A 71,873-nucleotide genomic window follows, 5' to 3' on the forward strand; every position below is an offset into this window, starting at 1 on the left:
GCCACTAAACACGGGCCGCACGGGCCCCAGATGACTAGGTTGACCCAGTCAACTGTTGACTGGGTACCCGTGGGCCACTGACGTGTGGGTCCCGCGCGTAATTAATCTAATTTGAAATTAAAAGTTTAATTAGTAATTAGATTAGTCAAATGTCTCACTGACATATCGGGCCCACACCCCTAATTAGTTTAGTTCGATTAGTTAATTCACTGTTATAACCACTCTCACTGACCAGTGGGTCCGGCTGGACCCACAGGTCAGGTTTGACCTGGTCAGCCGGCCAGCTGGCTGCTGACGTCATCCTCTAGTCATGCTGACGTTATAATTCCATTTCTGTTAATTTAAGTAATTCCAGAAAATGATTAAATCTTTAGAAAATCATATAAAATAATCCGTAACTCGGATGAAAATACTTTCTACATGAAAGTTGCCCAGAACGACGAGACGAATCCGGATACGCAGTCCGTTCGTCCACCACACCTCCCTAACCTATCGAACTCGCAACTTTCCCCCTCCGGTCCATCTGTCCGAAAACGCAAAACATCGGGAATACTTTCCCGGATGTTCCCCCCCTTCGCCGGTACCACCTACTGTCGCGTTAGGACACACCTCGCACTCCTCATTGTCATGTCACGCATCGTCATGTTTATGTTTGCATTGTATTTACTGTTTCTTCCCCCTTTTCTCTCCGATAGACCCCGAGACCGATGTTGCCCCCATGATCGACTACGTCGACGACGACCCCCTCCTTGCCAGAGCAACCAGGCAAGCCCCCCCCCCCCTTGATCACCAGATATCGCCTATTCTTCTCTATACTGCTTACATTAGAAGAGTAGCATGTTACTGCTTTCGGTTAATCCTGTTCTGCTGCATAGCCTGTCATTGTTGTTACAGTTGTTACCCTTACCTGCTATCCTACTGCTTAGTATAGGATGCTAGTGTTCCATCAGTGGCCCTACACTCTTGTCCGTCTGCCATGCTATACTACTAGGTCGTGATCACTTCGGGAGGTGATCACGGGTATATACTATATACTTTATATACATGACACATGGGGTGACTAAAGTCGGGTCGGCTCGTTGAGTACCCGCAAGTGATTCTGATGAGGGGGGCTGAAAGGACAGGTGGCTCCACCCCGGTAGAGGTGGGCCTGGGTTCCTGACGGCCCCCGACTGTTACTTTGTGGCGGAGCGACAGGGCAGGTTGAGACCACCTAGGAGAGAGGTGGGCCTGGCCCTGGTCGGCGTTCGCAGATACTTAACACGCTTAACGAGATCTTGGTATTTGATCTGAGTCTGGCCATTTGGTCTATACGCACTAACCATCTACGCGGGAGTAGTTATGGGTATCCCGGCGTCGTGGTATCAGCCGAAGCCTTCGTGACGTCAGCGATTGAGTGGCGCGCGTCATGTTGGACCGTGTTGACGTAACCGCCGTGATCGTGTGGGTTGCTAGGTCTGCTCGCGGCCGCGTTCGCAACGTGCAGGTGTGCATAGGGCAATGGGCCCAGACCCCTGCGCGCATAGGATTAGACCGGCGTGCTGACCGCTCTGTTGTGCTTAGGTAGGGCTGCGACGCGTTGATCTTACGAGGCCGGGCATGACCCAGAAAAGTGTGTCCGGCCAAATGGGATCGAGCGTGTTGGGTTATGTGGTGCACCCCTGCAGGGAAGTTTATCTATTCGAATAGCCATGTCCCTCGGTAAAAGGACGACCCGGAGTTGTACCTTGACCTTATGACAACTAGAACTGGATACTGAATAAAATACACCCTTCCAAGTGCCAGATACAACCCGGTGATCGCTCTCTAACAGGGTGACGCGGAGGGGATCGCCGGGTAGGATTATGCTATGCGATGCTACTTGGAGGACTTCAATCTACTCTCTTCTACATGCTGCAAGATGGAGGTGGCCAGAAGTGTAGTCTTCGACAGGACTAGCTATCCCCCCTTATTCTGGCATTCTGCAGTTCAGTCCACTGATATGGCCCTTTACACATATACCCATGCATATGTAGTGTAGCTCCTTGCTTGCGAGTACTTTGGATGAGTACTCACGGTTGCTTTTCTCCCTCTTTTCCCCTTTGTATACCTGATTGTCGCAACCAGATGCTGGAGTCCAGGAGCTAGAGATCCCGAGGATGATTCTACATGGAGTTCGTCTTCGAGGAGTAGTTAGGAGGTCCCAGGCAGGAGGCCTTGCCTTTTCGATCGTTGCTACTTTTGTGCTGGCCTTCTTAAGGCAAACCTGTTTAACTTATGTCTGTACTTAGATATTGTTGCTTCCGCTGACTCGTCTATGATCGAGCACTTGTATTCGAGCCCTCGAGGCCCCTGGCTTGTATTATAATGCTTGTATGACTTATTTATGTTTTAGAGTTGTGTTGTGATATCTTCCCGTGAGTCCCTGATCTTGATCGTACACATTTGCGTGCATGATTAGTGTACGGTCAAATTGGGGGCGTCACAAGTTGGTATCAGAGCTAACTGCCTGTAGGAATCCCCCTTTCCAACTCCTTGGCCGAAGTCGAGTCTAGTCATTGAAAAACTTTTACTAACATGGCTGTGTGGCTTACGGGCCCACGTCGCCATTGGGTGGTATTATGATCTTTTACTCCTTGTCTATACTCTGGGACTCTGATCTCTCTTCTATTCGGGTTAAATGAATTTTGCTAAATCTAACATTAGGATCTCGTTATCACTTTCACCCGGAGAGCCCCTTATTACAGATGATCGCCTGCTGCACCAGAAGATTCTGAAGACACTCTCTGATGCTTTCCCGAGACCCTTGTGCCCTTCGCCATTGCGATCCCTATCACCGATAAATCTTTATGGATAAATACATACTTTTATCGTTCATACCTTCATCCCCAGTTGCCCTTGTTATTACAAGGTGCCCTCAAATATTCTCCAATGTTCTCAAGACTTTATGCACGTTGCTTTTGCAATTCCCTACCACTGATCTATGGATAAATACTTACACCCGTCGTTCTTAATTTTATTCCAAGTTGATCTTGTTGATACAAGATGCCCCGAACCGCTCTCCGTTGTTCCAAGAATCCTTTGAGCTTACTGCTATACAGTTCTTTCTCACCTGAATACCCCTACGAATAATTCTCGCACTTACCGAGTATCCGCTCATCCCCAGTTGATTCAAGTATTTCACAAAAGTGTTCCTAATATCATTCGATCGTCGAAAATCTTCAGGAGCCTTTTTGCTCTTGAAATTCTTGCTTACTTGCATTATGATTAATCTTAAGTCTCGTAATATTATTGGCATCTCTTGCCATTATCATTTTGAGTCCGTTGATCCAATTTGTTGCGAATGCTCGCAATCCTCAATCAGATCCTAGAATTCATCCTTCCGGCTCAGACGTCATTTTTAACATGAGCTGGATCTCGACCAATCAAATTGTCGTCGTTTGTACCCCTAAGCTTACTCAAGTTATCCATCCTTAATCAGAGCATTTGCTTCTGATCCTTTGATTGGAAACTATAATTCCTTTACATGTGAGCTTTGAGTTAGTCAGTTGTTTCTATAACCTGATCTCCTGGCATTCTTTCTTCCTCTGGTTGAGTACTGATGCTCACATCCGATCCCTTGTGGACCACCAGACCCTTTTCTCGGATTTTATACGACAATGTCCTTCATATTAAATAAGCTTGTGAGCTTTTCCTCGGATACATGATGCCTTTGGTATATTGTATCCTCTGCTTTGTGAACCATGCTCTACATTCGAGCTTGTGTTAATTACTCAAAAAAAATTGTGGTATATGTTCCTAAGATGCCTCGATGGGTTGAACCAATGCCTTACCTAATCTATGTGAGCCCGAAAGATTTCACGGGCCATACTCATCTGGTATTTCACCAGGTAAAACTTTCAACTCTAATGCCTTTATCGAATGCGAGAAGTTAATGAAAGGTTATGCGTTGGAGAAGTGGGAGTCGACCTTGAACTTTGTGTTCATGCCATGGACACGATGTAGATCCTATCTTAGAAGCTTCTTGTAATAGTAACTATTTCCTTGATATGATATCGTCTAGTATCTGTGTATTGATCCTTTTGCAATCGTGGTTCCGACCATGTTCTCCTTTAAATACCATTTCTCGTACAAGTTTAAGCACTTGTCTTCTGTAAGGGCAATACCCCAGTCCAACCTCTACTTTGGTTTGTCGTCGAGTATTACCCCCCTGGTATCTCGATATTATCATGGAACTGCATAACTTCTTATGAGTTCTTCATCAAGTGCTACATTCTCACTGATCCCAATTTTCCACGGGCTCTGAGTTATTAGTCACTCGAGAACACCGATAAGCGAATCAATTCCGCACTCCGATTCAATAACTCTAAGTAATTCTTGTTGCTTACGAGTGTAATAATCCTTCAAGTCATTCCTAGCCTTATCGGCTATATCATTATCATGCAAACTTTTAACTGTGCTACCCGGTCCTTCCCGGAACACAACTTTCGGTGATGAGCTAAGCTTACGTCGATCTTCCTCGTCATATTAGTTCGCCTTGAACAACAGGCTTGATTTCAAGTTTGTGCCTTCCCCTTGGTTCCATTAACCTATCGCTTCATCATTCCTTTGACTTGATGTCATCGCCGATCGATTACATCTTCGTGGAGCCTCTTGACAAAATTTGCAGTGAACATCATCAACATTTTGACTCCTTCCAGGATATCAATGGAATTCTTGATGATAAGTGCCATCCTCGTTCCTTGGTAATTTGAGTTACCATCGACAACAACCTTTCATTCCTTTCATCACAAACTTGATCAAATTATGGAGCTCCTTGCTAACCAGCCTATGTTGTGTTCTACCTTGGAGTATTACCATCTTTTATGTCAAGGATATTGTGAGAATTTCTCCACCTCTTGAGAATTCTTGATATAGTAATACTTCTCGCCATCTCTATTTGTTATCTGATCCCCGTGTTGTTTCTAAACGAAATACCGACAAATGGTCTGTGATGTGTAAATTCTAAACTTCTAGCAACCCTAATGCTTTGAAGTTATTGGCCTATAGTTTCAGTCTACGTCTATGGCTTAATGAATCATCATTCGAACATTGATCGTGCTACCTAGCCCATATTTTGGGTGCACCTTTCAACCAATGTTTAACTGTGTATGTTTTCCTCGAGCATACGTCATTAAGACATTCGATCTAGCTATGTTATCTCCTTGTTGACATAGTTGGGGAAATCCATCTTTTGGAGATCTCAACGGATTGTCGCTGAGTTAATCAGTCACCTCCTCACCTCCCCTTGATTTAATGATGGACCCTTGTTCAGAACTCGCTTCCATAGTTCATTTCCCGAGGATCTTACAACGTCGTCTCGTCAATTTGTTTTGCACCTTTCTTCTCAGGCATCCTGAGTCTGAGGTATCCAAACACCGTTCATATCTGAATCTCGGTCATATATGATGGTTGGAACATTTTTCCAAGAGTTATAACACTGGTCTACTATGACCCAATAAGGTGATGATACCCAGCACACCTGGCGGGAGGACCTATTGTTATAAGTTTTTCTTTTTAGCAAGGTTAGCTATTCTTCCATGAGGAAATTGTAAGACTTATTCTATAAGTTGTTCCTGATGGATCCTTTTTGTTTCCAAAGTCTGATCTTCACCTGTTGACCATGTCAATGCTATCTCGAAGCATGTCTATGGTACTCCGATTTTCAACGGGAACATTTGAAGCACAATGCTAAATGTTTCCTGCGCAATTATCCAAACACCGCTGTATGGGTAATGTCATGAAAATTCTCTCCCGTACCTAAAGATTTTTCTACATTATATCATGTCATGGATATCATGCTCTGCTTGTCCTTGGGAAGGATATACCCTTGAAATATGTGTTTAAACACATTTTCCTTTCCATTCTTCTGTTTAATCTGATAATCGTATTTTCGTTTCCATTGTTTGGTTTAACCTTTCTCGTGATCTATATGATCTAAGCAGTAATATTCTCCTGCTTATGTAAACACCTCGGTGTACAACTCTGTCAGTAAGACCCTGTTACTATTGTTGGTGACATTTCGGTAACCACCGATGGACGAGAACTTTGCCTAATGGTCCGCCTCGTTTCAACGAGCAGGAAAATGGTTCTCTTCGTCCCTCGCCCTTGGTACCGACGATGTTGCTGACATATAACTGACAGGCTACCCTCTGACATGCCTTGCTACCCTTCCTACTTTTAACCCACATGGTGGGCCCATAACCCACAGTTCCACAGGATCGAAACCTGACTCTCCTGTGCACCCCCTGTTCCCAAATTTATTCTTCGCGCGTGGCCTCGTATGTAATTCACAGACCACCGTCCTACTGATCTATACTGGCATCAGACATAATACTTATTCCGATTGCTTTGAACCCCTTTCACACTTTGTTTCAGGCTTCGAACGATTGCCTGCCCGCTCAAAACTTCCCCACTATACCCCCTTACTTTGCTCTCGATATTGTCTTAAATTTCCATTCGAGAGTTACTTTCCGCCACCTTCCCCGACGTTATCAACCAGATAGTCAACCGCTCAGAGGCCTATTATTCCGAAGTACCCCTTGTCCTTCGTAAGTACGATGGAGTTCCCGAAGGAAGGATGCCAGCTTCATCATGATGACCTGAAGCAGGAAAATGGAGACCTCAATGTAATGGATCGATCTCTTCGAGAAGAGCAACCAAGACCGAGGAGAATCATTAGAATTTCGTAACCTAGTTTTTCCCCCTTACCCCACCGCTTAAATCTCGGGACGAGATTTCTTGTAGTGGAGGAGAATTGTGACGCCCGGATAATTAAGCTACAGTAAACCTCTGTTAACGATGCCACGTCACCATGATCACTTTAGTTAATCTCGGGTTAGTTCAAAAAATCGATTCAAAATTCAAATTCAAATTCAATTACTAAGTGAAATTCAAAATTTCACAAACATGAAATCTAAAATGTTCATCATGTGGCTAATAATCATTTGTTACTATTGGTGGTGAACCAACATTTTTATAAGGTGTTTCACTGCCCTAAACTAAATAAAACAATGTCCTAGCCGATAATTTAATTGCCTTTCTAATTGGTAAAAATACTAAACTACTTTATTTTGGTGCCAAGTTAATTATAGCAGTGGCCTAAGTTAAATTGGTATTTTAGGTGCAAGATTAGTTTTTATAAAACTATTTTGCTTTCTGAAAATAAAAGAAAACAGAAAAGTTAAAAAAATGTAAAAGAAGAGGTGAGAGAGAGAGAGATCCACCCCCTGCCCCTGGGCCTTAGCCGGCCGAATCGGTCCAGCGGCCCAGCACCTCCCCCCTCCCTTTGTCGTCTTCCCCCTCCTCTTATGTTCAACCGACCGAGGGCGCACGCCCCTCGCCGTCCCCGCCTGACCTGCTCGCCGCCACATCACCGAGGGGATAAGGACGAGTCCCCTAGGCCCCATCGACAACCCTCGAGATCTTTCTCCCCCGCCTGCTCCTCTCCCTCGCTTTTCCATCTCGCCCGAACACCATCATCGCCGCCGTTCGCCATTAACGCGGCCACCATGCTCCCCGCGCCTCGCCGAGGAGTCCAACAGCTCCGCCTGCTTCCTCTACTCCATCTCTGACCAAGGGTTCGAGCTCGGCGCCACCACAGCCCCAGAATCGAGTTCTTCCGCGCCTACGGTCGCCGGCGCTCCTCCGCCGATTGCCGATGCCCTGCTGCTCCTAAGCCACCACCGTGGCCTCCGTGTGCCTCCTCGGTGAGCAGTCTCTCCTTTCCCCTCTCTCAGCGCTGCTCATAGATGCCCGTAGCCGCCACTTCCATTTTCACCCGAGCTTTACTCCGCCGCGGTGCTCGTCGCCGTCGCTACCGACGATAAAGTGCTCAACCGAGCTCGTAGTCGTGCTCCGGGCACCTCTAGGACCCCGTCGGACCCCTCTTTTGGGCAAGTCGCAGCCTCTGTCGTTGTTCGCGATGACACCAGAACACCAGCGTCCGCCACGGTCGACACCGCCGTCGATGTAGCGCGCCACTCCGGTCGAGTTAGCCCACGGGACCGACGTAGATCGATGCGGCGTCGGACGCTCGATCGAACGTGCCTAGCCGCACCTCTCCCCGTGCCCCGTAGCGTTTTTCCGGCGAAGTCCGGCGATGCTCCGCCGCGGAAATGGTCGCCAGCGTGTCTCCGGCGCCGCCCGCCGACGTGGCCCTCCGGGCCCCACCTCACAGCCACTAAACACGGGCCCCACGGGCCCCAGATGACTAGGTTGACCCAGTCAACTGTTGACTGGGTACCCGTGGGCCACTGACGTGTGGGTCCCGCGCGTAATTAATCTAATTTGAAATTAAAAGTTTAATTAGTAATTAGATTAGTCAAATGTCTCACTGACATATCGGGCCCACACCCCTCATTAGTTTAGTTTGATTAGTTAATTCACTGTTATAACCACTCTCACTGACCAGTGGGTCCGGCTGGACCCACAGGTCAGGTTTGACCTGGTCAGCCGGCCAGCTGGCTGCTGACGTCATCCTCTAGTCATGCTGACGTCATAATTCCATTTCTGTTAATTTAAGTAATTCCAGAAAATGATTAAATCTTTAGAAAATCATATAAAATAATCCGTAACTCGGATGAAAATACTTTCTACATGAAAGTTGCCCAGAACGATGAGACGAATCCGGATACGCGGTCCGTTCGTCCACCACACCTCCCTAACCTATCGAACTCGCAACTTTCCCCCTCCGGTCCATCTGTCCGAAAACGCAAAACATCGGGAATACTTTCCCGGATGTTCCCCCCCTTCGCCGGTACCACCTACTGTCGCGTTAGGACACACCTCGCACTGCTCATTGTCATGTCACGCATCGTCATGTTTATGTTTGCATTGTATTTACTGTTTCTTCCCCCTTTTCTCTCCGATAGACCCCGAGACCGATGTTGCCCCTATGATCGACTACGTCGACGACGACCCCCTCCTTGCCAGAGCAACCAGGCAAGCCCCCCCCCCTTGATCACCAGATATTGCCTATTCTTCTCTATACTGCTTGCATTAGAAGAGTAGCATGTTACTGCTTTCGGTTAATCCTATTCTGCTGCATAGCCTGTCATTGTTGTTACAGTTGTTACCCTTACCTGTTATCCTACTGCTTAGTATAGGATGCTTGTGTTCCATCAGTGGCCCTACACTCTTGTCCGTCTGCCATGCTATACTACTGGGCCGTGATCACTTCGGGAGGTGATCATGGGTATATACTATATACTTTATATACATGACACATGGGGTGACTAAAGTCGGGTCGGCTCGTTGAGTACCCGCAAGTGATTCTGATGAGGGGGGCTGAAAGGACAGCTGGCTCCACGCCGGTAGAGGTGGGCCTGGGTTCCTGACGGCCCCCGACTGTTACTTTGTGGCGGAGCGACAGGGCAAGTTGAGACCACCTAGGAGAGAGGTGGGCCTGGCCCTGGTCGGCGTTCGCAGATACTTAACACGCTTAACGAGATCTTGGTATTTGATCTGAGTCTGGCCATTTGGTCTATACGCACTAACCATCTACGCGGGAGTAGTTATGGGTATCCCGGCGTCGTGGTATCAGCCGAAGCCTTCGTGACGTCAGCGACTGAGTGGCGCGCACCGTGTTGGACTGTGTTGACGTAACCGCCGTGATCGTGTGGGTTGCTAGGTCTGCTCGCGGCCGCGTTCGCAACGTGCAGGTGTGCATAGGGCGATGGGCCCAGACCCCTGCGCGCATAGGATTAGACCGGCGTGCTGACCGCTCTGTTGTGCTTAGGTAGGGCTGCGGCGCGTTGATCTTACGAGGCCGGGCATGACCCAGAAAAGTGTGTCCGGCCAAATGGGATCGAGCGTGTTGGGTTATGTGGTGCACCCCTGCAGGGAAGTTTATCTATTCGAATAGCCGTGTCCCTCGGTAAAAGGACGACCCGGAGTTGTACCTTGACCTTATGACAACTAGAACTGGATACTGAATAAAATACACCCTTCCAAGTGCCAGATACAACCCGGTGATCGCTCTCTAACAGGGCGACGAGGAGGGGATCGCCGGGTAGGATTATGCTATGCGATGCTACTTGGAGGACTTCAATCTACTCTCTTCTACATGCTGCAAGATGGAGGTGGCCAGAAGAGTAGTCTTCGACAGGACTAGCTATCCCCCCTTATTCTGGCATTCTGCAGTTCAGTCCACTGATATGGCCCTTTACACATATACCCATGCATATGTAGTGTAGCTCCTTGCTTGCGAGTACTTTGGATGAGTACTCACGGTTGCTTTTCTCCCTCTTTTCCCCTTTGTATACCTGATTGTCGCAACCAGATGCTGGAGTCCAGGAGCGAGAGATCCCGAGGATGATTCTACATGATCATACCTAGATATTCTCATAACTATGCTCAATTCTGTCAATTGCTCAACAGTAATTTGTTTACCCACCGTAATACTTATGCTCTTGAGAGAAGCCACTAGTGAAACCTATGGCCCCCTGTGACGCCCCCGATACGACCGTACACTAATCATGCACGCAAATGTGTACGATCAAGATCAGGGACTCATGGGAAGATATCACAACACAACTCTACAACATAAATAAGTCATACAAGCATCATAATACAAGCCAGGGGCCTCGAGGGCTCGAATACAAGTGCTCGATCATAGACGAGTCAGCGGAAGCAACAATATCTGAGTACAGACATAAGTTAAACAAGTTTGCCTTAAGAAGGCTAGCACAAACTGGGATACAGATCGAACGAGGCGCAGGCCTCCTGCCTGGGATCCTCCTAACTACTCCTGGTCGTCGTCAGCGGGCTGCACGTAGTAGTAGGCACCTCCAGTGTAGTAGGAGTCGTCGTCGACGGTGGCGTCTGGCTCCTGGGCTCCAGCATCTGGTTGCGACAACCAGGTAGAAAGGAAAGGGGAAAAAGAGGAAGGAAAGCAACCGTGAGTACTCATCCGAAGTACTCGCAAGCAAGGAGCTACACTACATATGCATGGGTATATGTGTAAAGGGCCATATCGGTGGACTGAACTGCAGAATGCCAGAATAAGAGGGGGATAGCTAATCCTGTCGAAGACTACGCTTCTGGCAGCCTCCATCTTGCAGCATGTAGAAGAGAGTAGATTGAAGTCCTCCAAGTAGCATCGCATAGCATAATCCTACCCGGCGATCCCCTCCTCGTCGCCCTGTTAGAGAGCGATCACCGGGTTATATCTGGCACTTGGAAGGGTGTGTTTTATTAAGTATCCGGTTCTAGTTGTCATAAGGTCAAGGTACAACTCCGGGTCGTCCTTTTACCGAGGGACACGGCTATTCGAATAGATAAACTTCCCTGCAGGGGTGCACCACATAACCCAACACGCTTGATCCCATTTGGCCGGACACACTTTCCTGGGTCATGCCCGGCCTCGGAAGATCAACACGTCGCAGCCCCACCTAGGCTCAACAGAGAGGTCAGCACGCCGGTCTAAATCCTATGCGCGCAGGGGTCTGGGCCCATCGCCCATTGCACACCTTCATGTTGCGAGGTCGGCCGGAAGCAGACCTAGCCTAGGAGGCGTTCCAGTCCAATCCGGCGCGCGCCACTCCGTCGCTGACGTCAAAAAGAGCTTCGGCTGATACCACGACGTCGAGTGCCCATAACTGTTCCCGCGTAGCTGGTTAGTGCGTATAGACCAAATGGCCAGACTCAGATCAAATACCAAGATCTCGTTAAGCGTGTTAAGTATCCGCGAACGCCGACCAGGGCCAGGCCCACCCCTCTCCTAGGTGGTCTCAACCTGCTCTGTCGCTCCGCCATAAAGTAACAGTCGGGGGCCGTCAGGAACCCAGGCCCACCTCTACCGGGATGGAGCCACCTGTCCTTTCAGCCCCCTCACCAGAATCACTTGCGGGTACTCAACGAGCCGACCCGACTTTAGTCACCACATGTGTCATGTATATAAAGTATACACTATATACCCATGATCACCACCCAAGTGATCACGGCCCGATAGTATAGCACAGCAGACGGACAAGAATGTAGGGCCACTGATGGAAAACTAGCATCCTATACTAAGCAAGTAGGATTGCAGGTAAAGGTAACAACAGTAGTAGCAAGGACAGGTTATGCATCAGGATAGGATTAACGGAAAGCAGTAACATGCTACACTACTCTAATGCAAGCAGTATAGAGAAGAATAGGCGATATCTGGTGATCAAGGGGGGGGGCTTGCCTGATTGCTCTGGCAAGAAGGAGGTGTCGTCAACAGCGTAGTCGGTCGGGGCAGCAGCAGCGTCAGTCTCGTAGTCCACCGGAGAGAAGAGGGGGAAGAAACAGTAAATACAATGCAAACATAATCATGACGATGCGTGACATGACAATGAGCGGTGCTAGGTGTGCCCTAACGCGGCAGTAGGTGGTACCGGCGAAGGGGGGGAACATCCGGGAAAGTATTCCCGATGTTTCGCGTTTTCGGACAGACGGACCGAAGGGGGAAAGTTCCATGTTCGCTATGCTAGGAACGTGTGGCTGACAAACGGACTATGTATTCGGATTCGTCTCGTCGTTCTGAGCAACTTTCATGTACAAAGTTTTTCCATCCGAGCTACGGTTTATTTTATATTAAATTTTAAAGATTTCAATCATTTTTAGAATTTAATAAATTAAATTAATTCGAAATTTAATTAATGTATCAGCATGACGTCAGCAGTCAACGTTGACCGTTGACCTGGTCAACCTGACAGGTGGGTCCCACCTATCAGGGGCTGTTAGCTAATTAACAGTAGTTAATTAGTTATTAGGTTAATTAATCTTAATTAGTTAATATTAAGAGGATTAATTAAGTTAATTAATTATATTAATTAATTATCTTTATTATTATTTTAATTTTTAATTATTATTTTATTTAACTATTTATATAAAAACGTTCTGGGCGTGGGGCCCATCTGTCATTGGCCCTAGGGGCCATAGCGGGTCGGCCAACGGGCGCCGCTCGAACGGGCGCGGGGAAAGCGGGCGACGGGCGAACTGCTGCGGGTGCTCGCACCCGACGCCAGGAGAGGCAAGGGCAAGCGCGCCTGGGGGCCTCGGTGGCCGGCGACGACAGGAGCAGCGTCGGGTGCGGGGAGCTGCGGGGCACACATGCCGGCGAGACGAGCAGTGGCGGCCTTTGGCAGGTGCGGGGGAGCGTAGTAGGCGCCGGCGGCCACCGCACAAGCGGCAGCAAGGCGCAAGGCCGCGCGGGCGGGGCGCCGTGAGTGCGGGCGCCGGACACGCACGCGCGTAGATGGCCGCGGTGGTGGTGCGAGAAGGCGAGGATGGCCGGAGCGACGGAGTGGGGAGGCGACATCAGCGCGCCCCAAGGGCGCGATGGGGGTCGCCACGGGCGCGGCTCGCGCGCGCGCTTCGGCACGTCCAGGAGCAGGGGCGCGGCGACGTGGTCGCACGGGCGGGTGCGAGAGAGAGAGAGCGGAGGAGGAGAGGGGGGAGCTCACGGGTGGAGTTGTAGGGGTACGGGGCAGCGGGGGGCGAGGAGGTCGTCGGGGACGACGCGGATGGAGTGGAGGCAGGCCGGCGGGGAGGAGGAAGCAGGCCGACGAGGTGGTCCTCCAGGCGATGGTGACGGCAAGGGGGCGACGGGGTGGCTCTGGTGGGGCTCGCGGAGCTCCAGGCGGCGGTTCCGTCGGGGGCAACGGGATCGGGCCGATCCCGATCCAGATCGATGGGGAAGGAGAAGGGGATCGTGGGGGGAGTGGGGGCGAGTGGAGCGTCGGTGGGGGGTTAGGATTACACCGGGTGGGTGGATAAGGGAAGAGGGGGTGGCCGATTGGGCCAGTTGGGCCGGCCATTGTGGCCTGCTGGGTCGGCTGGTCCAGTTGGGCCAGGGGGTGGGGGTTTATCCTTTTGATTTTTTTTGTTTTCTTTTCTTCTTTTTATTTTTATTTTTCTGTTCTGTTTTATTCTAGATACACATTGTTTTTAGCTTAGAAAAAAAATGATAACAACTCCTAAATTGATGTTTGAGAACCACCCACTGCCATAAATGTTTTACCCCGAAATAAATTAGTTTAGAATTTTATTAATCGCAAAAGGTGTTTACTTAATTGTTTTGCTGCAGTTCTATTCACTTTAGAGTAATTAATTATTTTATATACTATGTTGTTTCTCCACCAATACTATCGATGATTTAATTGTCACAATAAGAACATTTTAGTTTTGGGAATTGAAAACTTTTATTATTTGACTTAAATTCAAATTTGAATTTGAATCGGTTTTAAACTAACGCGAGATTAACTACAGTGACAGAGGTGACGTGGCATCATTAACGGGGGATTACTGTAGCCTAAGTATCCGGGCGTCACAATTCTCCTCCACTACAAGAAATCTCGTCCCGAGATTCAAGAGGGGGACTAATGGGGAAAGGATCTGGTTATGAAATTCTAACGAGTCTTCTCGATCTTGGTTGCTCTTCTCGAAGCGGTTGATCCATTACGTTGATGTCTTCATTTTCCTGCTTCAGGTCATCATGATGAAGCTGGCATTCTTTCTTCGGGAACTCCATCGTACTTACGAAGGACAAGGGGTAACTTCGGAATAACAGACCTCTGAACGGTTGACTATCTTGTTGATAACATCAGGGAAGGTGGCGGAAAGTAACTCTCGAATGGAAATTTAAGACAATATCGAGAGCAAAGTAAGGAGGTATCGTGGGGAAGTTTCGAGCGGGCAGGCAATCGTCCGATGCCTGAAGGGTTCAGAGCAACGGGAATAAGTATTGTGTCTGATACCAAAATTATGATCTCACGAAAGGTGGCACGTGAATTACATACGAAGCCAAGCGTGAGGAATAACCTTGGGAACAGGGGGTGTACAAGAGAGTCATGTTTCGATCCTGTGGAACTATGGGTTATGGGCCCACCATGTGGGTTAAAAGTAGGAAGGCGATGCGTCTTACACGATCATGTAAGCAAGGCATGTCAGAGGACAGCCTGTCAGTTATGTCGGCAACAACATCGATACCAAGGGCAAGGGACGAAGAGAACCATTTTCCTGCTCGTTGAACGAGGCGAACCAATAGGCAAGGTTCTCGTCCATCGGTGGTTACCGGAATGTCATCAACAAAAGGAACAGGGTCTTACTGACAGAATTGTACACCGAGGTGTTTACATAAGCAGGGAAATATTGTTGCTTAGATCATATAGATCACAAGAAAGGTTAAACCAAACAATGAAAAGGAAAATATGATTATCAGGTTTAAGCAGAACAATGGAAAGGAAAATGTGTTTAAACACATATTTCAGGGGTATATCCTTCCCAAGGACAAGCAGAACATTATATCTATGACAAGGTATAACGTAGAAAACCCTTTAGGAAAGGGGAGAGAAATATCATGTCATTACCCATACGAACGGTGTTTGGGGTAATTAATAAAGAAATTTTTGCATTATGCTTCAAATGTTATTATTGATGATCGGAGTACCACAAACATGCTTCGAGGTAGCATTGACATGGTTTTCGAGCAAGGTCAGACTTTGGCTACTCAAAGGATTCATCAGGAACAACTTATATAATAAGTCTTACAATTTCCTCATGGAAGAATGACTAACCTTGCTAAAAAGGAAACTATAACAATAGGTCCAACCGGCCAGGTTTGCTAGGCACGACATCACCTTACCGGGTCACATAAGACCAATGTTATAACTCTTGGAAATATGTTCCAACCATCATATCTGACCGAGATTCAGATCTGATTGGTGTCAGGATAACTCAGACTCAGGATGCCTGAGAAGAAAGGTGCAACACAAATTGTCGAGATGACATTGTAAGATTCTCGAGAATTGAACTATGGAAGCGAGTCCGAAACAAGAGTTCATCATTAAACCAAGGAGAGGATGAGGGGGTGGCTGATGGACTCAGCGACAATTCCTCGAGATTAACAAAAGATGGATTTCCACAACTATGTGAACAAGGAGATAACATTTGTCAGATCAAATGGTATAATGATGTATGCTCGAGGAAAACATACACAATTAAACATTGGTTGAAAGGTGCACCCAAAATATGGGGTTAGGTAGCATGATCAATGTTAGAATGGTGGTTCAGCAACCGATAGGCTAAGAATGAATTATCGATCATTAACTTCAAAGCAATAGGGTTGCTAGAAGTGCATAATCCAAACAACACCGTTCACTTGTGGGTACCCCGGTTGGAATCAACACGAGGACCAAGAAAGAATGGTGATGGTGAGAAGTATCATTATAGCGAGAATTCTTAAGAGGTGGAGCAATCCTCACAACATTCTTGACATCAAAGATGGTAATACTCCGCGGTAGAACTTAACATAAGTTGGATAGCAAGGAAATCAAGGTACAACACAAAACACGAACAAGTTTGTGTTGAATGGAAGGCAATAAAATGGTCGATGCTAAAACAAATCATCGAGGGCAAGGATGGTATTTCTCATCCAGAATTCGATAGATATCTTGGAAGAGCTCAGAATGTTGATGATGTTCACGACACATTTGTAGCGAGAATTTATGAAGAGGTAATCGATCGGCGATGACATCAAGTCAAAGGAATGATGAAGCGAAAGGTTATTGGAACCAGGGGTACGACACAAACTCGAAATCAAGCTTGTTGTTCAAGGCTAAATTATATGGCAAGGAAAATCGACGTAAGCTTAGCTCATCATCGAAGTGGTGCTCCAAGAATAAGGACCAGGTAGCACAGTTAAAATCACCACGACAATGATATAGCCATACAGGCTAGGAATGGCGTGATCGGGTACAAACTCGTACTTAAAGAAGATTATCAAGTGTCGTTGAACCGTAGTGCGGACTCGGTTCAGTTATCGGTGTCTTTGAGTGTTTAATAACTGAGAGCCCGTGAAAAATTGGAATCAGTGAGAATATTAGTTGATGAAGAACTCACAAGAAGTTATGTAGTTCCGTGGTATTCTCGAGATACTTGAGGGTACTACTCAAGGGAAGATCAGCATAGAAACCGAACTGGAGTGCAGACTTGCAATAGCAGATACTTTAATCTTGTCATGATAGATGAGGCAATGGAATGGTTTCCTTCCAGATGTATTGAATATGGTTAGAATGGTTGAAACCATAACTGCAAGGGATCCAATTTACTACACCGGAAGAATCATTCGAATGTTTAAATATTCTTGCAAGAAGCTTTCATGATAAGTTCCACATCGTGTCCGTGGGCATGAACACAAATGTTCAAGGTCGACTCCCACTTCTGCAATGCATAGCCTTTCATTCACTTCTCGTTTACGAAGAAGTTGTAGTGCTGAAATTTTATCTGGCGAAGCACCAGAAGAGTATGACTCGTGAAAACTTTCGGGTTCACATGGATTAGAGAAGGCTTCAACCCATAGGGGCATCTTGGGAACATATACCGCAAACTTCAGGAGTAAATAACACAAGCTCGAAAGGAGAGCATTGTTGACAAAGCATAGGATACAATTTACCAAAGGCATTATGTATCCGAGAAAAGACTCACAAAGTTATTGAATATGAAGGACGTCGTCGGATAAAATCCAACAAGGTTCTGATGGTCCATAAGGGATCTGGTGTGAGCATCGGTACTCAACCAGAAGAAAAAGCATGTAAGGAGATCAGATGATAGAAACAACTGACTACTTCAGAGCTCATGTGCAAAAGAATTATGAATTCCAAGACAAGGGATCAGAAGCAATGCTCTCATTAGGGATGGATAAGCTGAATAGCCTTAGGGGTACAAACAACGACGATTTGATTGGTCGAGATCCAGCTCATGTTAAAAATGATGTCTGAGCCGGAAGGATGAATTCTAGGATCTGATTGAGGATTGCGAGCATTCGCAACATATTGAATCAATGGACTCAAAAAGATAATGACAAAGGGTGCCAATAAGATTTCGAGACTGATGGGATTAATCATAATGCTAGTAAGCAAGAATTTCAAGAGCAATAGGCTCCTGAGGATTTTCGGAAGATCGAATAGTATTTTGAAGACTATTGTGAAATACATGAATCAACCGGGGATGAGTCGATACTCGGTAGGTGCGAGTAATTATCCGTAGGGGTATTCAGGTGACAAAGAACAGCAAGGTAGTAAGCTCAAAGGATTCTCGGAACAACAAAGGAATTTCGGGGTATCTTGTAATAACAATATCAACTGGGAAAAATTGTATGAATGGCGAGTATACGTGGTTACCTATAGGAGTTTATCGATGAAAGGGAATTGCAAAAGCGATGAACACAAGTTCTCGGGTTAACAGCGGAGAGTATCTTCAGGGTCTTCACGTGCAGCGGACGATCATCAGTAATAAGGGGCTCTCCGGGTGAAAGTGATAACGAGATCCTAATGTTAGATTTAGCAAAATTTCATTTAACCCGAATAGAAGAGAGATCAGAGTCCCAGAGTATAGACAAGGAGTAAAAGATCCTAGTACCACCCAATGGCGACGTGGGCCCGTAAGCCACACAGCCATGTTAGTAAAAGTTTTTCAATGACTAGACTCGACTTCGGCCAAGGAGTATGGAAGGGGGATTCCTACAGGCAGTCGGCTCTGATACCAACTTGTGACGCCCCCGATTCGACCGTACACTAATCATGCACGCAAATCTGTATGATCAAGATCAGGGACTCACGGGAAGATATCACAACACAACTCTACAACATAAATAAGTCATACAAGCATCATAATACAAGTCAGGGGCCTCGAGGGCTCGAATACAAGTGCTCGATCATAGACGAGTCAGCGGAAGCAACAATATCTGAGTACAGACATAAGTTAAACAAGTTTGCCTTAAGAAGGCTAGCACAAACTGGGATACAGATCGAACGAGGCGCAGGCCTCCTGCCTGGGATCCTCCTAACTACTCCTGGTCGTCGTCAGCGGGCTGCACGTAGTAGTAGGCACCTCCAGTGTAGTAGGAGTCATCGTCGACGGTGGCGTCTGGCTCCTGGGCTCCAGCATCTGGTTGCGACAACCAGGTAGAAAGGAAAGGGGGAAAAGAGGAAGGAAAGCAACCGTGAGTACTCATCCGAAGTACTCGCAAGCAAGGAGCTACACTACATATGCATGGGTATATGTGTAAAGGGCCATATCGGTGGACTGAACTGCAGAATGCCAGAATAAGAGGGGGATAGCTAATCCTGTCGAAGACTACGCTTCTGGCAGCCTCCATCTTGCAGCATGTAGAAGAGAGTAGATTGAAGTCCTCCAAGTAGCATCGCATAGCATAATCCTACCCGGCGATCCCCTCCTCGTCGCCCTGTTAGAGAGCGATCACCGGGTTATATCTGGCACTTGGAAGGGTGTGTTTTATTAAGTATCCGGTTCTAGTTGTCATAAGGTCAAGGTACAACTCCGGGTCGTCCTTTTACCGAGGGACACGGCTATTCGAATAGATAAACTTACCTGCAGGGGTGCACCACATAACCCAACACGCTTGATCCCATTTAGCCGGGCACACTTTCCTGGGTCATGCCCGGCCTCGGAAGATCAACACGTCGCAGCCCCACCTAGGCTCAACAGAGAGGTCAGCATGCCGGTCTAAATCCTATGCGCGCAGGGGTCTGGGCCCATCGCCCATTGCACACATGCACGTTGCGAGGGCGGCCGGAAGCAGACCTAGCCTAGGAGGCGTTCCAGTCCAATCCGGCGCGCGCCGCTCCGTCGCTGACGTCAAAAAGAGCTTCGGCTGATACCACGACGTCGAGTGCCCATAACTGTTCCCGCGTAGCTGATTAGTGTGTATAGACCAAATGGCCAGACTCAGATCAAATACCAAGATCTCGTTAAGCGTGTTAAGTATCCGCGAACGCCAACCAGGGCCAAGCCCACCCCTCTCCTAGGTGGTCTCAACCTGCTCTGTCGCTCCGCCATAAAGTAACAGTCGGGGGCCGTCAGGAACCCAGGCCCACCTCTCTGGGATGGAGCCACCTGTCCTTTCAGCCCCCTCACCAGAATCACTTGCGGGTACTCAACGAGCCGACCCGACTTTACTCACCACATGTGTCATGTATATAAAGTATATAGTATATACCCGTGATCACCGCCCAAGTGATCACGGCCCGATAGTATAGCACAGCAGACGGACAAGAATGTAGGGCCACTGATGGAAAACTAGCATCCTATACTAAGCAAGTAGGATTGCAGGTAAAGGTAACAACAGTAGTAGCAAGGACAGGCTATGCATCAGGATAGGATTAACGGAAAGCAGTAACATGCTACACTACTCTAATGCAAGCAGTATAGAGAAGAATAGGCGATATCTGGTGATCAAGGGGGGGGCTTGCCTGATTGCTCTGGCAAGAAGGAGGGGTCGTCAACAGCGTAGTCGGTCGGGGCAGCAGCAACGTCAGTCTCGTAGTCCACCGGAGAGAAGAGGGGGAAGAAACAGTAAATACAATGCAAACATAAGCATGACGATGCGTGACATGACAATGAGCGGTGCTAGGTGTGCCCTAACGCGGCAGTAGGTGGTACCGGCGAAGGGGGGGAACATCCGGGAAAGTATTCCCGATGTTTCGCGTTTTCGGACAGACGGACCGGAGGGGGAAAGTTCCATGTTTGCTATGCTAGGAACGTGTGGCTGACAAACGGACTACGTATTCGGATTCGTCTCGTCGTTCTGAGCAACTTTCATGTACAAAGTTTTTCCATCCGAGCTACGGTTTATTTTATATTAAATTTTAAAGATTTAAATCATTTTTAGAATTTAATAAATTAATTTAATTCGAAATTTAATTAATGCATCAGCATGACGTCAGCAGTCAACTTTGACCGTTGACCTGGTCAACCTGACAGGTGGGTCCCACCTGTCAGGGGCTGTTAGCTAATTAACAGTAGTTAATTAGGTTAATTAGTTATTAGGTTAATTAATCTTAATTAGTTAATATTAACATGATTAATTAAGTTAATTAATTATCTTTATTATTTATTTATTATTATTATTTTTATTTTTTAATTATTATTTTATTTAACTATTTTATATAAAAACGTTCTGGGCGTGGGGCCCATGTGTCATTGGCCCTAGGGGCCATAGCGGGTCGGCCAACGGGCGCCGCCCGAACGGGCAAGGGGAAAGCGGGCGACGGGCGAACTGGTGCGGGTGCTCGCACCCGACGCCAGGAGAGGCGAGGGCGAGCGCGCCTGGGGGCCTCGGTGGCCGGCGACGACAGGAGCAGCGCCGGGTGCGGGGAGCTGCGGGGCACACATGCCGGCGAGACGAGCACTGGCGGCCTTCGGCAGGTGCGGGGGAGCGCGGTAGGCGCCGACGGCCACCGCACAAGCGGCAGCAAGGCGCAAGGCCGCGCGGGCGGGCGCGCCGTGAGTGCGGGCGCCGGACGCGCACGCGCGTAGATGGCCGCGGTGGTGGTGCGAGAAGGCGAGGATGGCCGGAGCGACGGAGTGGGGAGGCGACATCAGCGCGCCCCAAGGGCGCGATTGGGGTCACCACGGGCACGGCTCGCGCGCGCGCTTCGGCACGGCCAGGAGCAGGGGCGCGACGACGTGGTCGCACGGGCGGGTGCGAGAGAGAGAGCGGAGGAGGAGAGGGGGGAGCTCACGGGGGGAGTTGTAGGGGTACGGGGCAGCGGGGGGCGAGGAGGTCGTCGGGGACGACGCGGATGGAGTGGAGGCAGGCCGGCGGGGAGGAGGAAGCAGGCCGGCGAGGTGGTCCTCCAGGCGATGGTGACGGCAAGGGGGCAACGGGGTGGCTCCGGTGGGGCTCGCGGAGCTCCAGGCGGCGGTGGACGGCGACGGGCGGGCGCAGGGTGTCGGGGGCAACGGGATCGGGCCGATCCCGATCCAGATCGATGGGGAAGGAGAAGGGGATCGTGGGGGGAGTGGGGGGCGAGTGGGGCGCCGGTGGGGGGTTAGGGTTACACCGGGTGGGTGGATAAGGAAAGAGGGGGTGGCCGGTTGGGCCAGTTGGGCCGGCCATTGTGGCCTGCTGGGTCGGCTGGTCCAGTTGGGCCAGGGGGTGGGGGTTTATCCTTTTGATTTTTTTGTTTTCTTTTCTTCTTTTTATTTTTATTTTTCTGTTCTGTTTTATTCTAGATACACATTGTTTTTAGCTTAGAAAAAAATGATAACAACTCCTAAATTGATGTTTGAGAACCACCCACTGCCATAAATGTTTTACCCCAAAATAAATTAGTTTAGAATTTTATTAATCGAAAAAGGTATTTACTTAATTGTTTTGCTGCAGTTCTATTCACTTTAGAGTAATTAATTATTTTATATACTATGTTGTTTCTCCACCAATACTATTGATGATTTAATTGTCACAATAAGAACATTTTAGTTTGAAAATTGAAAACTTTTATTATTTGACTTAAATTCAAATTTGAATTTGAATCGGTTTTAAACTAACGCGAGATTAACTACAGTGACAGAGGTGACGTGGCATCATTAACGAGGGATTACTGTAGCCTAAGTATCCGGGCGTCACACCCCCGGGTCTATTTTCCATCATATTTAATCTCCCGACAACAAGCTATTTTTGGCGCCGTTTTTATTTTGTTTTCTTTACTTTGCATCTTTATTATAAAAATACCAAAAATATTATCTTATCATATCTATCAGATCTCACTCTCATAAGTGACCGTGAAGGGATTGACAGCCCCTTTATTGCGGTTGTTGCGAGGATTTATTTGTTTGTGTAGGTGCGAGGGACTCGTGCGTGGCCTCCTACTGGATTGATACCTTGGTTCTCAAAAACTGAGGGAAATACTTATGCTACTTTGCTGCATCACCCTTTCCTCTTTAAGGGAAAACCAACGCAGTGCTCAAGAGGTAGCAATGGCCGATACAAAAGTATCACCACATATAAATGGCCGATGGAGTGTTGACATCGTCCTTAGAACGAACACGGTACAAGTTATTTTTCGGCAAGCTAGCTTTGCCGAAAAATAAGGGGGCATGTTTTAACGCTCAAAAGTGGCACAATCGTAAAAGTTGTTTAAATCTATGTTAAGATTAATTCAAACTTGTGATTGGAAGTCACCATGGAATGACTCTCTTCAAGAAGATCAAGATGGGTATGAAGATGGTCTAAAACGGAGCTCGGATGCAAAAGTTATGACAAGTTCAGAGATGCTCATGTTGACACCAGATTAAAGAATGTCATGAGACCCAATTAACATGGCCTTTGATGAAAAATGTTTCAACATGAAAGTTGTGTGTCTCTTCGAATCGGTTGATTTTGATATAAAAATAATCTTAATCCGAGGTTGTATGCAACCCGTGGAAGCAAAACAAGGTTAGAAACAGAAGTTGCAGAGTCATTTCGAACCAACCGAGTTGATTTGACTCGGCGAGGCCGAGTTGACTCGGTAATTCCGAGTGAAACGAACCAGAAATTCCGAGTGAGATACAGAAGCTTACAGAACGTTGGCCACGTTCACTCGGTGAAACCGAAGCAAACCACTCGGTGGCTCCGAGTTGATCCGGAAAATTGCCAAAGATTTCTGTCCGAGTTAGGTTAGGGTTTTTGATGTTTTGGACGGAAGTGTTATTACTTTTCTTATACAGGAAGTCCAGCCGCCTCATAAATAGATGAGAGGTGACGGTCGATTGAACAACACACAATCGACAAATCAATATACTACCTTTTACCTAGTTTTTACATCTCTCCCTTGTTCTTTCTCTCTCGTTTTTCGTTCGTTCTTCGTATTGACGGGCAGCGATTCTCGAGGTTCTAGGGGTGGGCGAACCGACCTATGGCAGCCCATAGCCGCCGCGCGTCTAGACGGGGTCCCTCCTGGGCGCGTGGGGTTTCGGGTTCTCAAAAGCACCCACCGGATTGCTTGCGTCGTACCGCGCTTTCAGACGGGTCACCTTCAACGTGAGCTGCGGTGCATCACCCCCGGCGTCGAGGATACACAGTGACGTGTTCATGTGCGAACGGGGTTGTAGTCACTTTGCTTATGAACACTCGCATTTTTTTCAGAATTTTTAGAACATTTAAAATTGATGTTTTGAACTTGGAGCATGGGAGCACCACCGCTTGCGACGTACTTCCTCCGTTTCAAAATAGATGATTCATCTATTTTGGATACAAAGTTAATACAAAATTAGCTCATTTAGTTTGGAACGGAGGAAGTAACAAGCAAATCAAAACAAAATCGAAATAGCGCCTCACATCACACACCTGGTGATGGGCCTGAGCCTAACCGCTGCCTGCGTATGCGTAGTGATACCTGTACGTAACAGGTGCAGGTGCAGACACCAGACAGCGAGCATAGCCATGCCCATGCCCACTGCATCCAACAGATCGCCACTCATCTGCTCACTAATCCATCCCGGGCAGTACAGTACAGGTGACCTTTTTTACCTAGAGCATTTTTGAATAAAAATTACCTAGAGCGCTATTTATTTATTTCAGCTTCTTGCAACGTCTTTCAGCTCCGCGACGGCGCGACACCCCACGATCCCCGCGCCAACCACCGCTGTCTCCCTGCCGCGCGGGCCCCGCCAACCGTCGTCCACGGTAGGCCACCTCGTGTCAGTCACGCAACCAACGATCGTTCCCCGACGACGGCTGCGTTCTGAAGCGACGTGGGACCCGTATCTCTCTCTCTCTCTCCTCACAGCGGTCGGTCACTTGCTGAGCAGCTGCTGTGCTAGCTACCTTCCACACTACTCAAGCTGCTGCGCGTTCCGCCGGCGATGCCCAGCTCCCGCCGAACTACCGCCCGCGGCGGCGGGGCCGCGCCCCCGCCTGCACGCGGAGACGGCGAGGACGACGCGCGGGTGCCGCCCTTCACGGGGAACAACACCGACCACAACCCCCGGGAGCTGCGGTCCTGGGCCCGACGCACCGGCTTCCACCCCTCCGCCTTCTTCTCCGGCGAGTCCGCGGTCTCCAACTCCTCCACCGCCACCGCGCGTCCCCCGCCGCCTCCGCCTCCCCCGGCATCCTCCCTCCGCCCGCCGCGCCCTCCCGCGGCTGCGGAGGACGACCCCGATCCCGCCCCGCCGCTCGACCTCGACCGCCGCGACCATCAAGTCCGACCTTGCCGCCGCATCGACCTCCGCGGCGAGCTCGAGATCCCGCCCGTCGAGGTGCCAGCGCAGCCAGAACCGGCGAGGAGGAGGGACGGCGTCGAGCGCCTGCTCGGCGAGAGGGCGGCGCTCAATGTGGGCAGGAGCGCCAACGGCGTGCGCGCCAACGCGGATGCGGATACGAGTGCGAGGAAGAAGGCGGAGGAGGCGGAGGCGAAGCGAAAGGCTGAGGAGGCAGAGGCGAGGAAGAAAAAGGAGGATGAGGAGAGGGACGCGGAGCTGGCCGCGTACTACCAGCAGCAGTGGGCCAACGAGGAGGACGGTGTTGCCGACGGTGTGCAAGGCGAGGAGACGGCGCCTCTTAATCGGCCATCAGGGCTCCGCTGCGGCGTCTCGGAGAACCCCGGGTGGGGTGAGTTCCCTACTCTTCTGCTTCAAGCTATTCCCTGCGTTGCACTAATTTAATGACGAATAGATAGATGGATTTTAGTCTTTCTGATTGTGATAGTAATGTCCGAGGGGTCATGTATCATCATGTCTAATTGTTAGGCTGGTCATAGTGAGGAGTATCATATACTAGTATCATGCATATGATACTAGTGTATGATACTACATCCATAGTGCATAGTATTCCCTCCATTTTTGTATACAAGGTCACTATCAAAATTACAATTTGCAGGGCCACTAACACCAATTGAGATAAAATTGATGAGGTTTGCCTCGTATAAGCAACTGAGGACATTAATACCTCATGCATGCATGTGGGGGTGAGAAGGTTGGTTTGAATGCATCACATTAATCAACCAACGAGGAGTGAGAGAGTTGTCTTGTTGTGCGTTGGAGAGAAAAATACACATTAATTAACATGTCAAGCGAGGAGAAAAGACTACTCCCTCCTTTCCGGCTTATAGGGCTTATCTCAAAATTTTAGTTTTTCCATTTATAAGGCTCAATTTGGTTGTTTCTCATCACATGTTCAGATTCCAAGGTGCATTAAATCATTGCATGCAAGTATTAAGAGAAAATTGACCAATGCATGTAATTTATGCATGCATGCATTGCAATTAATGCATTGGTAAACATACTTTTTTAGGAAAACAAGAGCATTAATTGGGTGCTTTTGCAAACTACAAAAGTATTCCACCACTCACCATCTACCTTGGTTGGTGAGATTTTTGAATTGAGCCTTGTAAACCGGAAAGGAGAGAGTAGTTTACAACATTGGCTTAAGTAGCCATTAGTTTCTACCTTTGTACCTGTAATATGAGTTTATGGCCTTGTATACAAAAATAGAGGGAGTATCATAGATTAGTATCATAGGTGGTTTCATTTATTGCCATGCATGACACATAGTAGCATCATATTTATTATGTTACGGTATCTACCTATGTTACTATAATCATCTCTCTCTTCTTTAATTGCCTGCCACATAAGCATGTTTGCGAGTCCCAACTGTATGATACTCCCTCCATTTTTGTATACAAGGCCACAAACTCATATTACAGGTACCAAGGTAGAAACTAATGGCTACTTAAGCCAATGTTGTAAACTAGTCTTTCTCCTCGCTTGACGTGTTAATTAATGTGTATTTTTCTCTCCAACGCACAACAAGACAACTCTCTCACTCCTCGTTGGTTGATTAATGCGGTGCATTCAAACCAACCTTCTCACTCCCACATGCATGCATGAGGTATTAATATCCTCAGTTGCTAGTACGAGGCAAACCTCAGCAATTTTATCTTAATTGGTGTTAGTGGCCTTGTATAGCTGCAAATTGTAATTTTGATAGTGGCCTTGTATACAAAAATGGAGGGAGTACTACTTATGTTATCCCCACTATGGCTAGCCTTACCTAGGAGCATATGATGGGCACGGCCGAAGACCAATCAAGACTCATTGCATCTTCCTTGGGATGCACGATTGGGGCTTTCCCATGCAATATCTGGGCCTCCCATTGAGCGTCCGCAAGCTGTCGACCCCGCAGCTACACGACTTGGTTCATCAAGTGGCAAGCATGTTGCCTCACTGGAAGGGGGCGACGCTGCCCATAAGCAGCTGACTAACGCTCATCAAATCTGTTCTTTGTGCTATCCCGATACTCCCTCCTTTCCGGTTTATAGGGCTTATCTCAAAATTTTAGTTTTTCCATTTTATAAGGCTCAATTTGGTTGTTCCCCATCACATGTTCAGATTCCAAGGTGCATTAAATCATTGCATGCAAGTATTAAGAGAAAATTGACCAATGCATGTACTTTATGCATGCATGCATTGCAATTAATACATTGGTAAACATAAATTTTTGAGGAAAACAAGAGCATTAATTGGATGTTTTTGCAAACTACAAAAAGTATTCCACCACTCACCATCTACCTTGGTTGGTGAGATTTTTGAATTGAGCCCTATAAACCAGAAATGAGGGAGTACGTGCGATGCTGGCGCTTAATATACCGCAGAAGACGATCAAAGCTATTATGAAGATTTGCCGGGGTTTCCTTTGGTGCGGGAAGGCGGAGGCTAATGGTGGTCAGTGCAAGGTTGCTTGGAGCTTGGTCTGCGCGCCTAAGTGGGCGGGAGGGCTCGGCATCCCGGATCTCACATGGCTCAACTATGCCCTCCAAGCTCGCTGGCCATGGCTTCAGCGCACGGACACTTCGCGGCCATGGGCGGAGTTTGACATCAAGGTTGCACATGAGGCTCGTCAGATCTTTCAGGTTGCGACGGTTACTAGGGTTGGCAATGGCATGAGCGCGCTGTTCTGGGAGGATAGGTGGATTCAGGGCATGAGGGTGCAAGACTTCGCACCAGGCCTTTACATGCGGGTGCGGAAGAAGGTCCGAGCTGCTCGCACCGTCTCCCAGGCCATGCAGGATGGGGCATGGGCCCTGGATGTTGGGCCAGATATCGATCTCACCTTGCTCTCTGAGGTGTTCGGGCTCTGGGAGAGGGTTACGGAGGTGGAGCTCCTACCTGCAGTGGAGGACTCGACGGCATGGGCATGGGAGGCGAGTGGGATCTACTCCGCTCGGTCGGCATATGCGGCTAGGTTTTGGGGCATGGAATTAGCTCCGTATGTGGAGATGGCTTGGAGCTCGAAAGCTCCGGGACAGTGCCGCTTCTTTGCTTGGCTGGCGGGGAGGAATAGACGCTGGACCTCGGACCGCTTAGCCCACCGCGGCCTGCCTCACCAGGCTGCCTGCCCCTTCTATGACCAAGAACAAGAGACCTTGAACCACGTGCTCATCGGGTGCGTCCTGGCCAGAATTGTGTGGCATTAGGTGCTTAGTGCACTCGGCAGACCGGAACTTACTCCGGAGGTCGGCGATGCGGTGGTGGAGTGGTGCAACACCTGCACCCGAAGGACCCCCTCCAAGAAGGAAGCGAAGGACATACGGACAATGGCGACTCTAGTCATGTGGGAACTTTGGAAGCATCGGAATGCGGTAGTCTTCGACGGGGCGACCCCCCCAGCTAATGTCGTGATCGCTAGGGTAGAGAGGGAGGCCCGGGCATGGAGCGCGGCTGGTTTACTCAAGGGCGATCTTACGTCCTTCTTTGGGTCTCTAGCCAGGTGGGTGGCGGGCGAGTAGTTGGTTAGCTTGTCCTGCAGTGAGGGTGGATGGGGAGTCGTCATGTAATCACTTGTAATCGCATGTAAGACTCTGGCGGATGGGGCTCTTTACCCCCTTTCTCTCTCTAATATATGATGCACACGCTCAAAAAAAAAATTGTTACCTAGGAGTTTTTATGAGTGCCTGCCACATAATGTATATAAAGTTACATCAAAGTCCTTCATCGAGATGATCCTTAACCTCTGGGTATGCAATCTGCTATGCCTAATTAGACAATGTATGTATGTTTGATTAATTGGAACCCCTTGTTTCTACACACTCCAGTTGATTCAAGTGTTTATTCGCGCACTGTATTTTGGAGCTTGATTGTAGCACAATGTTTATTACACAAGCTGCTTTAAGGGGTTGTGTGATCAGACAAGCACAGATTTGCAGCTACAGCTGTCCAAGTCAGCTTTATTGGACAAGTAATAATTGCTAATATATATGTTTCTGTAATCATTTTATTTTCTGATATAAATATATACCAAAATGGCTGAAAATAGGGAAAGAAAACTTGCTTAGTTATTTTAGTTGTGTCATCTGTTTTTCTTGCGACTTTAACGTGATTTGCTCTATTATTTCTATTAATCTGGATACTGTGTAATGCATGATTTTTACATATGAACCAAACACAAATTTAATCCATTCTCCTTTTGCTTTTGGTATCTATAGTGACATTTAGCCAGTTATCACTTTCATCAAGCTTTAAGCGGCGCACCGGAGTGTGGGAAGCACCGCATGTTTGCGAAATGTTTACGAAATGTTAAAGTTCTGCCTAGTCTGCTTCTAATAATTTTGTTACCTAGTAATACTCTTGTCGGCACAGTTATCTCAACATAATGCAAGGATATCAACGGCTTATTGCTTCGGCTTTATTAATTTATCCCCTAGATATCAAGTCAAGTAAATAAATTCCTTGGGCATCAATTTAGGTCTTCAGCATCTTCTGTGGGTTCATACTTACTTCAACTTTGAACTGGCATTCTAATATTTAAAATCCACTTTTACGCTAGCAGACGGCCTGATTTCACATTATTACAATTCTAAGGATGAAACAGTCTGCATACTGCAGGGCACACATCATTTAACTTCATTTTTTATCAGATCACACAATTGAAAACCCTGTGCTGTAATGCAATTCAAATTTGGCCTGCTACTCCTTACGTTTGGGATGAGTTTTGATGTCAATCTGATGGAAACTGCAGGGACAGTTATTAACTTAATTTTCTTTTTCCATTACAGCACTCCTCGTATTTTATGGCATACAACACTACTTGTCAATAGCCGGTTCACTTGTTTTTATTCCTTTGATATTGGTACCAACCATGGGTGGATCGGATGTATGACCTCCCCTTCCTTTCTTTTATCCTTATTTGTGTTTAGCTGTAAAACTGCCTTGAAATAATATGTTCATTTCATGTGACAGGTGGACACTGCAACAGTCATTTCCACCATGTTATTAGTGTCTGGTCTTACAACAATACTTCATACTTTTCTTGGTTCTCGGCTTCCATTGATTCAAGGAAGTTCTTTTGTATATTTGGCTCCTGCATTGGTGATCGCGAACTCTGAGGAGTTCAGAAATCTTAGTGAAGATGTATGCTCAAATTCTAGACCCTCTTTACTTTATCTGCACATTCTTCCTCAAGCATTTTCAGATAATGCAACGGACACATTACTCCAAATCTCATAGAATGAAAACTCACCTTTTCATGTTTATGAATGGCAAAATATTACGTCTATATAATACAACATTGAACCTATACATACAACCTGTGGTGGTGAAGTGATAAGGAAGTAGGCATAATTTTTCCGCCGAGCTGTTCGGCTAAGGTTGCAAAGTGAGAAGCAGGTATGCTTTTGATGTCCAGTTCTAAAAGTTCAAATAAAAATCACCTAAATTTGGTAAGCTGCCGTAAATGTTTGTGAGGGAGGCACATAAAAGAGTTATTTCACAAAGCATGGTGTAGAAAATTTACTGATGAATATACATTAATTGGGCACTTAATTTTGAATAATGAAAATTTGAGTACCATAAGCATGAATACTGTGGACTTAGTCGCCAGTTGCAAAGCAGGGTACCATGGTTATTTGGTATTTCCTGATATGGAAGCATATCAAATAGCTGTCACCCCTTAAATAGAACCACAATAAGGTCTAGTAGTGAGCGCCTTCTGCGTATGTCCGCATCACCAGAAATCTAATGTGACAACCAACATTATAGCTCTGTTCTCATTTAAGGGTGTGGTTTGTGTTCTATTGGTGAGGACCAAGTCTTAATGTGAAACTACATGATGCAAGCACAGTCCACTCCAGATATCTTATTTCCACAACTTGTCTCCAAGGGAACAGAAACCACACCCTTAAAAGAGATATCTGGAGTGTACTGTACTTGCATTATGTAGTTTCACATTTAGTGGTATATAAGATTCCACACCAAGCATTTATGTGCTGGATTGAGTTTTCACCTAAGTGAGGATCTAGCATTTTCTTACTACAAGCAAAAGTTTCACCCTTTGATCTTTGGACCAAGGGCCTTTTATCATGCATTATCTCTTTCAATTTGGTATTCATTCTTTATGACATGCAGAAATTCAAGCACATAATGAGGGAATTACAGGGGGCTATACTTGTTGGTTCAGTTTTCCAAATAATTTTGGGGTACAGTGGTCTTATGTCACTGCTTCTGAGGTATGTAAAAAAGGTCATCATGAAATTACCAGCCTAGAACATATGTCTAACTGTGGTATTACAGATTGATAAACCCAGTCGTCGTGGCACCAACTATTGCTGCAGTGGGTTTGGCGTTTTTCAGTTATGGTTTCCCTCATGCTGGTAGTTGTGTAGAAATAAGCATGCCCCTCATTGTATTGCTTCTTCTGTGCACCCTGGTATGCCTGCGAGATTCTCTTCTTTTTATCAAGTAACCATGCACATTATCTCATTTATTTTATTTACTTCTGCCATTTCATATTTCTAGTGTCACCGTTGCCACCGTAGGTGGTTTGTTCTTTAACTTGTATTGCTCCCAGTATCATACTGATCACTGCCCTTCTGCATTGCAGTACATGAGAAAAATATCCCTGTTTGGAAACCATATCTTCCTCATCTATGCAGTACTTCTCTAATCCTATCCCTGCATGTTCATTGTTGTGCCGATAGATTACATCCATGAACTAATGTTTTGCTGCCTTCTAACTGCACTGGAATCTGTTGTTGCCAGGTACCACTCAGTGTTGGCATTATATGGGTGTATGCATTCTTCCTAACTGCTGGTGGTGCATACAACTTCAAGGGCTGCAGTTCAAGTATACCCAGTTCAAATATATTATTGGATTCATGCAGAAGACATGCAGAGATTATGAGGCGTTGTCGAACTGATGTTTCTAATGCTTGGAGAAGTGCTGCCTGGGTGAGGGCTCCGTATCCATTGCAGTGGGGCCCTCCTACATTTCATTTCAAAACAGCTATCATTATGGTGATAGTTTCAGTGGTTGCATCAGTTGATTCAGTAAGTAGTTTTTGTCAGTGGACTAATAAAAGTACCTATCCTTCATCTCGAATAAGTAATGATCGAAGTAACACCCGCTGTTACTTCTGCAGCTTTCATCATATCATGCTGCTTCGTTGCTAGTCAATTTAAGCCCTCCAACACGTGGAGTTGTTAGCAGAGGGATTGGCCTTGAGGGGATTTGTACTTTTATCGCCGGACTATGGGGTACAGGAACTGGGTCGACAACATTAACAGAGAACATCCATACCCTTGACACAACCAAAATGGCCAGCAGAAGAGCTTTGCAGCTTGGGGGAGCCTTGCTGGTCATTTTCTCTGTCTTTGGTATGGTCTAATATTTTTCTCACGACCATTTTGTCGTTGACTAGCTGTAGACTGCTTACATCTAAATTCCTTGGCTGCAGGAAAAATCGGAGCTCTCCTTGCTTCTATCCCTGTTGCTTTGGCCGCCTCTGTTCTTTGCTTCACCTGGGCTCTTATTGTCGCACTTGGCTTATCCACATTGCGATATACCGAAGCTGTAAGCTCAAGGAACATGATAATCGTTGGTTTTACCCTGTTCATCTCCCTGTCCATCCCCGCATACTTTCAGCAATATGAACCCAGCTCCAATCTCATTCTACCGGGCTATCTTGTTCCGTACGCTGCAGCTTCGAGTGGACCAGTTCGCACTGCCAGTGATGGGGTGAGATTTTCTCTCTGAACAAGCTGGATAGTGGTTACACCATCTTCGCTGTTGTTAACCATGAGCCGACCTAATTCGCGGGTTTGTTCTGCAGCTAAATTATGCAGTGAACGCTCTTCTATCCATCAATGTTGTGGTGGCTCTGGTTGTTGCAATAATCCTTGACAACACGGTGCCGGGAAGCAAGCAAGAACGAGGGGTATACATCTGGTCAGATCCTAAGTCCCTGGAGTTGGATCCTGCATCTCTGGAACCCTATCGGTTACCAAAGAAGATATCATGCTGGTTCAGATGGGCCAAGTGCGTTGGCTTTTAACATAGCATGGCTCAACTCCCCTGCACTGGTAGTGCCTGCTGGGAGGTAGGGATGCAAAGATTCTATATTCTACTCCCTCCGTTAATAGATGACTCAACTTTGTACAAAGTTGAGTATTGTGCAACAGTTTGTATGCTATTCAGGTAGGGCCTTCTAGCTACTGGTCGTTCTGGGCATCTGCCTGGAGCTCACTGCATGTAAATTTAAAGGGTAATGATAATTGGCAACCGTTACTCAGGAGGAAATTCCCAGTGAACGCTCTCGTAACCACAAGACCCAGATTGCACGGATGGCAGTTTCTAAAGAAATTTGCCTCAAAACAAACGAACTGCCATGTACAACACTAAAAAAGTTGTCTTGATCATTCGCAAATGCTATCTATGACAGCAAGCGTTCCTCGGGGATTCAGGCCCAAATTTAAATTAGTTATGGATCGAAGGGAGTAGGAAACAGTAAAGCACGAATTTAGCAGGTCAATATTTTCCTGGAAGTTGCATAGTCGATATGAATGCTTGTTCGCAGGGAATAGAAAACACATCTGTGCAGTTTATAGTAAGCTTGTATAGCTAGGGTACAACAATGCTTCAACGATAGTTCTCATCACGGTTGAGAAGCTAGGACTAGTTGCTTGATGAGTCTGGCTTACTACATGAGCACCCTTTCCGATTGCACACTGTGCGGAAGGGGTAGTTCAGGTTCTTGCACTCCGGACAGGTCCAGCTCCCTTCTGGGGCATCTTTGTCTTTGCGAGTCGACGAGCTCGAATTAGCTCCCTGCAGGAGGAGGATGAGTTGATGTACATGAGATGAGAAAAAGACAGTCTGGAGAGGAATTAGACCATAGGCCACCAATACATGTACTTGCATAATGTTTGTCTAGCGATAATGTACATACCACAATGATCAGAGCACAAACATAAAAGCACAATATCTACGAGTGATGCAAATCATATCGCTGGATTTTGTGGGATGGTTAGAAAAATAGCGTCATTTATGACCAGTCTCAAGACACAGGAAATGATGTAAAAAGGAGTATTATGCTTACAGGAGTCGGCCTTGGTTCTTCACATTTCTTCATGTTGCAAGTGTTTCTGAAGGCAAAATTTACATTACCACACTTGGGGCATTCCCAGTCACCCTCAGACAGTCCATCTGGGCCTATAAACAGTAACTTCCATAAGAAACAAACCAAATAATCTCATTTGTTGCATCACTTTATGTAAACATCATGAACAAATCAGTCAAATTCAGAAATGTCATTGAAAATAACCACAAAACACTAATAAAGGTCGGAGGCAGGAAACCAGAACAGATTTGTTGCAAAAGAAAACAATTAGTAGAATATAGAGAAATGGATGGGATAACTTACCTCCACGCCGCTTTCGTGAAGCAGTGCTGTCATTATTTTCCACTAATGCTCCATCAGGCCATGGGCTAGAAACCTTCATGCACACATAAGATGGTCAGATACTCCCCAAGATCAGAACCAGTATACAAAGCATAACACGTTGTATGGTTGATAGTGAAAACAAACCGGCATTGGAGATCCTCTAAATCCATAGCCGTATCGACCCAACTCAGGTCCATATCGACCCAACTCAGGTCCGTGGGCATAACCCATCCCTACAACAATTAACAAGAGGGATCATAGGCCATTCCAATTAAATCCTGAAATGACTGCAAGTAACATTCAGGAAAGAGATACAGACCCCCCATTGGACCAGGTTGGCCATAAGAAGAAATGAGACCATATGAGCCATGAGGTCCAACTGGTGGACCATAACCATACCGCATTCCAACATGCGGATATGGAGCACCATAGCTAGCTGATCCAAGAGGAATGTGAGGCGGGGGGGCACCAGTGCTACCGTAAAATAGAGGTGATCGATCATATCCACCACCAGCAGGCGCTGGCATCATTCTCTGCAAGACAAACAAAGTTACTAAAAAAGTGTTTCTTCAATGGTACAGACATGTCAGCATAAATTTGTTCCCCTTCATGTTGCCTTTATATCAAAGACTAAGCAACCATCATAATAAAGCCAGAAATATACATCAGTTCGTTAATGGTCGACGGTGCCCAAATGATAAGCCTACTAAGTTATATCAAATATCAGCCTCACATCGACAAAGGAATTTTTCTTCTGAATTTTACTGCTATAGAAGGTTGGGGGGAAAACCCAAAAAGAGCAAGACCAGTATGTTGTTACATACAGACCTGAGCCTATATGCGCTCCACCAAAGATAAAAGGAAATAAGCTGAAGCTCTAATGTTGACCTATTTTCCATCAGTAATGACATTACTTGGGGAATCTACAACTTACTGGGCTTGGACTCGGTGATGGACGAGGTGCACCACAGGCTCCACGGTTGCAAACATTTCTAAAACTGAAGTTGACATTACCACACTGAAGACAATTCCAGTCACCCTCCCTTACAGACACTGAAAATAGTAGAGCCTTCTTTTAACCAACAAGACTCAAGTAAACCATGACAGCATGACAAGTTTCCTCTCTAAAAGAGAGAAAACACTCTAGACGGTAAAATATACAAAGAAAACTTAAAGACAGTATATAAACAGAAGGATATTTAACTCTAGGAGTGTTCCTCCAACAATGCAAGTAAATCATGGTACCGGCGATGAAATAACAATTAACAAGTATACCAGACTGCAAGCCTGCTGGCCAAGGAAAGTCTATTTTTGTATGTGATGCCGCTTTACATTCCTTTTTTTTACCTAAGGATGCTTCTAATCTTCCAGAGACTAACTCCCACACAAGGGACCAAAAGTCTAAAACTGCACAAAATCTGTGAACATAATTGGTGGTAACAAACAACAGCTATAAATGTGAACTGATCCACCCGAGAACTTGATGCAGTAGATGTGGTACAAACTAATATGATGAGCAATGAATTCATGGATGGTCTTAAGCTAATCATACAGTTGAGTACTACAGTGAAATAGCACGACATATAAGCCAAAAAAAATCCAGTACCGTTACAGAAAACTGCAGTGTTCCCTGCACAGTCCATGCGTGTGTGGGTCAAGGGTATCAACCATCAGACTTGATATGCTCTTGACTCGGTATACAAACTCAGAAAAAATCATGAGCCCAACTAATTTTCGCATTCATTCTTCTTAAAAAATTGTATTCAGATTAGACTACCAGCGGAGGGGGAGGCGGATCAGAAACGGGTAGCCTCAAAATTTCTACAGGTGGACAACCAGTCGCAAAAAACAAAGTTATGCATGCAGACAATAAAACAACGAAGGACAGCCCTACAATCCATTCATTCATGTAGTACAATTAAAAAAAAAGGTCCCTGATAAATCCCAAACGTTCGGATTTTAAGCATTTCATTCCGAACGTTTTTTCATGGCAACTTTAGTTGTTAAGACATGGCAACTTTGTCCCGGTTCGTTTTTTTGTCAGAAAATTGTCATGTTTGCCAACCTCACGTGAACTGAAGTTGTCATAAAAAACGTTCGCGTTGCCATGCTTAAAATCCGAAAGTTCGGAATTTATAATTTCCGAAAAAAAAACCCTCAGGATACAAGCTCAGCATTCGATCCCATTTATACGAAATGAAAAACGAAGAAGAAAGAAAAAAACCCGCACGAATACTTTACTTAGGGTACATCTAGATGTGCTTTAGCAAAACCGTTATTAATACACTCTCATAATACACAGAAATAATTCCCTCTTAACCAAACCCTACCCCGGGAGGGAGATCCCCGGCTTCCTAGTTAACGCAGCCCAAGCGAAAAGACAGGTAATAATAACATGCAGCAACGTAGATCAGGAGTTTGTCTCACCGTCATTGCGCGACCTCTTGGTCCCGAACGCTCCACGGTCTTCCATCTGCTGGACAGCACCAAACTAGTAGCAAATCATCAGAAGCAAGGCATCAAACCCTAGAATCGAACCGACATCAGAACCTAAACGGAGCGGGATCGAATGCAACCGAAGCAGCGCGTACCCTAGCAGAAGCCATCGGATGGGGCAGAGAATACGGCAGCGGCGGCGGCGGCGGCGGGTGGAGGGGAGAGAAGAACGGCAGCGAGCGAAGGGGGGAGGGGGGCTGCACAGGCGAGCGAAATTATTTATTTATTTTTGGCAGGCGTGAGTTATTATGAGCTGTGGATTCGCTGGGCAGCGTGGTGCGGCGAATTTTATTTATGCTGCTGCCACCTGTTTTTTTAGACAAAATCTCGCCAAGCTTTATTAAATCATCACAACGTTTACATGTATGAAAAGAAGATCATCAGATTGGCTGATCCAAACATGACGGCCGAACCCCAATGTTAAAGCATGCTTAGCAAGATTATGAGCTACCGTGTATTCGATCTCCTAAACTTATGAACTATGTTACAAGAAGTAAAAGTATGAGAACAGTCCTTTATTTCATGTATGATTGGTTCATAAATTGCTGCTGAACCCTGCTGTATTCCGTAGACAACTGTCTTGCAGTCTGATACCACTTGTATTTTGTGCACATAGAGATCTTCTGCAAGCACCAGAGCCTCTCTCACTACCATTGCTTCTAGAGTTCTTCGGATCCGTATGATTGCTACATGTGCCGCATGATGCTCCAGAAAAATCTCATCCTCATCTCTACAAACAGCAGCTACAGCCCCACCGCTACCGTTCCTGAAAACAGCTGCATCGGAGTTGATCTTTACATGTTCTGATGGTAGTGCTTGCCATGACGAAGGACGAGCTATCGAGGAGCGATTCTGACTCTGGTTTGGCCTTGTTAATGCCGAGATGTCAGCCAGAAAAGAACCGATAAAACAGTGGATTGACAAAGGACTTTAGAAGATTTTCTCATGGATTGCCTTCCTCCTCGCTTTCCATATAGCCCATAGAGTGACCACCATCCTTGTGAATTTATCATGGTTCATAGATTTATGCATCATAAACAGCCATTCTTTCGCAATTAGCTCTTGATGAGCACACATGTGTTCCACCATTTGCTCAGGCGCCAGAAATCATACACTTCTAGCCATCATACAATTCAGTAATGCGTGCCTCCAGCTATCTCCTGCTGCACAGATTGAGCAGACCAACGTAATAGACATATTTCCGTGGTGTAACAAGTCGGCCGTGGGCAGCGAATTCTGGCAGAGACGCCACCGTTTTTTTAGTTTAGATGGAACATTAATACCCCACAACTGTTTCCACTTTCAGCTCCTCTGCAGTTGTATTAGACGGACCCTCCATGTTCTCCAACCAGTTTTCTCTCTCAATTTTTGTACTAACCAACATCTTGTGAGCTGAACTTAATGAGTACCTTCCCCTCCTATTAGCATCCCAGGCCTAGAAATCATCTATATGTCTTGAGTAGAGGGGTATTTTTAAGATTGCTTCAGCATCAAATGCCATAAAAGTTGTTCTGACTAGTTCCTCCCGCCAAGATGCCGAGGTGGCATCAATTAAATCCGATACTCGCCTAGGAGGATTCAAAACCAGAGATGTCAAAGGCCTCTTAAATCCCACTCGTGGGATCCAATTATGCTCCCAGATGCTTGTATTCTCACTCGTACCAATCCTCTTAGTAATACCCTGTAACACCCCGGGTGTCATGCTACAGTAAACTCCTGTTAATAATGCCACGTCATCATAATTAAATTTTGCTAATCTTTACTTTGTTCCAAACCGACCTTAAATTCAAATTTGGAAAGACAATTCAAATTATAATTTATAAAACCGTAAATTTAAAATGTTCATCGGGTTGGAAATATTCACTGCGTAATTGTCATGCTTCAAACAAACATTTTTGAAGATGTTTAAAATGCCCATGGACTTTAAACAGTGGACCAACGACACCTTTTTTAGCCCATTTAAATACAATCATAATTTAAATTAACTCCAGTTGCCCCAAACATTTTGTGCAGCCCCAAGGTATAGTGCTTGAATTATGTGCAAATTTACATGGTCAACACAAGTCATTTGTTAGCAGAACTTTAATAAAAATAGGAGCTAACAAATAGAAAAGAAAATAAGTAAAAAAAAAGAGAAATACAAATTAGAAAAGAATAAAAGTAAAATAGGAGAAGCCTCTATGCACCTTGGCCCAGCCGCTACAGAGTCAAGCCCAGCCCAACACTGCTCCATCCCCCACCTAACGCTCTCTCTCCTGTGCGTGTCGTGCATCCCCGTCGCCATGGCGCGGATGCTCGACGCGTGCTGCTACAGGGAATCGAGGAGAGGATAAGAAGGCCACCAGGAACCCTCGACGAACCCTAGCTCCCTTCGTTTCCCCCCTCGCGCCTTCTCCACCAAATCGAGCCGCGCCCGAGACCATAGTCGCCGCCGTCTTCGTCGATCCCGCGGCCACCGGCCTCCTCTCACCGTGCCAAGGCGTCCAGGAGCCCCGCCATCGTCATCTCCTTCCTCTCCGCCGCTGGTTTGTCATCAGGGCGCCATCAAGCTCGCCATCACCGGTCTTCTCCGTCGTAGCCGTCACAACCTCGCCGTCGATTCGCCCAGCTCCGGTCCACCTCCGGCCTCCCCGACCGGAACTCCGAGCTCGCGGTGAGCTCCTCCCCCTTATCCTCCTTTTTCGCCTTTGATTTGGACGCCGTAGGCCGCCGTCATCGTCGTGCCCGAATTCCCGTGTACGCGTACATGCGTGCAACTGTTGATCTGCTTCCCTGCGCTGCTGCTGCTTCTCGCCTTCTATTGCTGCTGTTCGCTCGCTGCCGCCCCGTGCCCGCCCTACTGCTGCAACCCGCCTGCCTGCGCCCCTGCAGCCGCCGCTCGCGGTCGAGCCCGCCGGTGCCATGCCCACCGCGGTTGCTGGCCCTGGTCACGGCATGGCCGACGACGCCGTGCGCTACTGCTGCTCTTGCGATGCAGTTGCTCGCTGCTTGTTTCTGCTATTGCTGCGCCTAATCGTTGCCGATGCTGCTTATGCTACGCTGCTTTGCTACTACTGCTGCCGCTAGAACCGCTGCCTACTGCCATGGCCGCTGTGGCCTTGTGCCCGTGCGTGCTAGTGTGTGCGCTTGTGTGGCCGGCTGGCCCAATTAGTTTAGGACTAATTGCCTTTTATTTAGGGATTAATTAGTGGCTAGATTAGTCTATGTACGGATGACATGTAGGCCCCCATTAATTTAGTTAGATGTTTTATTAACACATGTGACAATGACATGTGGGCCACACCTGCCCCTTTTGACTAGTCAAATTGACTCGGTCAATTCGGATTAATTAAATATAATAATTCCAAATTCTCGAATATTGATAAAACTTTGAAAAATCTTATAAAATAAATCATAACTCGGATGAAAAAACTTTGTACATGAAAGTTGCTGAGAACGACGAGACGAATCCGAATACGCAGTCCGTTTGTCCGCCACACATCCCTAGCATAGCAAACACGCAACTTCCCCCTCCAGTTCATCTGTCCGAAAACGCGAAATACCGGGAATAATTTCCCGGATGTTTCCCCCTTCGCCGGTATCACCTTCCACCGCGTTAGGGAACACCTAACACCGCTCATTGTCTTGTCATGCATCTTCATGCATATGTTTGCATTATATTTATTGTTTCTTCCCCCTCTTCTCTCGCTAGACACCGAGACCGACGCCGCTGCTACCCAGTACGACTATGGTGTTGACGACCCTCCTTCTCGGCTGAGCTTCCAGGCAAGCCCCCTCCCCCCCTTGATCACCAGATATCGCCTATTCCTTCTCTATACTGCTTGCATTAGAGTAGTGTAGCATGTTACTGCTTTCGGTTAATCATATTCTGATGCATAGCCTGTCGTTTGTTGCTACAGTTGTTACCCTTACCTGCTATCCTACTGCTTAGTATAAGATGCTAGTGTTCCATCAGTGGCCCTACATTCTTGTCCGTCTGCCATGCTATACTATCGGGCCGTGATCACTAGGGAGGTGATCATGGGTTTATACTATATACTTTATATACATGACACATGTGGTGACTAAACTCGGGTCCGCTTGTTGTGTACCCGCAAGTGATTCTGATGAGGGGGCTGAAAGGACAGGTGGCTCCATCCCGGTAGAGGTGGGCCTGGGTTCCTGACGGCCCCCGACTGTTACTTTGTGGCGGAGCGACAGGGCGGGTTGAGACCACCTAGGAGAGAGGTGGGCCTGGCCTTGGTCGGCATCCGCGGATACTTAAAAATAACACGCTTAACGAGTTCTTGGTATTTGATCTGAGTCTGGCCATTTGGTCTATACGCACTAACCAACTACGTGGGAAAGTTATGGGCACTCGACGTCGTGGTATCAGCCGAAGCCTTCGTGACGTCAGTGACTGAGCGGCGCGCGCCGGATTGGAACGTAAGCCTGCTCTTGTATTAAGGGGGCTAGTTCTGCTTCCGGCCGCGTACGCAACGTGCAGGTGTGCAATGGGCGATGGCCCCAGACCCCTGCGCGCATAGGATTTAGACCGGCGTGCTGACCTCTCTGTTTTTTTGAGGGGTCAAAGACAGTAGGAAAGGATCCTACTGACACATATATTTCATTACTTACGTCAAGGTGTTAACTTTACATGGTTACAATATGGGTGGTCAGTATATTAGTAGAGGTGTGTAGGCACCTCAGAGGTGGGGGGGTGTGGTGTTGGGTTGCAAAAAAAAAGTTACAAGTTGGTTACAAGGAAAGTAGAGATAAGCTGGACTAAGGGGGGCTTGACCCTATGGCGTAGTAGGTCAAGATCTATTCGTAATCTAGCCCTCCAAGAACTAAAGGTGGGGGGAATTCTTTGGAAGATTATCCCATTGCGTTCTTTCCAAATGCTCCAAGCAGATAGCCTGAAGATCTCCATGAATAACGACAAATGCCAACGAAGTTTTCCCCCTGGAGAAGTTGCAATCTGTTTCCATTGTCGGGCCAGGAGATACCAAGCGCAGTCCAGCATCGTTGGCTAAAAGGGCAATTGAAGAAAAGGTGTTCCACGGTTTCCTCCTCATTGCTGTCACAAAGTGCACATTGTATGCTATTTCCGACGTTGTAGTGTCTTCTTTTCAGCATGTTTCTTGTGTTGACTCTATCTGCTAGGAGCAGCCATGCAAACACTTTGATTTTGGTCGTGCATTTGGAATCCCATATCCAGGAGAAGGCCGGATCGGCCAAGACGTTTCTGAAGAAGAATTTATAGTATCTGGCCGAGGTATATTTGGCTCCCCAGGAATAGGTCCAATGGTCAAGTGCGTTGTTGTCAGGGATTGTGTCTACAGTTTGTGCTTGCAATTGTTGCAACTCTTGTCGTGCCTGTGGTGTCAGAGGCAGATGGAAGCCAGTGTGGAGGTTGGTGATCGCCAAGAACTCTGCAACCGAGGCATCTTCCAGTTTGGTGAATGAAAAAGCCCGTGGGAAAGCTTCCTCATTCAGCTGCGCAGTCCAGAGATCTTTCCAAAACAACACGGTGTCACCCTTACCAATTTGATCCGTAGTGATTCCACGGTAGAGATCGCTCAGGTTCATGACATCTTTCCACCAGAAAGACCCGCAAGCATCTGTGGCATGGGGTACCTTGTTGTTGTAGTACGTATTCCAAATCAGATGTACCCAGGGAATGTCATGCTTGTTGTAAAAGCTGTGTAGGAACTTGAGGAGGAGAGCTGTGTTCTGGGTTTTGATATCGAGAATCCCTAGGCCTCCGTTCTTTTTTGGGCGGCAAACAAGATTCCATGCAGCGAGGGAGTTGGCTTTTCCCCTTGGTCCGTTTTCTTGCGCCACAGGCAGCGTCTTCTGATTTTGTCAAGGTGTTCAATCAACTTGGGAGGGAACTTTAGCGTACACATCGGGTATATCATCATGGATGTAATGAGCGAGTTGAGGAGCGTCAGTTTAGAACCATGATCCAGCATGCATAGGGAGGAGGATAATCTGCGTTCAGTTCGCTCCACCAGTGGCATCAGATCCGTCACGCTTGGTTTGGTGGTACCCATTGGCAATCCAAGGTACGTGAATGGCATTTTACCTACAGTGCATTCCCATAGATGAGCAAGTTGGTTGACCATGTCGTCATCTACATTGATTGGTATGAGCAGAGATTTTTGGAAGTTGAGTTTGAGGCCAATGGAATCAGCATAGTCTAGTAACAGTTGTTTCATGAATTTGATTTGCTCTTGACATGCAGGCATCAGCAGGATGGTATCATCGGCGTATTGGATCACAGGGTAATCAGATTGTTGGTTGGATGGGATTGGAAGACGGATCTTGTGATGTCTATAAGCATCATTGATTGCAGCTTGTAGGAGGTCAGCAACCAGGACAAAAATTAGGGGAGAAAGTGGGTCTCCCTGTCAGACTCCGCATCCGCAGTGAAACTGTCGGCCCGGGACACCATTTAAAAGGACCGAGGAGGTGCCAGACTCAAATATGCTCTTGATCCAGCTCAGCCATTTATCATCGAATCCCATTTGTTTCATGATAGCAAGCATGGCAGAGTGGTCAATGGTGTCAAACGCCTTTGCGAAATCGAGCTTGAGCAGAATGGTGGGTGCACCTGATTGCTTGCATTGGAATATATACTCAAAGGCCCAAGCGAGACAGTCTTGTATGGTACGGGTGCGGAGAAAGCCGTATTGGTTTTTGTGTACAATTTTGAGCACGATTACCTGCAGCCTATTGGCCAATATCTTTGTTATGATTTTCAGGCAGCAGTTGAGGAGCGTTATCGGTCTAAAGTCATTGGGTGTCTCAGGGGAGCTAATCTTAGGGATGAGGGTGATGTATCCTGAGTTAATGCTGGTGAGGTTTAAATTGCCAGTATAAAATTCCTCACAAAGTCTGTAGAAGTCCTGTTTGATGATATGCCAGCAAGATTTCAAGAAATGCCCATTGAATCCGTCGGGGCCAGGTGCTCGGTCATTGGGCATGGTTCTCACAACCTCATCGATCTCTTTGTGTGTAAAGGGGATGGATAAGGTATGGAGCCCTTCAATTCGCTTGATGATGTTGGGTAGGTTAAATTTCATTTCATGTGGCGACGATTCACCCAATCTCTGCTTGTAGGTGGTGAACAGCAGTGCTTCCTTGGACGTGTGGTCACTGACAGTTTGCCCATCGGGTGTTTTCAATGTGGCTATGGAGTTTTGTCTGTACCTTTCAGTGGCAAGCGCATGAAATAGCTTAGTATTTTCAGATCCAAACTTGATATATCGGATGGTGCACCTCTTCTTCCAGTATTGGTTCTGAAATTGTAGCAGTTTGAGTAGGTGCGCTTTAAGAATGCGTCGGAAATTGATCTCCGGGCGGGATAGGGGTCGTTGATCTTCCAACCCATCAAGCAGAAGGAGGGTCTGGTTGCAGTTCTGGATGAGTATAGACAGTTTGGAAATGTATTTGCTCCAGGCTTTGAGGTCATATCTAAGGTTCTTCATTTTTTTGCAAATGGCAGCAGCAGCGTTGGTGGCATAGCACTGTTTGTTCCAGGATGTAGCCACAACTTGGAGGAAGTTGGAGTGGTTAGTCCAGTAGTTTTCAAATCAAAAGATCTTGCTTTTGGGTATGCTTGTTTCAATGTGAACCACACAGGGTGTGTGATCAGAGATTGGTTTCCCCAAAGTAGTAACTATGGTGTTTGGGAAGGATTGGGTCCAGTGGCAAGATCAGAAGAACCAATCAAGTTGTTCGAGGAGCGGATCATCCTGCATATTGCTCCAGGTGTAAGAACGACCTTTGAGAGGTATTTCAATTAGTGCTTGCGCCCGAATAATGTCATTAAACATTAAGATGTCATTTGGATCACCTCCAGCCTTATTTCTATTTTCAGAAGAGCGTATAAAGTTGTAATCCCCTACGAGCAGCCAATCTTCAGAGTCTGGTATATCCAGCTCATATAGCCAGTCAGTGAAAAGAAGGCAATCATTGCCTTGGCAAGGCCCATATATGTTATATAATGACCAAACATTGCCAGAAACTTTGGAGGTAAGGGAAACCCCAAGGGCGTGAATTTCAGAATAACAGATGGATCCATCAAGTGCAGAGCCATTCCAGATGGTAATAATTCCCCCAGAAGCTCCCCGTGAGGGAACAAAAGCAAATTGATCGAAACATTCGGGGCAGAAGGTTTTAAGGAAAGCCAAATCAAAATGCATGCGCTTAGTTTCTTGCAGGCATATTACATCACACCCGCCGATATCGATAGCATTTCTAATAGCTAGGAGCTTGTCAGCCGAATTTATTCCTCTAACGTTCCAGACCAAAACGTTCCACTGCTTCTTGAGGGGCATGGAGCTGGGTCTTTAAGTGGAGGACGAGGTCGAGTTCTCCTGGACAGCCATAAGGTTATCTTCGGAGAGCTCAGTCGCCGGGACGCCGCATTTGACAGTGCCAATCATCTGGAGCATGGGGATAGGTGTTGGGGGAGGCACTGAACTCTGCGTAGCAGAGGTGGTGGTGCTCAGATTGGGGGCCTCGGGCACCTGACGCTGCTTAACCTTACTCTTGGTGGACCTTCCATCATCCATTGACGGGGCTTTGAAGCCATCATATTTATTGGAGCGAGTGCTGCGATGCAGAGTGGATTCATCAACCACGACAGGTTTCTTCTTCCTGTCCTTGCGCATCAGGTCCTCAGACAAAGCTATGGAGTCAGAAGAAGTGTCATCAGAGAGTGAATACATGGTCGACCCAGAATCTTCAGAGTTGCTAGCAGCAGTGTGGACCGGCTCGAGGATAGTCAGCAGTGATGGTGGAGTGATGCTGGCAGGCACTGAATTTTTGTTAGGAGAGGGTTGAGGCACCAGGACGGGGAGAACACCGGGCGATGCAACAGTAGACCCACTGGGTAGATCATTCATATCAACAGCAGAAACCTGAACTTCTTGGCTGTGAACCTCAGCAATCTGAATTTCATGGTTCTGAACTTCAGAAGTGTTTGTCTCAAACTCCAGAACCGCAGTACTCTGTGTCGCCGTGTTCTGAATAGCAGCAGTTTGGGCTTCAGGGGACTCAGAGATGTCCTGAATGACAACATTGGACTGCCTGGAAGAATGTGGAGCAATATTGGTATTGGGGAGTTGCAGGATACAAAGCTCTTCCGTCCTGATGGAAATTTGGAGCTCTAGCTGCTCATGCTGGTTCCGTATGCCATAGCCATTGCGCCAAGGTCCAAATGTTGCCAGGATGGGGCGAATGGCAGCTGTGAGGAAGGTGTTGAGCTGCAAACGGCGAGCAGGGTTGGCCAGCAGAAAATTCATCACCTCATTTCCTTGTGCAGACAAACTGAACTGAATCCCAGTGTTATGGACTTGGACAGACAGGGAAATGTTTTCAGCCGTATGGTCTTGTACTGCTTCCATGGCATTAAGAGGGTCGAAAACCTCATGTTTCTCAAAAACAATCAGAGCCAAGTTAGTGTGATTGCTGCTGGAGTCGTCAGAGACCGTGATGGAGTCATTCCAGGCTTGGGCAGGATTATCAGAGATATTGTTCTCAGGAACAATGCCATCCTGGACAGTCAGGCCCTGCGCCGCCAGCCATGATTGGAAGTTCATCAGGTATGGTGGCAGTTGAGGCTGCGGGGCAGGAGGGGCCGGCCACTTACCCCATCCAGCATCAATCTGAACCTCTTCAGACTCGGAATCACCCTCATTGCTGTCTGGCTGATCCATTGCAGGTGGCGCCCCATTCTGCGCAAACCAGTTATGCACTTGCTGCTGGTAGAGCTGCTCTGCAGTCATCTCAGGGCCGAACAGGGGATGTGGATCACCATTGGGGGGCGGAGGTTCTTCTCCAGCAGGAGGGACTTCTGGTAGATGTGCATTCCAATCGTTGCTGCGGAGGATAGTAACTTGAACGGTCCAACAATCATAGGCCCCTCCTAACTGACGAACAACAAAGCTCTTAGGGACCAGTCTCATGTGAATCAACTGGACGTGAACCATCACATATCTGCGGTCTTGCCTTGGATTATACCACGAAATCAGTCCACCAAAACCCCCAACAGATTTGTTGATGTAAAACTCTGTCTGATAGTCATATGGAAATCCAAAGTACAGCAACCAAACTTGTGGACCAAAAGTGGTGGTGTGCCTATTGAGTGCAGCATTGTGTGGTACAAAAGTGATCAGAAGGTCTTCCTCTTCAAGCTCTAAAGGAGTAGCTACAGCCGTATCTCTCGCAAAGGAGTCAACAAATCCGAAGATGCCAATGCCAAAAGGATGATAGCTTGTCTCTGTGGTGAATAACTGAGATTCATGCAGCATACCTTCAACCGCATCCCAGATGGCCTGGCGACGATGCAGAGGAAGAGTGGCTAGCCTCCGCAATGGCGAGGAAGTCATGATTCAGCGGCGGGAATGGAGAGACCACCATGCCACTGCGGACTACCCTGTTAGCAGGTCCAGGTTCGACCGCCCAGCCCGGAGGCAGGAAGGGGACGGGGTTCAGAGGGTAGTTCGCCATTGTTGCGGCTTGGAGAGCAACGACGGAGGAGGGCGGTGGAGTGACAGCGATAGGCTGGGGAGGTGGTGAAGCCGAGGCGGAAGGCGGACCATGAGGGGTAGGAATGGAAACCTTTTGGCGCTTGGGAATCCACTGCCATCTTTGAGCCCTGCGGCGCGATAGGCAAGATGATGACATGTGTCCATAGTGGCCGCAGCTCTCGCATCGGACAGTGGTGCGTTTTTTCCTGGATTGGAGTGGTTTGTGTATGGAATTGGTAGGTATACTCGATCCGGGAGTGGTCAGGGAAAGAGCAGGTGTAATTGATTCGATTGGACTTGCTAGTTTTTGGGGGCAAGCAATTGCCTTATGGTCAGGAGCCGAGCACTGAATGCAAATGAGTCTCGCTGGGTAAGAAATCTTTGGGTGCCCCCATTGTAAGCATTTCACACAGAGCACGACCCAATTAGAGGCGAGTGTGGCAATCTCTTCTCCTGAATAATGGGCTTGGGCCAGATCCGCCTTGTGTTTATTCTTGAGGACGGGAGGCCAACTGGAATGTGCGGGAGCATATTTGTAAGCAGAACTCAGAAAACACTGCGGAGGGGAAGGATATGGTATATCAATCAAGCATTTAAAACCTCCCAAAATGAGGTAGTTGGCCATTTGTGTATCCTCCAATGTCTCCTGGTGCAAATAAAAATCCACCAAAGAATGGGCCGTATTAATGAGTGGCAATAATGGCTGATTAGCCGTGTCGGCCGCCCCAGATTGGTCCGAATTTGGGTGGGAATTTTGAAATTCCTGTGGGGCCAGAATCATGTTGTTCATCCGAGAATTATCCGAAATCACCAAGGAAGTAGAGGCTTCAGCATGATTCGCATTGGAAAAATGCATGTGACTGAGAGGAGCAATATGAAACTTGCTGAGCTCACGCTCAGAGGCCCGATCAAAAGTATCATTTTTATGAAGAAAACCCAAATTAGATTTGACCGCCAAGGGTCTCCGAGAGGAAAGATCTGTTAGTTCTTCATCAGCATGCCAATGGTGATCAGTAGAGAACCGAGAGAAACGCCCATTGAAAAGATGAAAATGGCAGATAAAATCAGGCCAAATTCTGTCCTTGAGACCATAGATGAAGTGACCCACATTATTGCTGGCAACGGAGAACCGAAATGATCGAGAGCTCAATTGAACAACCTTGAAACCAGAGCTGATGCCACCAATACAACACTGGAGAGCAATACCAACTGAATCTGTGGAAAGACGAAGGATGCCGACGAAAACGAGACCACCAAAAAGAACTCCTTGGTGTCCCGGGAGGGGGAAAAGTGAACCGTGGAACCAAACCTGCGCCTCACCTGATCGGCCAGGGCCAAGCCCGGCGCAAAATCCCAGTGTAGTAGCCCTTCCATCATGGAGAAAGCTAGAGATCGCCATGGAGGATCGTGGAGGGGGACAATGGGAGGAGAGGTGGGAGGTTGGGGCTGACCTCTCTGTTGAGCCTAGGTGGGGCTGCGACGTGTTGATCTTACGAGGCCGGGCATGACCCAGGAAAGTGTGTCCGGCCAAATGGGATCGAGCGTGTTGGGTTATGTGGTGCACCCCTGCAGGGAAGTTTATCTATTCGAATAGTCGTGTCCCTCGGTAAAAGGACGACCCGGAGTTGTACCATGACCTTATGACAACTAGAACCGGATACTTAATTAAACACACCCTTCCAAGTGCCAGATATAACCCGGTGATCGCTCTCTAACAGGGCGACGAGGAGGGGATCGCCGGGTAGGATTATGCTATACGATGCTACTTGGTGAACTTACCATCTACTCTCTTCTACATGCTGCAAGATGGAGGTGGCCTGAAGCGTAGTCTTCGACAGGATTAGCTACCCCCTCTTATTCTGGCATTCTGCAGTTCAGTCCACCGATATGGCCCTTTACACATATACCCATGCATATGTAGTGTAGCTCCTTGCTTGCGAGTACTTTGGATGAGTACTCACGGTTGCTTTTCTCCCTCTTTCCCCCCTTTCCCTCCTACCTGGTTGTCGCAACCAGATGCCGGAGCCCAGGAGCCAGACGCCACAGAACGACGACGACTCCTACTACACTGGAGGTGCCTACTACTACGTTCAGGCCGCTGATGACGACCAGGAGTAGTTTAGGAGGATCCCAGGCAGGAGGCCTGCGCCTCTTTCGATCTGTATCCTAGTTTGTGCTAGCCATCTTATGGCACCTTGTTTAACTTTATGTCTGTACTCAGATATTGTTTCTTCCGCTGACTCGTCTATGATCGAGCACTTGTATTCGAGCCCTCGAGGCCCCTGGCTTGTATTATGATGCTTGTATGACTTATTTATTTTTAGAGTTGTGTTGTGATATCTTCCCGTGAGTCCCTGATCTTGATCGTACACGTTTGCGTGTATGATTGAATCGGGGGCGTCACAAGTTGGTATCAGAGCCAACTGCCTGTAGGAATCCCCCTTCCACACTCCTTGGCCGAAGTCGAGTCTAGACTTTACAAAACTTTTACTAACATGGCTGTGCGGCCCATGGGCCCACGTCGCCATTGGGTGGTACTAGGATCTTTTATTCCTCGTCTATACTCTGGGATTCTAATCTCTCTTCTATTCGGGTTAAATGATTTTCTAAAAATCTAACTTTAGGTTCTCGAAAACACTTTCTCCCGGAGAGCCCCTTCAGTCCAGATGATCGCCGCTGCACCAGAAGATTTCGAAGTTACTCTCCGATACTCTTTTGAGACTTTGTGCCCGTTGCTTTTGCAATTCCCTACCACTGTTATATCATTATGGATAACTACATACACTTGCCTTTTCAATCCCATGGATCTTGTTATTACAAGATACCCTGAAAATTCTCTCTATTGTTCCGAGAATACTTTGTGCCTACTGCCTTGCAGTTCATTACCCACATGAACACCCCTACGGATAATTCCTCGCACATACCGAGTATCCGCCCATCCCCGGTTGTTTATGTGTTTCACTAAGGTCTTCGAAATAATATTCGATCTTCCGAAAATCCTTAGCAGCTTATTGCTCTTGAAATTCTTGCTTGCTTGCATTATGGTTAATCCCATAAGTATAGTAATCTTATTGGCAGCCTTTGTCACTATCATTTTGAGTCCATTGATTCAAAATATTGCGAATGCTCGCAATCCTCAATCAGATCCTAGAATTCATCCTTTCGGCTCAGACGTCATTTTAAACATGAGCTGGATCTCGACCAATCAAATTGTCATCAATTTTACCCCTAAGCTTACTCAACCTATCCATCCTTAATCAGAGCGTTTGCTTCTGATCCCTTGAATTTGAAATTATAATTCCTTTGCATTGAGCTTTGAGTTAGTCAGTTGTTTCTATAATCTGATATCCTTGCATTCTTTCTTCCTCTGGTTGAGTACTGATGCTCACATCAGATCCCTTGTGGACCACCAGACCCTTTGTCGGATTTTATCTGACAATGTCCTTCATATTAAATAAGCTTGTGAGCTTTTCCTCGGATACATAATGCCTTTGGTAAATTGTATCCTCTGCTTTACCATGCTCTACTTTCGAGCTTGTATTATTTACTCCGAAGTTTGTGGTATATGTTCCTAAGATGCCCTGATGGGTTGAACCTACGCCTTCCCTAATCCGTGTGAACCCGAAAGATTTCATGGGTCATACTTATCTAGTATTGCATCAGGTAAAAACTTTCAACAACTAATGTCATTTTCGAAATACGAGAGGTGAATGAAAGGTTATGCGTTGAACAAGTGGGAGTCGACCTTGAACCCTGTGTTCATGCCCATGGACACGATGTATACCTTATCATGGAAGCTTCTCTTGAAATAATTATCCCCTTGTTATAAGTTCATCTTGTATCTGTGGATGTGGTTCCGACCATGTTTCTCCTTGATTCCATTTCTCGTGCAAGTTTGAGCACTTGTCTTATGCAGAGCAATACCCTAGTCCAACCTCTACTTTGATCTGTCGTCGAGTATTACCCCCCTAGTATCTCGAGGATATCAACCGATTGCACTACATCTTATGCATTTCTGATGAAGTAGTACCTTTCGCCGTCATAGTCACTCCACGAGTTCTGGGTTGTCGTCAATCGAGAACACCGATTAGTGAATCGAATCACCCCTGTGATTCAGTACTCCTAGTACTTTGTGGTTGAGAAGTTTAATACTCCATCACGTCATTCCTAGCCTGATCGGCTATATCATTTTGTGCTAAATTTTAACTGTGCTACCTGGTCCTTATTCCCGGAGCACAACTTTCGACGATGAGCTAAGCTTACGTCGATCTTCCTCATCATATCATTTCGCCTTGAACATCGAGCTTAATTTTGAGTTTGTGTCGTACCCTTGGTTCCAATAACCTTTCGCTTCACCATTCCTTTGACTTGATGTCATTGCCAATCGATTACATCTTGAAATCTCTCGACAAATGTGTCGTGATCATCATCAACATCCCGAGGTCTTCCAAGATATCTATCGAATTCTTGATGAGAAATACCATCCCTTGCCCTCGATGATTTGTGTTATCATCGACCACTTTATTGCCTTCTGTTCAACACAAACTTGTCCGTGTTTTGTGTTATACTTTGAGTTCCTTGCTATCCAGCAATTGTTCTTCCTTACCTTGGAGTATTACCATCTTTTATGTCAGGAATGTCGTGAGAATTTCACCACCTCTTGAGAATTCTTGATACAAGTGATACTTTTCACCATCGCCATTCCTTCTTGGTCCCCGTGTTGTTTAATACCGAAATGCCGACAAATGGACTATGATGGGTGAATTCAAAACTTCTAGCAACCCTATTGCTTGTATGTTACGAATGCTAGTTTCTTTCTTCATGTGTTGATTATTGACTCATCATCCAAACATAGATCGTGCTACCTAATCCAGATTTCCGGGTGCACCCGTCTATCATTGTTAAATTGTGTATGTTTTTCTCGAGCATACATCATTATATCATTTGGCCTGACAAATGTTATCTCCTTGTTCACCTAACTGTGGAGATCCATCTTTTGGAAATCTCAATGAGTTGTCGCTAAGTTCATCAGCCACCTCCTCATCCTCTCCTTGGTTTAATGATGAACTCTGATTTTGGAACTTGCTTCCATGGTTCATTTCCCGAGAATCTTATGATGTCTTCTCGTCAATTTGTGTTGCACCTTTTTTTTCTCAGGCATACTGAGTCTGAGGTATCCTGACACCAATCAGATCTGAATCTTGGTCAGATATGATGGTTGGAACATTCTTCCAAGAGTTATAACACTGGTCTTTTATGACCCGGTAAGGTGATGGCATGCCCAGCACACCTGGCCGGATGACCTGCTGTTATAGTTTCCTTATTAGCAAGGTTAGCCATTCTTCCATAAGAAGATGGTAAGACTTATTCTATGAGTTGTTCCTCGTGGATCCTTCGTGTATCCAAAGTTTGACCTTTGCCTGAAGACCATGTCAATGCTATCTCGAAGCATGACTGTGGTACTCCGATTTTCAACAAGAACATTTGAAGCCCAATGCTAAGTGTTTCCTGCTCAATTATCCAAACATCGTTGTATGGGTAATGTCATGAAATTTCTCTCCTCTTTTCCTAAAGGGTTTTCTACGCTATATCCTGTCATGGATATCATGCTCTGTTTGTCCTTGGGAAGGTATACCCCCTGAGATTTGTGTTTAAGCACATTTTCCTTTCCATTGTTCTGTTTAATATGAAGATCACCTTTTCCTTTCCATTGTTTTGTTTAACCTTTCTGGTGATCTATATGATCTAAGCAGTAATGTTCTTATGCTTATGTAAACACCTTGGTGTACAACCGTGTCAGTAAGACCCTGTTGCTTTTGTTGATAGCATTACGGTAACCACCGATGGACGAGAACTTTACCTATTGGTCCGCCTCGTTCAACGAGCAGGAAAATGGTTCTCTTTGTCCCTCGCCCTTGGTACCGACGTTGTTGGCGACATAACTGGCAGGATAATTTCTGGCATGCCCTACTTACATGATCGTGCAAGACGTCATCGCCCTTCGTACTTTTAAACCACATGGTGGGCCCATATCCCACAGTTCCACACGATCGAAACCTGACTCTCCTGTACATCCCTGGTTTCCAAAGTTATTCTCGTTGCTTTGAACCCCTTTCACGCCCAGTTTCAGGCATCGAACATTTGCCTGCCCGCGCGAAACTTACCATGATACCTCCTTAGTTTGCTCTCGATATTTTCTTAAGTTTCAATTCGAGAGTTACTTCCCGCCACCTTACCCGATGTTATCGACAAGATAGTCAACCTTGCAGAGGTCCGCACTCTCGGGATACCCACCCCTTATTCTTTTGTAAGTACGATGGAGTTCCCGAAGAAAGGATGCCGACTTCATCATGATGACCTGAAGCAGAGAATTGAAGACATCAACGTAATGGATCGACCTCTTCGAGAAGAGAAACCAAGACCGAGAACACTCGCTAGAATTTCGTAGCCCTAACCATCCCCCTTGGCTCCACCTCTTAAATCTCGGGACGAGATTTCTTGTAGTGGAGGAGATTTGTAACACCCCGGGTGTCACGCTACAGTAAACTCCTGTTAATAGTGCCACGTCATCATAATTAAATTTTGCTAATCTTTACTTTGTTCCAAACCGACCTTAAATTCAAATTTGGAAAGACAATTCAAATTATAATTTATAAAACCGTAAATTTAAAATGTTCATCGGGTTGGAAATATTCACTGCGTAATTGTCATGCTTCAAACAAACATTTTTGAAGATGTTTAAAATGCCCATGGACTTTAAACAGTGGACCAACGACACCTTTTTTTAGCCCATTTAAATACAATCATAATTTAAATTAACTCCAGTTGCCCCAAACATTTTGTGCAGCCCCAAGGTATAGTGCTTGAATTATGTGCAAATTTACATGGTCAACACAAGTCATTTGTTAACAGAACTTTAATAAAAATAGGAGCTAACAAATAGAAAAGAAAATAAGTAAAAAAAAGAGAAATACAAATTAGAAAAGAATAAAAGTAAAATAGGAGAAGCCTCTATGCACCTTGGCCCAGCCGCTACAGAGTCAAGCCCAGCCCAACACTGCTCCATCCCCTACCTAACGCTCTCTCTCCTGTGCGTGTCGTGCATCCCCGTCGCCATGGCGCGGATGCTCGACGCGTGCTGCTACAGGGAATCGAGGAGAGGATAAGAAGGCCACCAGGAACCCTCGACGAACCCTAGCTCCCATTGTTTCCCCCCTCGTGCCTTCTCCACCAAATTGAGCCGCGCCCGAGACCATAGTCGCCGCCGTCTTCATCGATCCCGCGGCCACCGGCCTCCTCTCACCGCGCCAAGGCGTCCAGGAGCCCCGCCATCGTCATCTCCTTCCTCTCCGCCGCTGGTTTGTCGTCAGGGCGCCATCAAGCTCGTCATCACCGGTCTTCTCTGTCGCAGCCGTCACAACCTCGCCGTCGATTCGCCCAGCTCCGGTCCACCTCCGGCCTCCCCGACCGGAACTCCGAGCTCGCGGTGAGCTCCTCCCCCTTATCCTCCTTTTTCGCCTTCGATTTGGACGCTGTAGGCCGCCGTCATCGTCGTGCCCGAATTCCCGCGTACGCGTACATGCGTGCAACTGTTGATCTACTTCCCTGCGCTGCTGCTTCTCGCCTTCTACTGCTGTTGTTCGCTCGCTGCCGCCCCGTGCCCGCCCTACTGCTGCAACCCGCCTGCCTACGCCCCTGCAGCCGCCGCTCGCGGTCGAGCCCGCCGGTGCCATGCCCACCGCGGTTGCTGGCCCTGGTCACGGCATGGCCGACGACGCCGTGCGCTGCTACTGCTCTTGCGATGCAGTTGCTCGCTGCTTGTTTCTGCTATTGCTGCGCCTAATTGCTGCCGATGCTGCTTATGCTACGCTGCTTTGCTACTACTGCTGCCGCTAGAACCACTGCCTACTGCCATGGCCGCCGTGGCCTTGTGCCCGTGCGTGCTAGTGTGTGCGCTTGTGTGGCCGGCTGGCCCAATTAGTTTAGGACTAATTGCCTTTTATTTAGGGATTAATTAGTGGCTAGATTAGTCTATGTACGGATGACATGTAGGCCCCCATTAATTTAGTTAGATGTTTTATTAACACATGTGACAATGACATGTGGGCCACACCTGCCCCTTTTGACTAGTCAAATTGACTCGGTCAATTTGGATTAATTAAATATAATAATTCCAAATTCTCGAATATTGATAAAACTTTGAAAAATCTTATAAAATAAATCGTAACTCGGATGAAAAAACTTTGTACATAAAAGTTGCTCAGAACGACGAGACGAATCCGAATACGCAGTTCGTTCATCCGCCACACATCCCTAGCATAGCAAACACGCAACTTCCCCCCTCCAGTTCATCTGTCCGAAAACGCGAAATACCGGGAATACTTTCCCGGATGTTTCCCCCTTCGCCGGTATCACCTTCCACCGCGTTAGGGAACACCTAACACCGCTCATTGTCTTGTCATGCATATGTTTGCATTATATTTATTGTTTCTTCCCCCTCTTCTCTCGCTAGACACCGAGACCGACGCCGCTGCTACCCAGTACGACTATGGTGTTGACGACCCTCCTTCTCGGCTGAGCTTCCAGGCAAGCCCCCCCCCCTTGATCACCAGATCGCCTATTCCTTCTCTATACTGCTTGCATTAGAGTAGTGTAGCATGTTACTGCTTTTGGTTAATCCTATTCTGATGCATAGCCTGTCATTTGTTGCTACAGTTGTTACCCTTACCTGCTATCCTACTGCTTAGTATAGGATGCTAGTGTTCCATCAGTGGCCCTACATTCTTGTCCGTCTGCCATGCTATACTATCGGGCCGTGATCACCAGGGATGTGATCACGGGTATATACTATATACTTTATATACATGACACATGTGGTGACTAAAGTCGGGTCAGCTTGTTGAGTACCCACAAGTGATTCTAATGAGGGGGCTGAAAGGACAGGTGGCTCCATCCCGGTAGAGGTGGGCCTGGGTTCCTGACGGCCCCCGATTGTTACTTTGTGGCGGAGCGACAGGGCGGGTTGAGACCACCTAGGAGAGAGGTGGGCCTGGCCCTGGTCGGCGTCCGCAGATACTTAAAAATAACACGCTTAACGGGTTCTTGGTATTTGATCTGAGTCTGGCCATTTGGTCTATACGCACTAACCAACTACGTGGGAAAGTTATGGGCACTCGACGTCATGGTATCAGCCGAAGCCTTCGTGACTTCAGCGACTGAGTGGCGCGTGCCGGATTGGAACGTAAGCCTGCTCTTGTATTAAGGGGGCTAGTTCTGCTTCCGGCCACGTACGCAACGTGCAGGTGTGCAATGGGCAATGGGCCCAGACCCCTGCGCACATAGGATTTAGACCGGCGTGCTGACCTCTCTGTTGAGCCTAGGTGGGGCTGCGACGTGTTGATCTTACGAGGCCGGGCATGACCCAGGAAAGTTTGTCCGGCCAAATGGGATCGAGCGTGTTGGGTTATGTGATGCACCCATGCAGGGAAGTTTATCTATTCGAATAGCCGTGTCCCTCGGTAAAAGGACGACCCGGAGTTGTACCTTGACCTTATGCCAACTAGAACCGGATACTTAATAAAACACACCCTTCCAAGTGCCAGATATAACCCGGTGATCGCTCTCTAACAGGGCGACGAGGAGGGGATCGCTGGGTAGGATTATGCTATACGATGCTACTTGGTGAACTTACCATCTACTCTCTTCTACATGCTGCAAGATGGAGGTGGCCTGAAGCGTAGTCTTCGACAGGATTAGCTACCCCCCTCTTATTCTGGCATTCTGCAGTTCAGTCCACCGATATGGCCCTTTACACATATACCCATGCATATGTAGTGTAGCTCCTTGCTTGCGAGTACTTTGGATGAGTACTCACGGTTGCTTTCTCCCTCTTTTCCCCCTTTCCCTTCTACCTGGTTGTCGCAACCAGATGCCGGAGCCCAGGAGCCAGACGCCACAGAACGACGACGACTCCTACTACACTGGAGGTGCCTACTACTACGTTCAGGCCACTGATGACGACCAGGAGTAGTTTAGGAGGATCCCAGGCAGGAGGCCTGCGCCTCTTTCGATCTGTATCCCAGTTTGTGCTAGCCATCTTATGACACCTTGTTTAACTTTATGTCTGTACTCAGATATTGTTGCTTCCGCTGACTCATCTATGATCGAGCACTTGTATTCGAGCCCTCGAGGCCCCTGGCTTGTATTATGATGCTTGTATGACTTATTTATTTTTAGAGTTGTGTTGTGATATCTTCCCGTGAGTCCCTGATCTTGATCGTACACGTTTGCGTGTATGATTAGTGTACGATTGAATCGGGGGCGTCACATACCCTGAGTCAAAATGTTTCTTCCATCAACGACTGCTCTCCATACTTGTGAAGGGTGGGAGCCGAGTTCTGCTCCAAGAAAATCAGTAGAGGGAAAATAAATTGCTTTCAAGATTCTTGCACTCAGCATGTTGGGCTCTTGAATCAGTCTCCATGCTTGCTTGCGAGAAGGGACAAATTAAATAATTCCATATCCCTAAAACCGAGACCGCCAAGATACTTTGGTTGTGTACACACATCTCACGAGACCCAACTTGGTTTCCTCCTCCCTCTCTTGCTCCCCCACCAGAACTGACGAACGATCGATGTTATGCTTTCACAAACTCCTCTAGGAAGCCTAAAGCAGGTCATGGAGTAAACATGGATCGCTTGGGCCACGGCCTTAATCAATACCTCCTTTCCTGCATATGACAGAAGTTTCTCCATCCATCCTTTAACCTTCTCCCAAACCCTGTCTCTCAAATATTTAAAGGTACCATTTCTTGAGTGTCCCACATCAGTTGGCATCCCCAAGTATCTCTCACTGAGTTGCTCATTATGCACATTTAGAGTGTTTTTCGTGCTGTCACGAACTGGTTGTGGACATCCCTTACTAAAGAAGATTGATGACTTATCATTATTAACCCTTTGACCGAAAGCATTGCAATAAGTTTCCAACAAGTTTGACGCAGAAACCGCCCCTTCATTACTCGCCTTAAACAGCAGCAGGCTATCATCAACAAAGAGAAGGTGGTTGATAACCGGGACTGTCGGCGCCACCTTAACTCCCACAAAACTGGATGACTGAGAACTGGATTTCCAAAGGTACGAAAGGCCCTTCGCTGCGATCAAGAAGAGGTAAGGGGAGATTGGGTCTCCGTGTCGAATCCCTCTTGTAGGTTTACATTGGTCAAGTTTCTCTCCATTGAAGAGTATTGAAAATGAAACAAATGTAATCATACTCATAACTTGTTTGATCCATAATGGAGCAAATCCCAACTTACTCATTATTGCCTCCAAATAAGCCCTCTCCAATCTATCATAAGCTTTCATCATGTCCAGTTTTAAGGCACAATGGCTATTTGATTTTGCCTTACTTCTCTTCATAAAATGCAAGCACTCATAGGCACACATGATATTATCAATTATGAGTCTCCCTGGCACGAAGGCTGACTGCTCTTGCGAAATTATGTCAGGGAGAATTTGCTTCAAACGAATGGCCACAACCTTAGAGGCTATCTTGTACAACACATTACATAAGCTTATAGGTCTGAATTGTGTTAGAAAAGTTGGATTCATTACCTTGGGGATGAAAACCAGAAAAGTATCATTAATGCATTCTGGACTCTCTCCCCCCTGACAATACGGAGGACCGCTTTTGACACTTCCTCACCACATACATCCCAATACCTCTGATAAAAATGTGCCGGGAAATCATCTGGCCCCGGTGATTTTGTGGGAAACATCTGGAAGAGAGCCACTTTTACCTCCTCTGCCGTATAAGCTGCACATAACGTATCATTCATTTGATTTGTAACTTTCACTGGAACATGGGCTAGCACGGCCTCCATGTTAGATACCCCTCTGAGGTGTACAAATCTCTGTAGAAACTAGATACCAACTCCTTTAAAGCAGTTGTATCCTCAACCATAACCCCCAACGAATTCGATAATGCTTTGATCATATTTTTCTTCCTCCTCATGTTTGCCCGAAGATAAAAGAATAGTGTTTTTCTCACCCTTCGCTAGCCAGTTGATCCTCGAGCGCTGCCTCCACAGGATCTCTTCATGGTGATAGAGTTCAACTAATCGCTCATTGATTTTTAGTTCTACATGAGAGGGGCCAGTTCTTGAAGCTAGGAACATTACGACATCTCTCCAAATCCTTCTTTAAGTGTTTTATTTCCTTTCGCACAGAGCCAAACGTGTCTAAATTCCACCTCCTGAGCCTACTTGATAGTGATGCTAGCTTCTCTTTAATCTCTAGTAGTCTCACAGAAGGTTGACTTGCTGCCCATGACTCTTGTATCTTGTCCTTCATGTTTTCGTGTGTGTCCCATGCAATCTCATACCGAAACAGAGATCCGCTTGTACCCCGAAGTGTCGTCACTTCATCCAATTGTAAAAGGATCGGACTATGGTCCGACGATGCCGCGGTCAAGTGACTCAACGATGCTAATGGGAACTGGGCACTCCACTCCGCATATCCTAATGCTTTGTCAAGTCTGACTCTTGTATAGGTACCGCCCGCGACCTTTTTTCGAATGTCCAAAATCTGCCCTTGAAACCAATGTCCAGCAACATGCAACTGTCCACCACATCCCGGCCCTTGTATTTGGGCATTGCTGCGCTGTCCAATCCCTTCATGTTCATCCGGACGTAATACTTCGTTAAAATCCCCCAAACAGAGCCATGGGAGGTCACCAATTCCACATATATCTCTAAGCACTTCCCACGTCTGATGCCTTAAGTGTGTTTGGGCTTCGCCATACACGACGGTTAGCCTCCAACGATCGCTCCTTGGATCAAGAATTTTAAAGTCAATGTGGTACACAAAGTAGCCCAAAATCTCAATGTTTATTGTATTATTCCATAATATGCCAATGCCTCCACTCCTACCATTACTGTCTATTGCAAAAGTTGTATCAAAACCTATCGAACTAGCCATGCTTTCTACCCTTGTCTTGTCTATCCGAGTTTCTAAAATGCAAAGCACGATAGGGGCACATTTCTTCGTGAATTCACGAAGCTCTCGAACCGTCGAGGCTTTTCCTGCGCCTCAACAATTCCAGCTTAAGATACTCATTGCGCCCGGTGGTACCCCTCTAGGGAGCCCGCCGATCTTGCTATATTTTGTTCTTTACCCTTGTTACTACCTCTGTCTAGTAGCATAGGTGGAACCAGCAGCAGCTCACCTCCAACACTCATTCAACAGGGTCTCCATCATCAGGATACAACAATTTCAGCAAGTACCAAAACTGAACCCTCTGGGTAATCTCGACACCATGTATAATCACAAGCATACTTCTAACTTCAGTATGAGTGCGTGCCCCGGCCAGCCAACGGGGATGTTCAGGTGGCTTGCATGCATACTCGCCGCCGTCTAGAGCCTCTTTTCGCAAGTTCCACCAACGACTCATCACTGCAGCGTATTTCTTTCCTGCTCCAGCGGCTGAGCTCGCACCTCCAGCCATGGTGATCCGCAGCAGCCTCGCACCTCCAGCCACGGTGATCTGCAGCAGCCGATCCCATCTGGACCGAAAACAAAGCCCTAGACGCCCTAAAAAACCCATCGACAACGTAACGCCAAGGCCGCGGAGCCCAAGCGAACATCGTCGGCTATCAGTGAAGGGGCAAGGGAGAGAGACTCAACACCGGCGTCGCTACCACCGGAGTAGGTAAACCCTAAGCGAGAGGGTGGGTCACGCGCCAAATAGTATTTTGCGACCTAAAATGACGTCGGGCTCTCCGTGTTTGGGTCGTCACATTGGAGCGATGTGGACCCGTAGAACGGAGAATATGCAGGCATGGCCAGCCACTTCAACTTCTTTAACACAGTAGTACAATCACGGATCCTCACATACGTTCACATCAGGGGCCTTTTGATTCGCAGGATTCTCAAAATGCAGGAATAGAATGGCATGTTCTATAGTATCCAACAAGATTTGAGAGAATATTTGCGCTCTCTCGAACCCTCTCCTTCCTTCTCCAGAAAAAACACAGGGGGGCGAAGTAGAGGCTGGTGGCTCCTGCAGGCGAGGCCGCCGTCCCTGTCGCCTCCGTGTGTCTTGTAGGCGCGCGGAGGAGTCAGGGAACCCAGATCTCTGCCTAGCTAGGTTGTGTAGTTCTAGGATTTTCTAGAATTTTTGGTTCTTGGCGGTAGTGGTGAGGCGAGGGCAGCGCTGCCATTCAAGAATAAGTCCCTCCGGTCCTTTCCTCGTGCGAGCGGCGTCAACTCCGGCGTCTTTGGCAGATCAATGGGGGCGGGGTGCTCGGGTTCTGGTGCTCCAGCTGCTCGGCGCCCTGGTTGTGGATTTTGGGGACGGGCATCCGTTGTTGTTGCTGCCGCTTCTCGCAGCGCCGCTCTTCTTCTTCCTCACAAAACTTTCACTTGTAGGTTCTCTCAAGAACACACACATGATGAGAAAACTCAACACATACACATGCACACGCCAAGGAAGACACCAGCACGAGCTTTGCCAAGAGCTCTCCTCCTTGGTCACACAAACACTACATTTTTGCCCAGCCCTCTCAGACTTTTTCTCATTGCTTAATATACAACATATATACAAGGGGATGACCTCACGCATGTGCTAACTAGCCGGCACGTTCGACCACTAACTCCACGTACCGCACGCCCAGGTAACTACCCTGGAATCCCTCCCAGCTAACAACTTATCCATGCAACCACTAACTAACCCGTGCATGCATTTGACTCGACTAAACACAATACTGCTATAGTTTGCACGCACACTCGCCACCACACGGCCACATGCATGGCTTACTGCCATCACTCAGCCCTTAAGCCATGACATCGTCGTCGTCGGAGTTGTTGCAGCTCCCGTCGTCGATGTCGCCACGACCGTGACCAAGCCCGCGGATCCGACCTGGCGCAACAACGCCGGTCGTACCGTGCTCCGTCACGACTCCGGCGACACACGCCGAGCTCCTTCTCCACCGGCGACACACGCCTGGCGTCCCTCGGCGCCCCGCACGTCCTGCGCGCACCCGACGCGCCCGACCGCAACAGTACGTCCCGCACGTCCCGCGCGCACCCGACGCGTCCGACGAGCCCGACCGCACCAGACGCTCACCGCGCGCCGCCTCCGTGTCCGCCATGGCAGCCGCCTGCGACAAACGCCAAAAGGATGTAGCCGAACTCAAGCACGGACTCGAGCACAACGGCGACATACGCCTCCACCCAACGTCAACCGCACGCTCGTACGCGCGACCGCGGTCCCGACGCGCCCGACGCGTCCAATGCGCACCCACAACACGCACCGGTCGCGCCCGGCTCGCCGCCGCGGCTTATTGCCCTGCACCGCTGCGGCCTCAACCGCAGCGCCGCACCTCCATGCCGCCACGCCGTGCCACCGCAGCCTCTGCGCCACCACGCAGGTCCGCCGCGGCTCCGTGCCACGCGCCTCCACGGTTGCCGCGCCGAGCCGCCGCGACCTCTGCGCCACCACGCAGGTCCTCCGCGACCTCCTCGTCTCCGCGACCACCGTGCTCTTCGCGCGCACGACATCACACCGCACAGCCGCGGACTCGCCGCGCGTCGCTGTCGCCACGCGCTTGCCGCGCGCCGCAGCCGATGCCTCCATGTCGTCCGCGCACGCCCCGTCCGCCGCGGACGCCACCACGCGCCACGGCCGCCCCTCGAACCTTGTGGCTCTGAATACCAAATGTTGGCGCCGCCGCTTCTCGCAGCGCCGCTCTTCTTCTTCCTCACAAAACTTTCACTTGTAGTTTCTCTCAAGAACACACATGATGAGAAAACTCAACACATACACACGCACACGCCAAGGAAGACACCAGCACCAGCTTTGCCAAGAGCTCTCCTCCTTGGTCACACAAACACTACATTTTTGCCCAGCCCTCTCAGACTTTTTCTCATTGCTTAATATGCAACATATATACAAGGGGATGACCTCACGCATGTGCTAACTAGCCGGCACGTTCGACCACTAACTCCACGTACCGCACGCCCAGGTAACTACCCTGGAATCCCTCCCAGCTAACAACTTATCCATGCAACCACTAACTAACCCGTGCATGCATTTGACTCGACTAAACACAATACTGCTATAGTTTGCACGCACACTCGCCACGACCCGGCCACCACACGGCCACATCCTCCATGTTTCTGCATACTGCGGTGATGACGACACCTCCCTCTTGAGGGATGTTGAAGGTGGCTGTGTGGGATTTGGATGCACGACACACAGATCTGGTCATCTCGACCAAGATGGCATGGCTCCATGCTCGGATCTGAAGCTGGAGAGGCTTGAGGAGCATTTCTTCTTGGGAAACTGCCTTCGGCTGCTGTGCCTGAAGGTCTCAAATCTTGCTTTTTGGACTAGGTGGATATTGTGGCTCACCAAAGCTTCAATGCGAGGGGCTTCTCCAGTTTCGAGATTTGAGGTCGCCGGCATTCTACTCCTCCTCTGCTGGAGTAGCAGGTGGTGGACGTCGTCAACGTGCGGTGATATCCATGATGGAGAAGAAGACCTACGATTTCTTTGCTTTCTTTTCTTATTTTGGTCTTCTTTGCAAGCTGGCAGAGGCAGTTACTTCATCTGTATACCTTTAGTTTATTTGTATTTGTAATCTTGTTTGTATTGTTTTCCTACCCGTATAAATGCAGATAAGCATATGCCTTCAGGTGTATGCACTAAAAAAATATTTGAGAGAATATTTGTTAGCATAGAGAATACAAAGAAATCATACAAAGAGATTTGAGTGGATGGAAATTTTACTTCAAAATGTAGTAAAAATGGATCCTACGAAGAAACCTTTAGGATTCCAATTCTACGAATCAAATGACCATCACAGAAAAAATTCTTAAGGGTCCAAATCCTCAAAAAGTCATATAAATTTCTTTTGAATCAAAGGAGACCTTACCCATACAAACACACACTATCGACACAATATTTTAAAATCGATAAAGTCACCACATCCATTTCTAATACATGGGCATCTTCGAAGGCCTACTACTCAATTTTAGAGTGGACAGAAAATACGTTTCAATAAGAATTTTCTCTTCAACTCATGAGAGTTCATATCAAAACCATCTTCTTCGTGTGTGTGAGACTAAGGGCATCTCCAACACTGACCCCAAATCGGATACCGTATTTGTCCATGGATCGGTATGGACCAGTCCTCGAACAATGATACATGAGCTGTTCATTCAACCTTGTCCCCTAAATGTTCGCCTCTGAGTTCTTTCAACCTTAACCAGTATGATACATACATATTGGTCTCTCTCCAACGATGATTGTGGCCGAGTAAGGAGTGGCACGTGTCCTACTAGAAAATTTGGCCCCGAACATAGCAGATCACGAAGTCCTGTCTAATCGTGTACATGTACATACAACCATGCCACAAAATATGGCCAAGTATGTTGTACATACGTACGGCCGAGGTCTCGAACAATCGCACGACGCGTACTCGCGCATACGGTCAGCTCTCCTGTACATCGAGAGGCAACATACACAACAACGGGGCAGAGGCGATGGACGGCTACACATGACGGTGGGGGTACACATCAACGGGGTCTTATTCATTGATCACTAATAGGTTGGGGTGTGACGGCCGAAACAACGAGAGCGAACGGCCTATGGCCACCATGACATCATGTTCATCCAGTGCCAACTGATTGGGGTGGGACGACCAAAACGGGGTCTTGTTCATCGAGAGCAAATGAGCCAGGGTGGAGCGCACCGCGGAACAACCTTCACGGGGTCTTGTTCATCGAGCGCCAACTGCCTACGACAGTAGCGGGGTCCCATTCATCGAGGCCCAACCGACTAGGGTGGGGGTGTGATAATCCCCAAGTGCAAGGAATTGTCGTAGCACTTTTCAACGATGGAGGTGGTTGTTGAATACGATCGTATCAATGTAGATTTGGTATGTTAGGATTGTGTTTTAGTCTTGCCTAACAAGCTAGGACACCTGTAACATCCCAAATTTTCAATTTGGAATGTTATGCATTAGATCATCATTGCATATAATATTTTATTGCATTTTGGTTTGATCCTAGAAATCCTACGCAACTCAAGGACCCACGGAGAGAGTTGGGGATTTCGTTATTTTCATATTTGAGTTCTCTCGAATTTTGAAAAGAGGATCGTTTGATTTTAATTATTTTCTCTTCAAATATTTCTTTTATGAAAATAAAAGAGAGAGGATAAAATGACTTCCTCAAAATAAAGAAATATGGGAGATTTAATATTAAAATCAAATAAGAATTTTATTCGGAGTTTTATCGCTATTTTATTTGAATTAGGAAAATATGCGTTTTTTAAAATTGCATTAGAGTCCCAAATAAATGTTCACCTTGTCCGGTAGATTTTTAGAGGACCGGGAAAATTTATTTCAGGATTTTTGGAGTCCGTTTAGTATTTCTTTTCTTTGTTTTTCTAGGCGGAATTTAAAAAAAATACCGAACCGACCTAACCGGGCCGTGTCCGACCTGGACACTAGCCCGGCCGGCCCTTTAAAGCCGCGGAGGCCCGAGCCGCCAGCCCCAGCACCCGAAACCCTAGCCGCCGCCCGAGTCCCGCCGCCGCCCCGCCCGCGCCGCCCTGCCGCCACCGGATCCCCTCGCCGCCGCCGCCCGCCGCCGCCGCCGCCTCGGTTTTCGCGAGAAAACCGATCGATTTTCTTTCGAAACCCTAGATCCCTTTTTTTATTTTAGATTTTTTTTGTTTATTTATTTAGCGAAGCCCGTTCGTTCGTTCGTTTTAACGAACGGTTTTCACCGTTTAGCCGTAGACAGCGAACGTTCGAACGTTAGCCTGTTCGTCAGTTTTTCTTTTTCTCGGATTTTCCGCGATTATTTTCGATTGCGATTTCTGATCCGATTTTCGTTTTAGTTTATCTTTTCGCTCGTTTATCGGAATCAGGCGATTCAAGCGCCTAGAGTTTCGTCTCGAAGCCCTCTTTCTGTTTAATCAACGTAAACAAGTTTTTGCTACTGTAAAAATTTGACTTTAGTCCAGATTAGTAATCGAAGCTTGTTTCTTTCGCAGTTTGAGTTTTGTTGCTTCATTTGATTTGATTCTTTTTGCAAACCGGAGTTCTTAAGTTGAACTTTCTGGTTAGATCTTCTTATTTGAGTTTTACCCATGCACCTTGCTATATTGCTTATTGTATGCTTGTTTGTTTGCGATAGAGTACCCGGAGTGCAAAGCGTGCTACTACGAGTCTCTAGGTTTCACGGATCATCAGCAAGGCAAGTAACACTTTGATCATACCTCTTTACTACCCAGTTTTATTGCATTAGATCAATCCTCAAACAATTGCATGGTTAGGATCTGATTAAATTGTGGGTTTGGGAAGTAGATGAGGTAGTACCTATTCACCTGTTTATTATCAAACCTTTGGGAGTTACTTCTACGTTGCTTATATTGCTATGCTATGCTCGTAGACGTGGTTTGGGTTTGAGTGTATTCATGACAGATGTGAGTATTGTTAATTAATGGTTAACTTAGGGTGGCAACTTTAATACACATCTGGGTGGATTGAGGCACCTGGGGAACCCAGTGTTGTTTGTATTTTTGGAAATCCCGGGGTACCGTGTGATTCTCCTATGGACTGCCACCCAGGCTCAAAGGGATCAAAAGATTATTCATGCTAGAAACTTCCGTGTGCAGCCACACGCCATTATGGGCTCTGGCATAGTTGAGTAAGTTGTGGGAAACCTTTCCATGGTGGGCTAGCAGATGTAGGGGATTGTAGGTGTACAGGCCTATCTATCGGTTAAGGGGACCTCTTCGAAAAGACTGTGTCTCGGTCATCCATTTCTCAAACATCATGTAGTGCGAGAAATCAAACGGAGGAGATCGAGTCTTGTGGGGAAAAGTGCACAAACCTCCGCAGAGTGTACAAACTAATCATGGTTAGCCGTGTCCCCGGTTATGGACATCTTGAGTATCTGGTTCTTGGATTATCATGTGGATCTCAACACTCTAAATTAATTTTGTTGGGTTATTAATTACCTTTTAATTGGGATTGAGATGGGGTTTACCATTCTCAATGTTTTCGACCAACTTTGTAGTTAAATAAAATTTATTCCTTTGTTGTAGGGAAAAATTGGCTTTCCGCAAAACATATTAACCATACAGCCTCCACCAGCCATATATGCATATAGTGATAGCTTTATTCTGTTCATTACTCTCTTGTGTTACATTGCCAGCATATTCCATGTGCTGACCCGTTTTCGGGCTGCAACGTATCATGTTGCAGACTTTTCAGATGACGAGTAAGGAGCCTTAGGTCGTGGTCTTTCACTTAGTGATGCCGTTGGAGTTGATGGACTCACTTTATCTTCCAAGCCTTCCGCTGTTAACGTATTAGATGGCCATAAGCCATATTTATTGTAATAAGTTCTCTTTTGAGACATTCGATGTAATAAGTGTGTGATTGCCACTCTGTTATAAATCCTCAAGTACTGTGCGTGTCAGCATTACCGATCCAGGGATGACACTGATGCACAGAGATCAGACTGTTTGAGGTCTGGTCGCTACAAGATGGTATCAGAGCACACGCTGACTATAGGACACGACCACTATGCTAAAGCCCTAGATCACTACTCTCTTCTCATTTCTAACTCCTCTCCATTTTCTACTCTTTAGGATGGCGGATGCAAGGATCAATTTCATGCAATCGGATGAAGACACCCCTTTTGGACGCCACTTGAAGGAAGTCACTAGGTACCTGAACATTGGAATACCAAGCTTCACCGGGACTTACAACGCCACTTTACCAGAAGAGGAGCGCTGGATGATTCAAGTTCAAGTTCCAGGAAGGACATTCACGCCAGTCACTGAGCCCATAGAGTTTTCCTTTGATGCACCAACCTGGAGTCTAGGAAAGAGTATGGCAGCCCACATCACCATGGGACGCATTGGAGAAGTTTACCACAAGGATCTCAAGGATACTATCTACCAGATTTGTGGGCGCCGAGACGAGCAATGGGAGATGATCAACACCAGGAAGGATAGATCGATTGCAGCTTTCATCTAGGAGTTAAACCAGCACATTCGATGCCAGGAGAACCAGATGTGCGCAGGCATGACAGATTTGAAGAAGGCGATGACAAGGATCACGGAACTGGAGGAAGAACTCAAGGCCACACACGAAGATTATGAGGAGGAAATTGTCGTACTAGTGGAGAAGAATAACGACCTGACAAGGAAGATCGGAGTACTCATGGGAGAACCCGCGCCAGGAGGAGAAGACGACGGTTCCACTTGCCCGGAGAACTACATCATCATCGACGACACCGACTCGGACCCTAATGATAGCGATGATGACTATGTTGATGAAGCTGGAGCGGATATCATGGAGTCTTCGACCGATCAATTTTTCTAGACGACCACTATATCAGTAGTAGTATTCCACCATGTATATAGTATAGTCCGAGCACTTTTGTAACGATAGTTCTAGACCAATTGTAAGCCCTTGGTTGATTGATTGAGTGATGTGATTGTGTTTGTCTCATGTGCATATGGGTAGTGTTTTTGTCACGACTGGATTTTGGGGGTATAAATTCCCAGAAAAACGGCCTGTGCGCTCATCAGCCCCAGGATTACTGTTAGCTGATGAGGTACCAACTTGATACAAGAATTCCAAGCAAGTACAAAAATATGAAGTACAAGACCATTTAGGCCTAGGGGTACAACATTTGGTTTCTAATGATCGAGGGCGGAAGCGATTGGGTGCATCTGCGTCTATGGGACTCCATTTCCCACAAGAACAGCTGACCAGGCTAACTCCTATCTTCGCGAGGCTGCACACGTCAACGCGTAGGTTGTCACCACGGTGCTCATCTCCAAGCGGGGAATCTGGCCAAGACAATAGCCAGGGACAAGCCAGTGAGTACGTTTGAATGTACTCGCAAACATTAAGAACACGGGTATAATAAATCGAAAACATGCTCTGGATTATTATGTAATCACACGTCTGTCACGAAAAGGTACGAAAACCATGATGCACACATGTGGTTAAAAATAATTCAAAGTAAAATACTGGGTGCCAAGCGAGTGTCTGAAAGACTCCTCGAGCGGAAAAAAAGCGGATTAATAATACAGGTGCCAAACGAGTGTCTGAAAGACTCCTCGAGCGGAAAATGCGGAACAATAATGCCACAGTCGGGCGTCGGGGCGACACCACATAAAGGGCTTATAACAGAAAATAATAGACAGTGCATGCCGCAGTCGGACGTCTGAGCGACATCACATAAAGGGCTTATATTTAAAGTAAGAAACAAGTACACGCCACAGTCGGACGTCTGCCCGACGTCACATAAAGGGTTTATAAAAGATAAAAGAACAACAGGCATGCCGCAGTCGGGCGTCTGAGCGACACCACAGAAGGGGCTTATAAGAAAAATAATCACAGCGAATATCCAGGAGGTAGGACCATCCCAGGGACACTCAATCAAATACCTAAAATAAAAGGTTAGTCCAAAATAACAAAGATCATAATCCATAGGGGCCACAATCATGAATAATATTTAGTACAGTCGTTTCTCCATCCGAAGACCGATAATATAGCCAAGTCGTATCTCCATCCGAATACCGTTACTGAGTTCTAATCAAATCGTTCTCCATCCGAATACCGTTATCAGATTTCTATTCAGACAGTGGTTCTTACTCAAGAACATGACTATCCAACGGGGTATACCCTCTGCAGAGGGCGTACCATTTTCCACGAGTAACGGGATTACTCAGTCCCTCGGGACTAATTCCGTCTACGGTCTTTTGATTGAAAACACGCCTGACCTGCACACACCAGCTTAACTCACCAGTGTCTGGAATCACCCACGACACCTGCCAAGCAAAACTCTAAGTGGGGAGGCTACAACCTCGACGTAGCATGGGATCACAAAATTTATACCGCGCGCAAACTGGGGAAGCTATCCCCTTCGGCTACAACCGAAACACCCATGCCCCCGGACCGGATGACTGGCTTTAATCCATGGCCATGGGACCCTCATCACGGCCTCTTTGTACGGTGTGTGCTTTGGAAAGGGGTTGACAACCTACTGAACCATACCCTGTCCCCTGCAGGGACAAGTGGTGGTACCGACAAAGAAGGAAGCTACTGATCAAGACTCAGTCTACAACCGACTCAGGTGGTCTAAGTATCCACCAACAACATTACCACTAGTGAAATAAACCACCACTCCTCGAGCCTCACCATGCTATGCCGGGCATACTCGTCTCAACGAGGGATTAGGGACAAGCTCGTGTCTACCCAAGACCACGACTTTCCCGGCTTCCTACCGGTGCGCAAGAGAAGCTCACGAGGGTGATCCAAATCCGTAGTGTATCCATTGCTGACCACAAAACAACTCCAAGGTGCACTCATGCACAAGACTTTATCGGTACATACACTATCACGCGCCCCAAGTCAAAAGGTGTTGTGATCGCATCCAAACACCACAACAAAATATTATGCCAGAGTTCAGAAATGCTTGCCTTCAAGAGTATGCAAGGGATGCACTTATTGGAAGCTTTCCTTTTCCTCCAAAAATCCTATTTTGCAAAACACACACATACAAATATTTCAAACATAGTACCAAAACCTGTCTCAAATATTTTAAAAAAAATCTTAAAATAAACTAGATGAAATTTGAGAGAGGTAGGAAAAAGAATCAACTCATTTGGAGTTTTATTTTAAAATTTATAGCCAGTCAAAGTTTGGTCAACTCTGTTTTTAAATAAAACCAGAAAAAGGAAAACGCTTCGAGGGAAAATACGCTTTCGCAGCAGAGAAACGTACGCGGGGTTTTGCGCCTTCACTTAAACAGAGAGAGGGCGGACGTGCGAGTCGCTGACAGTGGGTCCAGAGGGCCCACTAGTCGGGTTTGACTGGTCTCCCCCTCCCTCCTTTCTCTGTGCCCGAACGGTGGCGAGGCTCCGGCGGGCGCCGGCGACGAACGGCGGCTCCTCGAGGGCATCCAAGGGCGGGGATGGAACGGCAAGACCGAGGCGGTCCTCGGGGTGGTCGTTGGGTCGGCGGAGGTGGAAGGAGTCGTCGGCGGCGAGCTCCGCGGCGGAGAGAAGCTACGGTGGTGAAGTGCTTTTTGTGCTCCGGTGGTCTCTGATCGAAGATGAGTAGCTGGGCAGCTCCGCAAGGACCAGAGGGAGCGACTGGTGGTGCTGGTTGGGCGAGAGGGTGGCCGGTTGCGACGAATCGCACCGGAGCTTGGCGGCGGCCGGGCTGGCCGGAGTTGAGGGAGACGGCCACTACAGGTCGATTCACTACGCGGGAAGCTCTTCGAGGAGTGTCTGAAGTCGCGTGAGTGCTCGGAGGGGCTCGGGGACCCTT

General features: G+C 47.2%; 2 protein-coding genes and 1 long non-coding RNA gene across 8 annotated transcripts; 2 read left to right on the top strand and 1 right to left on the bottom strand.

Annotated features, from left to right (window-relative positions):
* Positions 1-24,551: 24,551 nt before the first annotated feature.
* On the top strand, positions 24,552-33,343 carry LOC109779619 (nucleobase-ascorbate transporter 11). The gene is made up of 10 exons (XM_020338255.4): positions 24,552-25,384; positions 29,826-29,923; positions 30,010-30,180; positions 31,174-31,274; positions 31,339-31,474; positions 31,649-31,699; positions 31,807-32,094; positions 32,187-32,421; positions 32,502-32,782; positions 32,877-33,343. Exons 1-10 carry the CDS (start codon positions 24,637-24,639, stop codon positions 33,096-33,098), a joined length of 2,331 nt encoding a protein of 776 aa, XP_020193844.1. The 5' UTR covers positions 24,552-24,636; the 3' UTR covers positions 33,099-33,343.
* A 219-nt stretch (positions 33,344-33,562) lies between these two features.
* Positions 33,563-37,292, bottom strand: LOC109779620 (ranBP2-type zinc finger protein At1g67325). Of its 6 annotated transcripts, none has more exons than XM_020338256.4 (8): positions 37,079-37,292; positions 36,915-36,978; positions 35,422-35,540; positions 34,807-35,020; positions 34,632-34,720; positions 34,467-34,539; positions 34,143-34,255; positions 33,563-33,871 (listed from the first exon to the last, which is right to left on the bottom strand). In XM_020338256.4, exons 1-8 carry the CDS (start codon positions 37,091-37,093, stop codon positions 33,719-33,721), a joined length of 840 nt encoding a protein of 279 aa, XP_020193845.1. In that variant the 5' UTR covers positions 37,094-37,292; the 3' UTR covers positions 33,563-33,718. The 6 variants fall into 6 exon arrangements, with proteins under 6 accessions (XP_020193845.1, XP_020193847.1, XP_020193848.1 ...); XM_020338258.4 differs by having other exon boundaries at positions 36,915-36,960; positions 37,079-37,251; XM_020338259.4 differs by having other exon boundaries at positions 36,915-37,013; positions 37,079-37,244.
* A 954-nt stretch (positions 37,293-38,246) lies between these two features.
* On the top strand, positions 38,247-57,741 carry LOC141041628 (uncharacterized). Its single transcript, XR_012202388.1, has 5 exons — positions 38,247-39,636; positions 40,675-40,748; positions 49,523-54,992; positions 56,019-56,092; positions 57,435-57,741. It is a non-coding gene; the product is annotated as an uncharacterized lncRNA (long non-coding RNA).
* The last annotated feature ends 14,132 nt before the right edge of the window (positions 57,742-71,873 follow it).

Source organism: Aegilops tauschii, chromosome 2 (assembly GCF_002575655.3).
Source record: "Aegilops tauschii subsp. strangulata cultivar AL8/78 chromosome 2, Aet v6.0, whole genome shotgun sequence".
Lineage (NCBI taxonomy): Eukaryota > Viridiplantae > Streptophyta > Magnoliopsida > Poales > Poaceae > Aegilops > Aegilops tauschii.

What these genes read in the sequence shown, in the direction of transcription:
- LOC109779619 (XM_020338255.4), top strand. Translation starts at nt 24,637, where the DNA reads ATGCCCAGCTCCCGCCGAACTACCGCCCGCGGCGGCGGGGCCGCGCCC. An exon ending in TGCTTCTTCTGTGCACCCTG is followed by an intron (nt 31,475 to 31,648) that starts GTATGCCTGCGA and finishes TCTGCATTGCAG; the next exon opens with TACATGAGAAAAATATCCCT. An exon ending in ATATCTTCCTCATCTATGCA is followed by an intron (nt 31,700 to 31,806) that starts GTACTTCTCTAA and finishes TGTTGTTGCCAG; the next exon opens with GTACCACTCAGTGTTGGCAT.
- LOC109779620 (XM_020338256.4), bottom strand. An exon ending in TTAGAGGATCTCCAATGCCG is followed by an intron (nt 34,540 to 34,631) that starts GTTTGTTTTCAC and finishes GTGTGCATGAAG; the next exon opens with GTTTCTAGCCCATGGCCTGA. An exon ending in AAGAACCAAGGCCGACTCCT is followed by an intron (nt 33,872 to 34,142) that starts GTAAGCATAATA and finishes CTCCTCCTGCAG; the next exon opens with GGAGCTAATTCGAGCTCGTC.